This window comes from Eurosta solidaginis, chromosome 3, assembly GCF_040869045.1.
Source record: "Eurosta solidaginis isolate ZX-2024a chromosome 3, ASM4086904v1, whole genome shotgun sequence".
In the NCBI taxonomy this organism is placed as follows: Eukaryota; Metazoa; Arthropoda; class Insecta; order Diptera; family Tephritidae; genus Eurosta; species Eurosta solidaginis.
In genome coordinates this window covers 259380425-259452513 of record NC_090321.1, presented here as the reverse complement: position 1 = coordinate 259452513, position 72089 = coordinate 259380425, and the positions used below count along the sequence as shown (strand labels likewise).

General features: G+C 37.6%; 4 protein-coding genes and 3 long non-coding RNA genes across 7 annotated transcripts; 3 read left to right on the top strand and 4 right to left on the bottom strand.

Moving 5' to 3' along the window:
* The first annotated feature begins 18466 nt into the window (after window positions 1–18466).
* LOC137246136 (putative nuclease HARBI1) lies at window positions 18467–19939 on the top strand. Its single transcript, XM_067777227.1, has 5 exons — window positions 18467–18752; window positions 18807–19126; window positions 19189–19292; window positions 19350–19497; window positions 19560–19939. Exons 1-5 carry the CDS (start codon window positions 18595–18597, stop codon window positions 19937–19939), a joined length of 1110 nt encoding a protein of 369 aa, XP_067633328.1. The 5' UTR covers window positions 18467–18594.
* Window positions 19940–20709: 770 nt separating this feature from the next.
* On the bottom strand, window positions 20710–21408 carry LOC137247113 (uncharacterized). Its single transcript, XR_010951779.1, has 3 exons — window positions 21133–21408; window positions 20877–21072; window positions 20710–20820 (listed from the first exon to the last, which is right to left on the bottom strand). It is a non-coding gene; the product is annotated as an uncharacterized lncRNA (long non-coding RNA).
* Window positions 21409–21566: 158 nt separating this feature from the next.
* On the top strand, window positions 21567–22305 carry LOC137247111 (uncharacterized). Its single transcript, XR_010951778.1, has 3 exons — window positions 21567–21849; window positions 21910–22105; window positions 22164–22305. It is a non-coding gene; the product is annotated as an uncharacterized lncRNA (long non-coding RNA).
* Window positions 22306–22754: 449 nt separating this feature from the next.
* LOC137247110 (uncharacterized) lies at window positions 22755–23683 on the bottom strand. The gene is made up of 2 exons (XR_010951777.1): window positions 23485–23683; window positions 22755–23422 (listed from the first exon to the last, which is right to left on the bottom strand). It is a non-coding gene; the product is annotated as an uncharacterized lncRNA (long non-coding RNA).
* A 40-nt stretch (window positions 23684–23723) lies between these two features.
* On the bottom strand, window positions 23724–24579 carry LOC137246135 (putative nuclease HARBI1). The gene is made up of 3 exons (XM_067777226.1): window positions 24234–24579; window positions 23860–24179; window positions 23724–23797 (listed from the first exon to the last, which is right to left on the bottom strand). The coding sequence occupies exons 1-3, from the start codon at window positions 24389–24391 to the stop codon at window positions 23724–23726; spliced, it is 552 nt and encodes a 183-aa protein (XP_067633327.1). The 5' UTR covers window positions 24392–24579.
* Window positions 24580–33814: 9235 nt separating this feature from the next.
* LOC137247109 (trypsin-like) lies at window positions 33815–34913 on the bottom strand. Its single transcript, XM_067778184.1, has one exon. It carries the CDS (start codon window positions 34827–34829, stop codon window positions 34065–34067), a length of 765 nt encoding a protein of 254 aa, XP_067634285.1. The 5' UTR covers window positions 34830–34913; the 3' UTR covers window positions 33815–34064.
* Window positions 34914–56899: 21986 nt separating this feature from the next.
* LOC137246134 (uncharacterized) lies at window positions 56900–58086 on the top strand. Its single transcript, XM_067777225.1, has 3 exons — window positions 56900–57177; window positions 57535–57772; window positions 57829–58086. The coding sequence occupies exons 1-3, from the start codon at window positions 56900–56902 to the stop codon at window positions 58084–58086; spliced, it is 774 nt and encodes a 257-aa protein (XP_067633326.1).
* The last annotated feature ends 14003 nt before the right edge of the window (window positions 58087–72089 follow it).

Genomic DNA, 72089 nt, shown 5'->3' with positions numbered 1-72089 from the left:
TCCATGCTACTTTTTGGGCACATAATAAAAACAATATGCTGCAATGTTAAAGTGACGTTTAATACGTTTTAGTTAGTATTATTAAGTTCCTTTGAACATACATATTAACATTGACAATTTAAATATAAATTGAATTTTAATAATTATTAATAAATATTGACAATTTAATATAAGTAACTTTTTATACGTTCTACACAGTTTTATTAATTTTTATAAATTTTTTATATTGATTAACTTTATGGTTTGAAAATATATATTTCTATCTTTACATTTACTTTGTTTTATAGTTCTTTCTTAATGAAAAAGTGACTTTTTTAAGTAAATTTTGCACTAAAAAACACCATACCTTCTTTTATAAAAAAGTTTTATCTGACTAGCTCTACCTCCGCGTTCGTAGTTATATGAATATAAGTAAATATTGTTAGGATTAGCTTGAAATCAAATAACCAGATTCCTTTTTAATTTCGAACTGCACAGTCCTCATTTTCTTTTAGCACACTGTGGGGAGTTGTCACTAAATTTTTACACATACTTATGCAATTGTTTTAGTATTTGTCTGGCCGGCTCTGCTATACAACATTGTAAACTTTACCAAGTAGCGCAACTAACAGCTGATCGCTCAAAATTTGCACACACGCACAAACATCACTAATGGCCATATTACGGAAATCTTAGGGAAATTGAAGTTAAATTTTTAAACAGACATAAAATGTTATAATTTTGGAATATATAGCATCTAGGACACCTAATTGCAGTAATTGAAAGAAAATGTTTGCTTATACTCAAGTATTTAATTATTTTTTCTAAATTTATCTAAAATATTGATGCAATGATTGATCCAATGCAACTCTGGTCTTCCTACTGTTCTTCATTCCACTCCATTCGAGTGCCTATTTTCACGGCCTGCGAGTGCCTTCCACTCTATTCGCAACATAACCTTGAATTAAGCTGCCAAACTATATAGGAAACAATGCTATACAAATTAAACAATTGTAGTTACACTGAGAAGTTTGAGAGCTGCTGAACTAGTAGATTCTGGAAGCGCCTAGAAGATGCGAACAGAGAGTAGATGTAGAGGCGCTGGAATTCAGTTTGATTTGAGTTGTCAAGCAGTTACGACTAAGACGATATCTAGCGAGCAATAGCAGTATTATTTTGAAAGTCAGTTTCATTTAAGCTATCAGTTTGGTTATTAAGCTATTCGTTGCACAGTTTGAGTATTATTGTAAAGTATTTTAATAAAGGCCATTTTTCCATTATTCAATATTGAAGTTATTTATTCAACAGTTTAGCGATACGAACCTAGCAAAATGGCAAATAAGAGGATTTGCAGCAAATTCGTTACAATACATATAATAGCTGAAATAATAGTGCTAAAGCTACTTCCATAAATAGCAAATACTATTCACACCAAAGTGCACAAAATTCAATAACTTTCAAATCAAAACGCAAAAAATAAATAAATTAATACTAAACCGCAAAAATTGAAAACAACTATCTGTTTTAATTTCAAATGTAGTTGTTACATAGAGGAATTCTGTATATCTCTTTCTATGGTCTCTGATTTTCCCATGGTTTAAACAATGAGACCAAGAACAATAATATTTGGAGCGTTTTTGGCAAACAAATTTCATACATTGCTGAGATTTTCATATTTCTGATCTGCCCCGACCCACCTCACAAATTAGTGACCAATTTTGCGAGATTGGAGATGCGAGACAACCTACAAAATAGCGAATTGTCTCAAAACTGATCTTCACCCGAAAACGTCTCTAATAGTGACTAGAGACGGCTTAATGAAATCAGCTAAAAATCTCTAACAAATTAACGTCACTAACAATTTACACAAGAAGTTAATTATACTTCCGGGCCTCGATAGAATAAATAAATCAACTGTCTGTATTGAGTTATTAAGAGTACAGTTATTTTACAAATCATAGTACAGGTTTACAAGTATGATATTCTGACGAATATGAGTGACACTAAGTGATACTCACATCCCTAGTCTGATGCTAAGTAAATTGAGTCACAACAACAATAAAGCAGACAGTCACTTGTATCTACATAAACGAATCAATCATTATGTCTACACATATGTAGGTACACGTAGCTGAGAAGCAAGGCACAATCACATGCATATATCTGAGATACTCCTGAAAGTATGCAATGAGAGAAGCTATAAAATCGTGCAATTGTAGGTACAGCTGAGAAATTTGAGAGCTGATGACAACTAGTAGATTATGGAAATGGAAGCGCCTAGAAGATGCGAACGAGGAAATCAGAGAGTATAAAAGGCCGCAAATGTAGAGGCGCTGGAATTCAGTTTCATTTGAGTTATCAATCAGTTTGGTTACTAAGCAAGCTATTCGTTGCAAAGTAAAGTGTGATTGTGAAGGCCATTTTTCCATTATTCAATATTGGAGTTATTTATTCAACAGTATAGCGATACGAACGTTGACAGAAGATTGCAAATAAGGGGAATTGCAGTAAATTCGTTACAATTGGTGTCAGAAGAGGAATTGTTGAATAAATTCCAGAGTTACAGAGCACAACAAGGACATGGCGAAGTTAAGTGAATTAAGGATCCAGCAACTGAAAAAGGAGTTGGAAGCCCGTGGATTGAATACAACCGGCAATAAACTCGAACTTCAGGCAAGACTGCGACAGGCAATGGAATTAGAAGGAATTGACGTGGAAGAGTATGTCTTTCACACATACAAAGCAATTAGCCAGCCGATTACGTGCTACGCGTCACCCATATGGTCGCCAAGCCTAAAAACCACCCACTGTGAGAAACTACAGGCCTGCCAAAATACTTCTCTCAGAATCGCCACGGGCTGTCTTCTTATGTCCCCAGAACACCATCTGTATAATGAGGCGAGAATACTCCCCATCAGGGAGAGAAATGAGATGCTGACCAAACAAACCTGGGCATCCCAACAGACATCTGATTGACGAACCAGCACCGCCTAGGGGCCTAAGGAGTCATCTCCGTGAGCATTTTGAGGAAATACGGCACCTGACAACCCAGCCGTATGAAGCGAAAAAACACAAGCAGGTCCTTGGTGAACTCCATAGACAGGCGTCGGACCTTTATGTCGGGAATTGCCCGGTGAATCCAGTACTTGAAGGAAAATATCCAGAACTCGCAGAAGAGGAACGCATACTCCCCAGGGAAACGCGTGTCACTCTTGCTCAACTTCGTTCTGGATACTGTAACAGGTTAAACTCTTACCTATCCAGAATCAACCCCGACATACAAAATGTATGCCCCGCTTGCAATGTGTCCCCACATGACACCAACCATCTCTTTAATTGTAATGTGGAACCAACGCCTCTAACACCCCTTTCCTTATGGTCCACCCCTGTTGAAACGGCAAGTTTCCTTGGACTCCCGTTAGAGGATATTGATGACAATTTGTGATCGGTCGCGGCTATTAGGTGGGGCGAGCATTGCTACAACAACAACAACAACAGTATGTCTTTCACCTTGATGGCGAGGAAACAACAAAAATGGAAGAGACAGTTACGCAGACAGTTACGAGCACAGACTTGAACATGATTTTGGCTGCAATATCTGCTCAAACATCAACAGGAGGCACGTATGTCATCGCAAATGTGTTCTCAACTCGAATCGCAAAAGACAGATATAACACCTCAACTGGCATCTCAACTGGAAGAACAAAAGATAAGTATAGCATCCCAACTGGAATCACAGGAGACACGTATAACATCTAAGATGGAAACACAGTTAGAAGAACAAAATACATATATGGCTGAGCAGTTGAAAGCACAAGAATCTCGCATATCTTCGCAACTGTCAAAACAGGAAGCAAGGGTATCATCAAAACTGGAAGCGCAGGATGCAAAAATCGCTCAATTTCAGGCAGAAGTCGATGATTTGAAAGGTCGTATGGAGCAGTTACAACTAAATCGCCCAGCTGTTCCAGCAAGAAATCCGAAGGTAAAGACACCATCCTTTGACGGTTCTGTTCCTTTCCAGGTCTTCAAGCTACAGTCTGAGAAGACCGCAGCAGTGAACAACTGGAATGCGGAAGATAAAGCTGCAGCTCTGTTCGTGGGATTGAAAGGGCCTGCCGCGGAAATCTTACAGACGATCCCAGAGTACGAACGGAAAAGCTATGAAGCATTGATGGCCGCTGTCGAGAGACGTTATGGAAGCGAGAATAGAAAGCAGATATTCCAAATTGAGTTGCAAAACCGTCACCAAAGAGCGAATGAGACGTTGCAGGAGTTTGCCTCGGATGTTGAAAGGTTGGCACATTTGGCAAATGCGGACGCACCCGTGGAGTACACCGAGAGAGTAAAAATCCAGAGTTTTATAAATGGCTACGGGACGTTGAAACAAAGCGAGCTACATACGCAAACCCAAAGCCAACATTCGCAGAAACGGTGTCACAAGCTCTGATTCAGGAAACAGCGTCGTTTCTGTGTAAGCCAGGTTTCAAAGCACGCCGAGTGGAAGTAGAAAGGCCAGAGTGGGTAGACGCAATATTGGAAGCGCTGAAAGGATCGCAATATTGGAAGCGGAAAGCCCGGTCACATTGCACGTCATTGCGATCTTGGTCCTAACAGTTCCAAGAATGTGGGTGGCCGTAAACGCAAAGTTGGAGGAGATGAGCAAGGGCGAATAAGATGTAGAGATCGAGAGCTAGCTCCAGCTATTGAATGTCCTCTGATATCTGTCTCGCAAATTGGAAGGAATTCAAGCAGTCTTACCGTCAGAGGGAATGTCGATGGCAAGGAGCGTGTACTGACTGTAGATACGGGCGCATCTCATTCCTTAATCCGATCTGACTTGGTCAACAGGAGACTAAAACTGTTACCTTGACCAAGGTTGCGGAGATCGTTGATGAAGTCATATTGGGAGTGGACTTCTTGGTTGACCATGACATCAAGATCGTTATGCAGAAAAGGGTGATGCATTATAAGAACCAGGATATACCACTTAACTTCAGTTTGCAGAAAGGATTCAGTAGTAATCGAGTACTGGTGGAGAAGACTCGACAAAAACTACGGAAGTCAAAGGCAAAGGTTAATAGATCGAATGGGCCAAATAAAGCAAAATCAAAAGTACCTGCGAGAGAAACACTGGCATTGACAAACGATGCAGGAAAACGAAGCAACGAATTTCCGAGAAACGGTAGTTTCAAGCCGAGCGCACTGCTGTTGTGAAACGTGGGAACGATACTGATTATGCGAAGCCAATCCGTCAAGCGCAAGCTCTACGAAGTAGTTCAATGGACAAACAATAGAATGTGAGGGAACGGTCCAGGGTAATGAGTAGTAAGATCAGACACTGGCATGACAAGAATTTTAATTCGGAAGGTTTCTTGGAGGGGCTATACGACCCTCACTGGCGGAAAGGTGTTCCATCCAAATATCGGTGCAGTTAGGAAGGCCCGTACAGAGTTGTGAAAACGATCAGTGATGTCATCTACCGCATACAAGCAATTGGGAAACCAAGAAATAGAAGAGTGGTACATTTGGCGATGCTAGCAGCGTTTAGATCGGGAGATTTGTTTGATCGGGACGATCAGACTTAGGTGGAGGGCAGTGTGACGAATATGAGTGACACTAAGTGATACTCACATCCCTAGTCTGATGCTAAGTAAATGAGGTCACAACAACAATAAAGCAGACAGTCACTTGTATCTACATAAACGAATCAATCATTATGTCTACACACATGTAGGTACACGCAGCTGAGAAGCAAGGCACAACCACATGCATATATCTGAGATACTCCTGAAAGTATGCAATGAGAGAAGCTATAAAATCGTGCAATTGTAGTTACAGCTGATAAATTTGAGAGCTGATGGCAACTAGTAGATTCTGCAAATGGAAGCGCCTAGAAGATGCGAACGAAGAAATCAGAGAGTATAAAATTCCGCAAATGTAGAGGCGCTGGAATTCAGTTTCATTGGAGCTATCAATCAGTTTGGTTATTAAGCAAGCTATTCGTTGCAAAGTATAAGTGTTATTGTGAAGTACTTTAATAAAGGCCATTTTTCCATTATTCAATATTGGAGTTATTTATTCAACAGTTAAGCGATACGAACGTTGGCAGAATATTGCAAATAAGGGGAATTGCAGTAAATTCGTTACAATATGTATGAGAAGGAAACAATTCCTTTCTCTTTCTAACACATTGCAGTTTGACACTTCGGTCAGTGTCAAACTATTGTGGAACTCAGTGGAACCTGCGTGGAACATGCGTTTGACACTGAACGAAGTGTCAAAATTACCGGGGTTGCTGTCGTTAGAAGCGACGCAGGGAAACAAAAAAAGGAGCGGAATATCAGATAGGGTTGCTGTGATGGTAAATTTTTTGAACGAATTTAGTATGAAAATGTAGTGCACCTATATGGGTCCTACAGAAAATTATACAAAAGTCTTGAATTGGGATATCTGAGGACGCGCAGTTATTCCAGCATTAAAAATACAAACACGGGTGCTAAGTTTTTCTACCCCCTCAAAAGTTCTCCGCGAAAAAAAGGTTTGAAACCGAGGTTGACTGCAATAACCCGTCCAAAAATGTGGAAAGGGAAATAAAAAGACGCGTTTTGTCCTGTTATCAAACACGGTATCCAAACACGGAAGTACAGACATCAACATAGTCCAGCGAATTAAAACGCAGCGGCTGCGCTGGCTAGGCCATGTTATGCAAATGAAAGATGACGCTCCGGCCAAGAAAGTGTTTCTATCGGAACCATCCTATGGAAGCAGAGGTAGAGAGCGGTCCTCACTCCGCTGGAAGGACCAGGTGGAGAACGATTTTAACTCCCTTGGTGTGACCAATTGGCGCCAGTTGGCAGAGAAAAGGAGCGACTGGCGCGCCTTGTTGGACAGCCATAGCCATTTAAACAGTTAAGCACCAATTAAGTAAGTAAGTAAGAAATATTAATTTAGGTACCTACAATTTGGGCAAACTCGCACACAGATTAAGTTTAAGCTATGTATAAAAGGTAAACGTTAATTTTTCATTCGCTCAGCCCACTGTAGTTAGAAAATTTTAGCTCTACCAAATTAACAAATTCAAGGCCTTTGCGTACATACATATATCTCAGCCAAATGATATGAGCGCGACTTTGGAAAAATATTTAGTTATTCTTTTCAAAAGGGAATTTCCTTATAATTGTTTATTGATATATGCACATATTTGCACAGTTGAGTTTTTGTATTAAGCTGAGAAATGTTGCGTGATATTTGTACAATAACTGTACTTTTAATAACTCAATACAGACAGTTGATTTATTTATTCTATCGAGGCTCGGAAGTATAATTAACTTCTTGTGTGAATTGTTAGTGACGTTAATTTGTTAGATATTTTTAGCTGATTTCATTAAGCCATCTCTAGTCACTATTAGAGACGTTTTCGGTTCAGTTTTTGGACAACTTTCTATTTTGTAATCTGTCTCGCATCTCCAGTCTCGCAAAATCGGTCACTCGTTTGTCAAAGTTTGAAATTTATTTGCCAAAAACGCTCTAAATATTATTGTTCTTGGTCTCGTTGTTTAAACCATGGGAAAATCAATTAGGAAAATTCAGCTCCGAGTTCAAATGAATTAAGATTTTGTGCTTATTTGCCGTGTTTGTTTCGCGCATTTATGTTTGTGCTGAAATGTTGTATGGAGAGATAATGCCGATAGTGCTGTGATAATATCTCTTGATGCAAAATAAAAGCACGAACAAAATGTGGTTCAACGGAAATGCGGCCATTCCCAAAAATAAAAAATATGTGCTCATTCTTCTCTTCTCATTCTTCTGCAACTATAACTACAGATGCACGTGTATACCTTCTCATATGTGCGTGTATTTGTGAGCGACACTTCCAAAATTATAATTGCAATTTGGGAGCATCTCAGATAAGATATCTGCATGTGTTTGTGCTTTGCTTCTCCGCTGCGTGTGCGTACATATGTGTAGACATAATGATTGAATTATTGATGTGCATTACGTCACTGCTTAGCATCGGCTTAGAGATGGCAGTACCCTTAGTGTTGCTAATATTCGTAACACTGGCCTCCACCTAAGTCTGATCGTCCCGATCAGACAAATCTCTCGATCTAAACGTTGCTAGCATCTCCAAATGTACCACTCTTCTATTTCGTGGTTTCCCAATTGTTTGTATGCGGTAGATGACATCACTGATCCTCTTCACAACTCTGTACGGGCCTTCCAAACTACACCAAAATTCAGATGGAACACCTTTCCGCCGGTGAGGGTTGTATAGCAGTACCAAATCTCCCTTCAAGAAACCTTCCGAATTATTGTTCTCGTCGTACCTGTGATTCATCGTACTACTCATTACCCTGGCTCGTTCCCTTACACTCTGTTGTTTGGCCAATGAACTACTTCGTAGAGCTTGCGCTTGACGGATTTGCTTTGCATAATCAGTATCGCTCCGAGGCTTCACGACAGTAGTGTGGCCTGGCTTGGAACCGCCCTTGCATTCTTTCTGCGAAATTCTTTCCTTCGTTTTAGTGCGTCCGTTGGGGCTTTTCAATGCCAGTGTTTCTCTCACAGGTACCTTCGGTTTTGATTTGTTCAGCCCATTTCTTCCATCAACCTTTGTTCGATCTACTTTCCTTGACTTTCGTGGTCTCTGTCGAATCTCCTCCACCAGCACTCGCTTACTGCTGAACCCTTTTTCCAAACTGAAGTTAAGCGGCACATCCTGGTTCTCCTAACGCACCACCCTTCTCTGCACATCGATCTTGATGTCATGGTCAACCAAGAAGTCCACTCCCAATTTGACTTCATCAACAATCTCTGCCACAATGAATTTGTGTAGAACCATGACCTTCCCAATTAAGACTTCACATATCACTTCTCCCTGGACTTTGTTATACTCGCCTGTGACCGTAGGCAACCTTGCTCCAGGTAATGGCTTTACTCTCCTATTGACCAAATCAGATCGGATTAAGGAGTGAGATGCGCCCGTATCTACAGTCAGTACACGCTCCTTGCCATCCAGCTTTCCTTTGACGGCAAGACTACTCGATTTTCTACCAATTTGCGACACAGATATCACAGGACATTCAATAGCTGGAGCTAGCTCTCGATCTCTACATCTTACTCGCTCTTCCTCAACCCTTCCATCTTTGTTATTAAGACCACCCATGCTGTTGAAACCACTAGGATCAAGATCGCAATGACGTGCAATGTGACCGGGCTTCCCGCATTTGAAGCATTTGGAAACTCTCTCACTCCGCTTTTTCGATCCTTTCAGCGCCTCCAATATTGCGTCTACCTACTCTGGTATTTTTACTCCCACACGGCGTGCTTTGAAAACTGGCTTACTCAGAAGCGACGCTGTTTCCTGAATCAGAGCTTGTGAAACCGTTTCTGCTAATGTTGGCTTTGGGTTTGCGTATGTAGCTCGCTTTGTTTCGACGTCCCGTATGTCATTTATAAAGCTCTGAATCTTTACCCTTTCAGTGTATTCCACAGGTGCGTCCGCATTTGCAAGATTAGCCAATCTTTCAACATCCGAGGCAAACTCCTGCAAAGTCTCATTCGCTCTTTGGTGACGGTTTTGCAATTCTATTTGATAGATTTGTTTCCTGTGTTCACTTCCGTAACGTCGTTCTACAGCAGACATCAATGCTTCATAGTTGTTCCGCTCTCCTTCGGGAATCGTCTGTAGGATTTCGGCTGCCTTCCCCTTCAATGCTACGAATAGAGCTGCAGCTTTATCTTCAGAATTCCAGTTGTTCACTGCTGATGTCTTCTCAAATTGAAGCTTAGACACCTGGAAAGGATGTCAAAAGATGGAGTTTTTACCTTTGGATTGCTTGCTGAAACAGCTGGGCGATTTAGTTGCAACTCCTGTATACGACCTCTCACAGCATCCACCTTGGCCTCGATTTTTTCCTCAAACTGCGTTATTTTCTCGTCCATACGCGCTTCGAGTTTTGATGATATACGCGCCTATTGCGCTCCGAGTTGTACTGTTATGCGTGTCTCTTGTTCTTTCAGTTGTGCTTTCATCTTTGATGTAATCTGTGTCACCATTTCTGAAATACGCGTTTCTTCTGCTTCAATCTTCGATGCTATGCGTGTCTCCTGCGATTCCAGTTGAGATGCCATATATGTTTTCTGTTGTTCCAGTTGAGTTTCAATCTTGGATGTTATACGTGTCTCCTGTGATTCCAGTTGAGATGCCATTGTCAATGTTTGAGCAGATATTGCAGCCAAAATCATGTTCAAGTCTGTGCTCGTAACTGTCTGCGATGTTTCGTTTTTCTCTTCAATTTTTGTTGTCGTCTCGTCGACATGGAGATGAAAGACATACTCTTCCACGTTAATTCCTTCTGCTTCCATTGCCTCTCGTAGTCGTGTTTGAGGTTCGAATTTAATGCCGCTTGTATTCAATCCACGGATCTTCAATTCACTCCACTTTGCCATGTCCAAGTTGTATTCGAAGTCTTCGGAATTTATTCAACAATTCCTCTTCTGACACCAATTGTAACGAATTTACTGCAAATCCTCTTATTTGCAACCTTGTGTTAAGTTCGAATCACTAAACTGTTGAATAAATAACACCACTATTCAGTAATGCAAAATGGTCTTTATTAAAGTACTTCACAATAAATAGCTCTACTATTGCTCGACAGATAGCACGCTTAATCAAAACTGATTGTAGCGCCTCTACCGTTGCTGCCTTTTATACTCTTTGATTTCCTCGTTGCATCTTGTAGGCGCTTCCAGAATTTACTAAGTTACTGCTATAAAATTATAACTACAGATGCACGTGTATAGCTTCTCATATGCGCTTTTTTTTTGTGAGCGACACTTCCACAATTATAATTGCAATTTGGGAGCATCTCAGATAAGATATCTGTAAGTGTTTGTGCTTTGTTTCTCCGCTGCGTATACGTACATATGTGTAGACATAATGGTTGAATTATTGATGTGCATCAAGTCACTGCTAAGCATCGGCTTAGAGATGATAGTATCTCTCAGTGCTGCTAATATTCGTTACAATACATATGTCCGGAGTGTGGTGAGAAACAGCCGACTCTCCTTTATTTTGCAATTGGTTCTTGCGTTAAAGAATTTTCCGAACTGCTAGACGTTTCTTTTGCTGTATTTTTCACACTCTTACCGTTAAATGATAACAGAGCAATTACTAAACTTTGTACTACAAATTATTTTCTGCATTAGGCCCGGTTTTTCAGTACAAGTTCGACTCAGTTTGTCAGTTAAACTACGCTTAACCTTATTCTGCAGTTTTTCAGTCTACTGAAGCTGAGCTTAAGCGGCCGATCTAGCTGGGTTAAACTTAAGTTAACCCACAGTTATTTGCGTTCGCTGGAAATGGCGTCGACATTTGGATTTGAGTACGATTAGACTCATTTTGATAACCAGAAATACTTCTAAAATATCAAGAGTTGTTTCGAAACAGTGTCTCAACTCGAGAATCATAGCGTACTCCACAAAAGAGGGATTTGTTTTATAACATAAAAATGGTATGACTTAAGTTGAAAAAATTAAATTCCCAACTTGTGGTTCTCTAACTTGCCTCGAATGTAAGATTCCATACCACAATATTTTCACGAAAAAAAATAAAATATATTAATTTAGTTTTGATTAATTGCGCTTCATTACTGATATCAACCAGGTGTTTATTTTTCACAATAAACAGCTGTTGGTTTTGGTGGTATGTACTTCCTTGGAGATTTTGTTCTCAATTTAACCCCAACTCGATATCCAATGTAGGATATCTACTAGAAAAATGTGTTGAATATTCATTTAAAAACTGTGCATTTCTCAAAATCTTTCAAAGGTCGGAAAATAATTAGGAATGACGTCTTAAGGAAGGTTTCGACGTTGGAGATTCGAGATTCAGAGGTTGGATAGTGATTGGAGAATGAAGTTGGATATCAACCGAACCTTAATTTATGCAAGCTTTAGAATTCCCAGCAAAAACTAGCAGCAGCTGTTGTTAGCAATAAGGAATACTGGTTTCACTCCTTACAGATACACCTTAGAAAAAGGTACATCCTAAACCTTATAGTAAGGCTTTATTTTAGGTTTATTTAGGCTAAAAATAAGTATTATCCATGAGGTAAAAAAAATAAACGTTGCCGCAACTTAAACGGGATATATGATATATAAAACCTAACTATAGTCTAGTTTCTAAGGAAACTGGATTTTCGTTTTATTTGAAAAATAGAACACCGAAAAGACGTATTTCAATAAATCTCATATTTCTCGCTGTCGGAGCATCTCTATTTATTTCAAGTTTTTGAGGAAAGTGTTTAATGCGGACTCCAATCGACATCTGGCGAAAAAAATGTTTGAAGAGAATGATATACACTTTGTGGCTGGCCCAACTACAGCTAAGTAATGATCCCCTTTAAGATAAACTTCAACAAGTAAAGGTGTTTAAGTTCCGGTGTAACCGAACATTATATACTCAGCGTGAGCTTCAATTGTACATTTCATTTCAGATAAATTACCTTTCTACATAACACGTGGCACGGCCCGTTTAAAAAAAAATTCTCCCCATTTCCTCTTACAATAAAAGTGAAATATCATTGATTCAAAACTATTTTTTGCTAAGTTATGGCTTATTATTCTAGTCTACGACCCTTTTGAATTTGCTTTATATCTAATTTGCCGTGGTCTTTAACCGATCCCGTCCATTTTTACTAGACAATTTCATTACGATATGTTTATTTTTCTTCGCGTTATGGCTCCCGAAACATAGAAAATTGCTTAGTCATAAAAGGGGCGGTGCTACGCCCTTTTTTTAAATTTGAAGTTTTTCCTACTTATTGTTATAAATCCACTTGGGAAATGAAATACCATTGATATAAAACTCTTTTTTGCAAAGATATAGCTTATTTTATTCGTCCACGACCATTTTAAAAATCTTTTGTATAAAAGTGGGCGTGGTCCTTAACCGATTTCGTTAATTTTTCTTCAAAGCATTCCTTATAGTAAAGGCAACCTCTCTGCGAATTGTGTTACGATAGGTTTAAAGATTTTGGATTTATGATAATATTTGTAAAATTTATTTTATCACAAGTGGGCGGTGCCACGCCCATTTTAAACAAATTTTTTAAATTTGTATCAAGAGTCTCAATATCAGTCCACACGTCAAATATCAGCATTCTAGGTGTATTGTTTACTAAATAATCAGGTTTTTTGTGTTTTCCAAAATGTTATATATATAAAAAGTGGGCGTGGTTATCATCCGATATCGCTCATTTTCAATACCAATCTATTCTGGGTCCAGATAAGCTCGTGTAGATAGCTCAATATTTCCTCAAATTATCGTGTTAACGGACAGACGGACGGAGAACGGGCATGGATCCATCAAATTTTTTTTCGATACTGACGACTTTGATATATGAAAGTCTATATCTATCTCCACTCCTTCATACCTGTACAGCCAACCGTTATCCAATCAAAGTTAATATACAGCCCATTCTAAACAAAAATTCCCTGCGAGTTTTTTTTTTTCCATTCTCCCTTTCCTCCTATTCTGAACAATGGTCGAAAAAGCGGAAACCGGTCATGGGAGAAAAGTAGGTGTTATGAATGTGAGTGAGAGGGAGATTTCTCTCCCATTTCTTAGGAGTTTTTTCACTTGTTAAATTAAAGGGAATGCATCGAAATTGTTAAAAGAAATTGGTTCTTTTAAGAAAGAACACTTATTTGTACAAAGTGCTAAAATATGTACATTCTACCACAATATTCTTTATTTTAAGTCGTAAAGTATATCATAAGCAACGGAAGAGCTCTTGGTATAATTGATGCAGCCATCCAGAAATAGCGCAAGGATTTTTTAAGAAGGCTTAAATAGATTTTGGCATATGACGAAAGACGAATTTAACTCAACTTGGCCGCCAGAAAATTGCTTTGCTGAATGGAAGCAGGCAACTCCGGCGGATTTGTGTTATCCCTTCAGTGAATACCACATGAAATGCAATACTGTACATTGTTTATATCTTATTTCTTAATTTTAAACAAATTCGCAACAATAATTAAACTTTTCAATTTTTTAAACAAAATAAGAAATGCGCAACGAAATTGCAATTGACAAAACAGCTGACTTCGAAAATTCGAAATTCTTATTCCCCAAATATCGTTTTCCCTAGCAGAAAGAATTTGAGGAATTTTTCCGCAGGAATAAAAAAAATCCGCAAGAACAAAATTCCGAGATAATATTTAGAATTGGGCTGAAACTCTGTGTGCAAAGCACGCTGAGTATAAAAAGTGTCAACTAAGCGATAATCATCGAAATTGCCAACAGCCTCTCGCTCACCTGATGCAAATCTCTTTAAGCTGAGTTGCATTTGGTGGTTTGATAAAACGGCTTACTAGAGGACTGTTTATGACGTTTGCTTTCCCAACAGTATATTCGTATCGAAGTGGCCAATCTTTTTTATTGTATTGTTCTCCGGTATAACGCGTATCCCACAAACAAAGAAAGCACATATTCCTTGGCCATCCAGACGGTGGCTGTCCCATGATAAGGGCTACTACTTTCATGTCTACACATACTCTCCACTGAAATTGCTCGTACTGTATATAATTTAGACGGCCTTTCAAGCCTGTCTGTGTTGTACGCTAGTGGGACTGGTGGAATACTTTTGCCTTTGTACAACAAGGCTGCTTTTAAACTGCCTCTCACCTTCTGTGCCTGCTTGTAAAATTCTGGAGTTCAGAACTGTCTCAGAAATCGAAATAGCGCAATGTATCCGTATAATAGGCGGCCACCGTGGTGTGATGGTAGCGTGCTCCGCCTACCACACCGTATGCCGTGGGTTCACACCTGGGTCAAAGCAACATCAACATTTTAGAAATAAGGTTTTTCAATTAGAAGAAAATTTTTCTAAGCGGGGTCGCCCCTCGGCAGTGTTTGGCAAGCGCTCCGGGTGTATTTCTGCCATGAAAAGCTCTCAGTGAAAACGCATCTGCCTTGCTGATGCCGTTCGGAGTCAGCATAAAACGGGACCTACATGTCCGGCCAATTTGTAGGGAAAATCAAGAGGAGCACGACGCAAATTGGAAGAGAAGCTCGGCCTTAGATCTCTTCGGAGGTTATCGGGCCTTACATTTATTTTTATTTTTTTTTTTTAATAAAATAAATAAAATCGAATGCAATTGATGATGACTGCATTCCCACAAAATTCGTAAAAATGCTCGTGCCATATATTTTACCAACGCTCACGCACGTCATAACTTACAGCATAACCATCTACGTCGTGTTTTCCTCATGCTTGGAAGATCGCTACGGTGCAACCAATTGCAAGAACCAAGTCGGCAAGTAGTCCTAGCGACTTTCGGCCTATAAGCATCTTACCTGCGCTTTCTAAAGAGTTCGAAAAGTTGTTGCTTGAGCAAATACACGAGCAAATTGGTAACCTGAAAATGCTGTCCCCGCTTCAGGCAGGCTTTAGAGCAAAACATAGCTGCTCCACGGTCGTACTAAAAATCCTGGATGACATTAGAATTCTTTGTGCCTCTTAGATTTTTCTAAAGCTTTCGACTCGGTAAACCATGACTTACTCTGTATGAAGCTAATAAATTATTTTGGTTTTGGTCTTTCCGCAACGCATCTTATGCTGAGCTATTTAGGGGGTAGAACTCAAAATTGGTTCACAATTATCGAGCCTTAAACCACTGATGACTGGTGTTCCACAGGGATCTATTGCAGGTCCTTTATTTTTTAGTCTATTCATAAACGACATCTTTTATATCTGCCAGCATGCCAATATGCACGCTTACGCTGATGACATTCTATTATATCTATCTGGAAGGTATGAGGATACCAGCCATCCTTGTGGAAGGTTCAATAATGGCTTAGCATCCATTTTAGCTTGGGCCAATAGTGATAAGTCGTACTTCATTCCGATATCTAAAAAAAGCTACAGCTTCCTCAAATATTCCCCTTTTTATATTGCTGGTAGCGTTCTAAAACTGGAGCCAAAAGTGGCCAATCTTGGCTGACATGCGATGATCATGTAAACTCTATTGTCTGCAAAGTGTACAATATATTAAGGAACCTTCGAACGTCAGCGGCGTTTAATCCTCCCCATGTTAGGAGAAAGCTTTCAATACAGCTAATTTTGCCGGTCACATGCTACTCCGAACTGGTATACAGCAAGCTGAGCTCGCATTCTGCCCATAAGATTAACGTAGCTTTCAACCACGTTACGCGCTATGTGTTCGGGTTAGACAAATTTGACCATATTTCGTATACGATTGCTAGGGTGTGAAATAGCTGACTATCTGAAGGCCAGAAATTGTATTTTGCTCTGCAGCCTTATTATATGTAAGGAACCTAGTTATCTTTATGATGAGCTAATTTTTAACAAGTTTTATTTAGCTTGACTTTGTGTAGCGAGCGTTACGAACATTGTAATTGAAATTTAAGTAACATCCCGATAAGCCACAAGCTTCAATCTTGGAATATAGTTCAGAACCCGATGACAATGTAATAATAAGAAAGATATTCCGATAGGTGGCGCATGGATCGAAATATTTCAAAAAATTGTATTTGTGGTCCGATTTGGCTCATATTTGGAACACATAATACATACAAGAATAGAGAGAGACCTTTAAAAAAAATCGCCGTCTGGTGGCGCAAGGATCAAGATAGTCAAAAATTCGTTTTTGGGGTCCGATTTGGCAAATATTTGGAAAACATATATGACATACAGAAATAGAAACCGCCTTAGTAAAACAAACTCAACCTAGATGCCGCAAGAATTGAGATATTCAAAAAAATTGTACTTGTCTGTCCGATTTGGATCATTGAACAAACTGTATTGCATACAGTTCGGCAGAAGTGACATCAAAATTCTTTGGAGCAAATAAGTTAAAATTTTGTAAGAGAAATTCAAATAAAAACTCAATTCCCGGTAGAAGTGACACCTTTTTGTTAGTGAAATTCGAAGAGACAACATGGTTCCGAATAATAAGAAAACGAAAACATTCAAAAATAAGATAATTATACAAACATTTTTTAATTAAACGGTTTTATTGAAAACAATATTTACATTAAGTAATAATAATAGTAAAAGATAGAAAATAATTAGGTGGGTCTTAGGTACTAGTCATCACACTCCTCATCAATCTAGGGGGCGTGAAATTTCTGAAAACGTGAGGCGTAGCATAACCTGATTAAAGTTCAATTGGTCTTACTTATACATATATGAAAATATGATTTGTAAAGATATGAGCGGTTGACCATCAATAGAAATTTGACGCGACCCACGCTTTTCTTTAATTGAGGGGATATGTGGAATAACGGTATAACTCAAAAATCAACCTTTTGAGAAAAGTGAAAAAAAAACTTAACAATACAGGTAAAAATAAATGTATAATAATCCTACTTGGTAAGATTTTAGATAGTATGATTCTTTGATAAGAAAAAGTAATAAATTTTATATCTATATAATTTTATTAGAAAATTGATGATTTCTTTTTTTTTTTTTGAGTTCTACCGTAATTCGTCTACGTCGCCGTCAAGATTGCGGACGTGTTTATTTTTCGCTCCGCGTTTTTTGTACTATCTCTGCTATTATGGCAAGTTTTAATAAGTATAATTATAACAAGTGCACTGTTGACCTGAGATAGTGACTCTTGTTTCAATATAATTACTATTAACATTTTATTCAAATGAAGAAACAATTTTATTATCAATAAAATAAATTATTCAAAATGCCCTGCGAATGTGGACAAAGGGTTGATCGCAATAAACCCAAAGTGTTGTGTGCAAAGTGCAATGACCTTTTTCATTTGCAATGTGTTAACATGTCATCTGATGATCTTGATTATCTCATCTCTTCAAAGAAACCATTCTTTTGTAAATTGTGTTCGGTTGCGCGTCGCGCATCGATACGTACTCCTCCACCAAGTGCTCCACCCATTGTCTCTAATAATGCTGAGAGCATAGGCGAGCTGCGTGAAAATATCCAACAACTATCTCTGTTCGATATTGCTAATGACATTGCTGCTTTACGTTCGGAAAATGCCAGTATACTTACTACAGTGAATTCTCTATTAGCCGAAGCTTGCTCTTTGCGCTCATTAATTGTCGATAAAAATAATACTATCTCCTCGTTAACTACCGAACTAAAAGACATGCATACTGTTGTTGCTTCCTATGCTAGTGAACGCGAATCAACTCGCAAAGAAAAACAAAAAGTTAAACAGTCAACTTCTCATAAGAAAAACAATATGAGTGGCTTGGCTTCAAAAGCAAAAAACAGCAACAACGACTCTGCTGCAAAAGGTAAACAAATCGCGAGTATCAAAAAGCCTGAATCTGATACAGAAACAAGGCAGTCAGAACCTATGATAGAATCTGAATCTCTAACTCCAATCAATGATGTCGCTGCTAAGGAGAAACCTGGGCCCGAATCGCCACATACGATCACGGATCGAAAACTATACGAAAGACAATTAGGTGATACGTCAGACGTATGGGTCGATTGGCATTACCACATACGAAAGCTATCGTATCGTAATTCATTCTTAGTTCACAATAGATTTTAAGGTCCACATCACTGTGGATTTTATTTTTATGTCACAATAGATGTGGAAATGTCAAAATATTTAAAAATTTTAATAAACAAACGAAATTTCAAAATGGATGTGCACTTACTTTTCTATATAAGTTCAAGCGATAGTGAGGAAGATGAAACAGTAGCACGGAGGCTACTTAGAGATAAAAGTGATCCTTTAGCTTTACCACAAACTGCGTAAGTATGTGGCAAATAAAGTTTTACAAGTATACAAAAATGTGTGTTCTGCAGATTCTTGAAACGATTTAGATTATCTAAAGAGGCTTTCCAGTTTGTACTTCATGCCTTAAATTTGAAGCAGTCGGATGCAAAAGCGGTGCCTCCAGTTCTACAACTAGCTGCCACACTTTCTCTTCTAGGAAGTGGCGGGTATCAGCATTGTGTCGGCAGTGATTATTTGGTTGGAATGTGCCAGAGCACTGTGTCAAAGATAACATCCCACGTTATTTTCGAAATGGAGAACAAGTTGTGTCCACAAAATATACAATTTCATTTAAACGAAACTTCGGAATGCAAGCAATGGTTTATGGATAAATACAAAATACCTGGAGGTAGGCAAACGTTCAATTACATTTATTAAATAAGTTTTTTAATTGAATATCTACTTTTACAGTCATCGGTTGCATTGATGGCACACACATCGGCTTGCAAAGACCATCTGTGGATGAGCATATGTACTTTAATAGGAAAGGATACCATAGTATCAACGCAATGATAGTGAGTTGTTGCTCATTTTCTTTATTCTTTGTACTAACTATATAAATATTTTGGCAGATGTGCGATCACACCTATAAAATTTTGGCAATCAACTGTCAGTACAGTGGTGCGGCTCATGATTCCTTCGTTTGGAGGCATTCAGATCAACGACGAGTATTGCAAGAGAGGTTTGAAATTAATAGGCGGAGCAATGCGTGGCTTTTAGGTACGACAGTGTTTGCTTTTTGGTTAATATTACTATTGTAATGACAATTTTCATTTCAACAGGTGATTCTGGCTATCCACTAGAGCCGTGGTGCATAACGCCTTACCGAAACCCCGCCGATGGCTCCAGTGAATCCGCATTTAATGATGTACACTCAAAAGCAAGATGTATCATCAAACGTACCATTGGTATTTTTAAAGGACGTTGGAGAATATTAGGGTATGGCAATAAGGGTAGATACCATCCTACAAAAGTGGCACGATTTGCCAATGTGTGTGCAGCTTTACATAATATCTGCATACAGTTCAAAATTGATTACAACGTACGAAGATATGAATCAGACCAAATCAGCGATGCTGACCCAGGCGAAGCCAACCATCTTACCACAATTGGTCAAACAATAAGAGACCAAATAAAACACTCTCTAATTAATTCCACGTAAAAATTAAGAAAAAACGATTTGTAAAAGCAAATGAATTCATTTAATTGTTTCTACTAAGTGCTAAGTATGTATGTTAAAATTAGAGATAAATGAAATCACTATTCGCTTAATTGCTAAAATCACAAAAATTAAAAAAATTCAGGTACAAACTTTGTTTTTACTAAGTGCTAAGTATGTATGTTAAAATTAGAAATAAAATAAATGAAATGACTATTCGTTTAATTGCTTAAAATCAAAAAATTAAAAAAATTCAGATACAAACTTGTTAAAGCTAACATAAAATTTTAATTTCTTCTTTTTCTATTTACACTTATTGCTAGAGACTCTAATTCTAAATTTTTGATTTGTAAATCAAGTGTATGTGATTCTTGATGCAGTTTATGCTTCTCCTCCTTAATGGTCAGCATCCTTTCATGCACTTGCAACAACCTCTCCTGCACCTGCACCAATCGGTCAATCTTCTCCCCCAAATCGCGCTGAAAATCAGACACTCTACTCAAATTTTGTTAGAGCAGGGACAATTTTTCGGCACTCTTACTTACTCGCCGTGGAGTATTGCACCGAGAGGTTACGCGCGGTGTAAGGGTAGTAACCGACCTAGATGGACCAGGTAAAGCGCTGGCTGATGCGCTGCTTGTTCCACTATCACTGTTGCTCTCACTATCACTATTTTCGGTGCTGCTTCTATGAGCGGGTGAATTGCCAAAAGTGCGAACGGTACTATTCCCGTCCACTGCGACCGCAAGTCCGGCTGCCTCTATAATCAATTCCTCAGTTGCACTGATGGGAATTTCATTATAAGGAACTCCTCCAGTTTGTCTTTTGGACAATTTGTTGTGGGAAAGCTTCTTCTTCGCCTGATATTTTTGATCTGCGAAAACCTACGAGCAAACATTTGTAAGTATCTTGGTTGCACTTTATATATATATATATATACCTTCCTCCACATTTTGGCGTCTTTTACTGGTGGCCCGTCAGCATTTAAACGCTTGGAAAGCTCCTCCCACAGTCTGTTGGACGTTGCTCTACCTTGTGCGGAATTGGGAAATTTGTTTTTCGCCAAGTTCGGGTGTTCCGCCATAAATTGCGCCATGCACTCCTTTTGGTTTGGGTTTAGCTTGTTAAAATTCGTCCTTAAATAATAAAATATAGTCCAACAATAATATAAACACATATTTTGAGAAATAACTTACATTTTCTCTTATATTTGTATTAAATTTTTGTATATTTATATATTTGTACTCGCTTTCGGTTGCCGGTTTGTAATCGAATAACAATACGAACGATCGAGTGCAATTGTCTCTCGTTCACGGTTGTCGCGATACCGATTTACGATCCACAAAGTACGTTCACGTATGTAGTAATCCCAAAAAGTGACATTTTACGTGACGGATCGTACGATCACGTATGTCATAATCCAAAAAACAAGTTTTTACGTGACGAGTTATACGATCACGTATGTGGCGATTCGGGCCCTGTTCTCATTGACAACAACAATGTTACACTATCTGTTGAACCAGCTAATACGTGTGTTGATGATAGCATTGTTATTATTGATACAACTGACATACAAAGTGATGAGCCTACTGATGCAAAGTGGGTGGAAGTTATAACGAAAAAGAAAGCAGGGCCCGAATCGCCACATACGTGATCGTATAACTCGTCACGTAAAAACTTGTTTTTTGGATTATGACATACGTGATCGTACGATCCGTCACGTAAAATGTCACTTTTTGGGATTACTACATACGTGAACGTACTTTGTGGATCGTAAATCGGTATCGCGACAACCGTGAACGAGAGACAATTGCACTCGATCGTTCGTATTGTTATTCGATTACAAACCGGCAACCGAAAGCGAGTACAAATATATAAATATACAAAAATTTAATACAAATATAAGAGAAAATGTAAGTTATTTCTCAAAATATGTGTTTATATTATTGTTGGACTATATTTTATTATTTAAGGACGAATTTTAACAAGCTAAACCCAAACCAAAAGGAGTGCATGGCGCAATTTATGGCGGAACACCCGAACTTGGCGAAAAACAAATTTCCCAATTCCGCACAATGTAGAGCAACGTCCAACAGACTGTGGGAGGAGCTTTCCAAGCGTTTAAATGCTGACGGGCCACCAGTAAAAGACGCCAAAATGTGGAGGAAGGTATATATATATATATATATAAAGTGCAACCAAGATACTTACAAATGTTTGCTCGTAGGTTTTCGCAGATCAAAAATATCAGGCGAAGAAGAAGCTTTCCCACAACAAATTGTCCAAAAGACAAACTGGAGGAGGTCCTTATAATGAAATTCCCATCAGTGCAACTGAGGAATTGATTATAGAGGCAGCCGGACTTGAGGTCGCAGTGAACGGGAATAGTACCGTTCGCACTTTTGGCAATTCACCCGCTTATAGAAGCAGCACCGAAAATAGTGATAGTGAGAGCAACAGTGATAGTGGAACAAGCAGCGCATCTGCCAGCGCTTTGCCTGGTCCATCTAGGTCGGTTACTACCCTTCCACCGCGTGTAATCTCTCGGTGCAATACTCCATGGCGAGTAAGTAAGAGTGCCGAAAAATTGTCCCTGCTCCAACAAAATTTGAGTAGTGTCTGATTTTCAGCGCGATTTGGGGGAGAAGATTGACCGATTGGTGCAGGTGCAGGAGAGGTTGTTGCAAGTGCATGAAAGGATGCTGACCATTAAGGAGGAGAAGCATAAACTGCATCAAGAATCACATGCACTTGATTTACAAATCAAAAATTTAGAATTAGAGTCTCTAGCAATAAGTGTAAATAGAAAAAGAAGAAATTAAAATTTTATGTTAGCTTTAACAAGTTTGTATCTGAATTTTTTTAATTTTTTGATTTTAAGCAATTAAACGAATAGTCATTTCATTTATTTTATTTCTAATTTTAACATACATACTTAGCACTTAGTAAAAACAAAGTTTGTACCTGAATTTTTTTAATTTTTGTGATTTTAGCAATTAAGCGAATAGTGATTTCATTTATCTCTAATTTTAACATACATACTTAGCACTTAGTAGAAACAATTAAATGAATTCATTTGCTTTTACAAATCGTTTTTTCTTAATTTTTACGTGGAATTAATTAGAGAGTGTTTTATTTGGTCTCTTATTGTTTGACCAATTGTGGTAAGATGGTTGGCTTCGCCTGGGTCAACATCGCTGATTTGGTCTGATTCATATCTTCGTACGTTGTAATCAATTTTGAACTGTATGCAGATATTATGTAAAGCTGCACACACATTGGCAAATCGTGCCACTTTTGTAGGATGGTATCTACCCCTATTGCCATACCCTAATATTCTCCAACGTCCTTTAAAAATACCAATGGTACGTTCGATGATACATCTTGCTTTTGAGTGTACATCATTAAATGCGGATTCACTGGAGCCATCGGCGGGGTTTCGGTAAGGCGTTGTGCACCACGGCTCTAGTGGATAGCCAGAATCACCTGCTGAAATGAAAATTGTCATTACAATAGTAATATTAACCAAAAAGCAAACACTGTCGTACCTAAAAGCCACGCATTGCTCCGCCTATTAATTTCAAACCTCTCTTGCAATACTCGTCGTTGATCTGAATGCCTCCAAACGAAGGAATCATGAGCCGCACCACCGTACTGACAGTTGATTGCCAAAATTTTATAGGTGTGATCGCACATCTGCCAAAATATTTATATAGTTAGTACAAAGAATAAAGAAAATGAGCAACAACTCACTATCATTGCGTTGATACTATGGTATCCTTTCCTATTAAAGTACATACATATGCTCATCCACAGATGGTCTTTGCAAGCCGATGTGTGTGCCATCAATGCAACCGATGACTGTAAAAGTAGATATTCAATTAAAAAAATTATTTAATAAATGTAATTGAACGTTTGTCTACCTCCAGGTATTTTGTATTTATCCATAAACCTTTGCTTGCATTCCGAAGTTTCGTTTAAATGAAATTGTATATTTTGTGGACACAACTTGTTCTCCATTTCGAGAATAACGTGGGATGTTATCTTTGACACAGTGCTCTGGCACATTCCAACCAAATAATCATTGCCGACACAATGCTGATACCCGCCACTTCCTAGAAGAGAAAGTGTGGCAGCTAGTTGTAGAACTGGAGGCACCGCTTTTGCATCCGACTGCTTCAAATTTAAGGCATGAAGTACAAACTTGAAAGCCTCTTTAGATAATCTAAATCGTTTCAAGAATCTGCAGAACACACATTTTTGTATACTTGTAAAACTTTATTTGCCACATACTTACGCAGTTTGTGGTAAAGCTAAAGGATCACTTTTATCTCTAAGTAGCCTCCGTGCTACTGTTTCATCTTCCTCACTATCGCTTGAACTTATATAGAAAAGTAAGTGCACATCCATTTTGAAATTTCGTTTGTTTATTAAAATTTTTAAATATTTTGACATTTCCACATCTATTGTGACATAAAAATAAAATCCACAGTGATGTGGACCTTAAAATCTATTGTGAACTAAGAATGAATTACGATACGATAGCTTTCGTATGTGGTAATGCCAATCGACCCATACGTCTGACGTATCACGTAATTGTCTTTCGTATAGTTTTCGATCCGTGATCGTATGTGGCGATTCGGGCCCAGGTAAAAATCGAAGTACTGAGAAGGATAAATCTGACTTAAATACCGCCGCATCTCCGTCTTTCTCTGCGTCAGCTGTTAATGGCACTAATGCTGAAGTTACCATTGCGAACGTCAACAACAATCATCAACATCAGAAGGTAGATGATGCAACGAAGAATAATGATGATAAACAAATGCGCATTATTGGTTCGAATGTAAGCACTGAGCTTAGGGTTGCTAAGACTAAGTGGCTTCATATTGCGTCGTTTTTGCCATCCGTTACAGAGGAAAATATTATTGAATACGTCTCTAAGTATTCTGCGATACGAAGAGAGTTGCTTTCTTGTCACGGGCTTATCAGGAAAGGTACTGCCGTTGAATCATTGAAGCGAATTACATTCAAACTTGGTGTTCCCGATTCTTGGTTTGATAAGATGCTCAACCCTGAGCTTTGGCCTGCCGGTGTAACGGTTTGCCCTTTTCGGTTTGGCCGAAAAAGGTTCGAACCGAAGACATAGTCGCTAGTTCTTACTTAGAAATTAGTAGATCCATTAATAAATCAAAATCGAGTTATGCGCTTTATTATCAAAATGTTAGTGGGATGCGTACCAAATCGTCACAATTCTATTGTAACGTTAGTTCACACGAATATGATATATTAGCTCTGTCAGAGACCTGGTTGAATGAAAATTTTTCATCTAACGAATTTTTTGACGGCTATTATAACGTATTTCGCAATGATCGGTGCCCGAACGCCACCGGTCTTGAGAGGGGTGGTGGTGTTTTAATTCCTATTAGAGCAGATCTATGTAGTAAACTGATTACTAATGATTTGATAGATGGTGGCGTTGAACAAATCTGTGTAAGCGTTAAGTTTAATGACAATAAAACAATAATAATCGTTTTGTCTTATATTCCGCCAAGTAGTGAAATTGCTGTCTATCGAAAACATTTAGATAATATAAATAGTGTCATAAGTACTGCTAATCCGTCTGATGAGATTATATATCTAGGCGACTTTAACTTAAGTAATATCTCCTGGTCAAGTGGCTGTAATAATTTACTCACAAATATCAGATCCGATATCGATGTGCTTGTTGTTAGCACTTTGTTCTCGTATGGCTTAAAACAATATAATACTCAACCAAACAGTAATGGAAGGTTCCTTGATCTCGTTTTTGGATCTCATGATTTAAGAATATCTTGCCTGGAGTGTCTATCTCCAATCTTGGAAAACAGTTTACATCACAATGCTTTGGTTGCAAATTTCGAGTTTTATAGCTTTGATAATAACCCAGTTGTAAATATTTCAGAATATAACTATTTCAAGGCTGATGGTCCAGCGATAAACGGGTTTATCCTCGACACTGATTGGTCCTTCTTGGACTCCGCTAATGGGCCTGAGGCTTGTTATGAACTCTTAAAGCAAAGGCTTTCATTAGCAGTCTCGAATTTTGTTCCGCGAAAACGGAAAATTCTGAACAACAGGCCACCCTGGTTCAATACTAAACTTAATAATATTAAAAATAAAAAACGTAAGGCCTTTAAGAAATATAAAAGGAGCAGGAGTGAATCTGATCGTTTTACCTTTGTCAGGCTTAAATCGACTTTTAACTGTGTCAATAAGTTCTTGTTTAGACAATGTATGAATAATCTGGAATCAAAACTGAAGACGAATCCATCTAGTTTCTGGTCGGTGATTAATTCCAAGAGGCAGACTAACGGATTTCCGACGTGCATGGAGTATGACGGTGTATCGTCCAGTAATACGGTAGATATTTGTAACTTATTTGCCAAATTATTTCAGAAGGTATACTCAGATCCTACCTCTTCACCTAGTCCGATATTCTACTCTGGTTCTCTGCGTCAAATTTCTTCTTTTGATATTACAGCCGAAGATGTATTTCTGTCAATTTCAAAATTGAATAATAGTCCGAAATCAGATAGCGAGGGATTTTCTCCGTTATTCTTCAAACTATGTTCAAATACAATTTCTGAACCCCTGGCAATTCTTTTCCAAGGATGCTTGAACCATGGGATATTTTTAGACTCTTGGAAGTTATGCTCCATAAATCCGGTATTTAAGTCTGGTGACCGCAATGATATTCGCAACTACAGACCTATTGTTAAGCAGAGTACTCTGGCAAAACTATTCGATAGTATCCTTCATAGCAAATTGTTTGACTACATAGTCAAGGCTATTGTTGAGTGTCAGCATCGGTTTTTTCCTGGCAGGTCTACTTCTACCAATCTGGCTTTAGTCACTAGCCAAATTGTAGATGCCTTTGAGAACCATGCGCAACTAGACGTCATCTATACTGACTTCTCGAAAGCATTTGACAAGGTCGACCACTCTATACTATTGCAAAAACTGGGGATGTACGGAGTGACCGGAAGTTTGCTGAAGTTCTTCTCAAGTTTCTTATCGAATATAAAGCTTTTTGTGTCAATCGGAGCCAACCAGTCTACTGCGCTTATTAACGCTTGGTCTGGAATCCCACAGGGAACACACTGTGGCCCTCTTTTTTTCCAAATTTTTATTAATGATCTACCTCAAAAATTCAAATTTGCTAAATGTTTAATGTTTGCAGACGACGTCAAACTCTTTCTAACCGTACGGGATACTTCTGACTGCATTAACTTGCAATATGATCTCGATTCTTTTAATGAATGGTGTTCAAGTAATAACCTACTTTTAAATACTAACAAATGCTGTGTGGTTTCCTATTCTAAAAGGGTCACTACCACCTTTTTCAACTACAAATTAAATGCTGGATCTTTAAACCGTTGTCGAGAGATAAAAGATCTGGGTGTAATTTTTGACAACCAACTCTCTTTTTCTGGTCAAATCGACTTTATTATTTCCAAATCTTTTGCAATGGTTGGGTTTATTAGACGTAATTCCAGGGACTTCAAGGATCCGATGACTTTGAAGGCACTTTTTACGGCATTGGTAAGAAGTCGTCTGGAATATTGCTCGATTATATGGAGTCCATTCTATGAAGGTAGCTCACATAAAATTGAGAGAGTTCAAAGAATTTTCACCAAAATTGCTTTGCGTATGCTTCACTGGCCCGATGGCCTCCCATCATATATCAGCAGACGTAAATTGCTCGGACTCCAGGCTTTGTATGACCGTAGAACTTGTATCTCACTCATGCTTGCCTATAACGTTATCAACGGTAATATAAACTGCCATGATTTATCTAATTTATTCGTTTCATATATTCCACCACGTGATCTAAGGCACACCAGACTATTTGTTGAAGTAACTCATCGAACGAATTACGCGTTGAATGAACCCATATCCAAGGCTTTACACCTAGCAAATCGATATAGTGGTCTTCTTAACTTTAATAATAGCATTTATAAATTTAAGCTTGAACTTTTCTCTATTTTTAACTAGTCTGTAAGGAAGTTTGTACTTTTTAGACCGAAATATAAATATAATAATATAATATAATATTCCATAGATCGAATATCAAATATTATACCATTGTTAAATACATTATATTTTATTATTTAGAAATGCTTATAACTATTTATTATTTCTTTTTGTTTTTTAGCAATCTTTTTTTTACTACTTTTATCATTTTTAACCTTTTTTTCTATTTTTAACAATGGAGTTCTCTGTCTGCTTAGTCGTGTTTGAAACCACTTCAATTCTTTTATTTTTCAGTTCTTTCTGGTCTACGACATTGAATATATTTTCTTACCATCTCGATGCTTCACTACTGCAAAATTTTATTAGAGAGTTATACCGTTTTTCCATAAATGAAGCTAATATCTTTGCTTAAATATCACTATTATTTTCTAAGATTAATATGGTATGTGTATGCTCTTTTTATTTAGTTGATTTATGTAAAAACGGTGTAACTCGACTTTTACCATTATTCCACACATCCCCTCAATTGTCTGATCAACGCCCTAGATTGATGAGGAGTGTGATGACTAGTACCTAGGACCTACCTAATTATTTTATATCTTTTAGTATTATTATTACTTAATGTAAGTAATGGGTTCAATAAAACCGTGTAACTTAAAATTATTTCCTCCTGAAAAGGCGTCTCGCTCGCCTTCAACTCGCGGTAGCGTTAACACACTCTTCTTGTTGCGCTCACTTTTAACGTAGCCCTGTAGACAGCGTCTTTTCTTTCGGTTGCAACCCGGCATTCTTCATCGTACCAGTTGTTTTTCCGTGGTCGCCGATAGCCAATTTTTCCCCCGGCGGCAGTACTAAGTGATTTGCAGATATGCTCCCACTGCTCCTACATTCCATCGGGTTGACTTGTGCTCTCAGGGAGCAGGTGTGAGAGTCGAGTTGCGAAATCGTTGGCAGTCTGTCGCAGCGATTGCAGCCTTTCCTTGGCGTTTATTTTGGCTGCGACTCGATGTTTGGTCCTCGGATCGTGCGCACATCTAAAACACTGGAGGCATGTCGTCCATCTATCACAACGTTGTGGATCTGATTACGTGTATTTCGATCGGGGGACAGCCAAGTAGCTTGAGGTATCTTTTTATACATGAACCTCTTGCTGGAAATGACCATGTTTCGAGCACCCGCAAAGTCAATCAGCCTCAGTCCATCAGGAGAAGTTTCTTTACGAGGCTGAACATTTCCGACTGTGAGGCCAAAAACACATTCTTTGCCCACCCTGGCGTTAAAGACACCATACACAACTTGTATATTATGCTGCGCGCAGCGCTTATATGTGTGTTCTAAACGTTCGTAGAAGGCGTCTTTCACCTCATCGCCTTTCTCCTCTGTAGGTGTATGGGCGTAGATGAATTATATATCTATGTATTGAAATTTTTTGCTTTTATTCGGATAACGGCGAGACGTTCGACCGCAAGCGTGAACGCTAGTATTTTGCGACAAAGTCTCTCTCCCACCACGAATCCGACGGCGAAACAGCGCTTATTTGTATGGTCGTTCCAGTAGATGTCACAATTTTTGATCTTCTTCATAGCTTGCTTCGTCCAACGCATTTCTTGGATGGCAGTGATGTCAACTTTTGCTTTGACAAGGACATCACCAGCGTGGAATCTACACAATCCCATTAAGGGAACGAACATTCTAAGGGCATCAGTTAAGGGTTGTCTTCTTATCACAGGCTTCGCTGAGTTTTTCATTGGAGTGTGGTTTGACGTGACAAATCCCAAGCTCAGCGCACAACCCGTTCATCGGGGATGAAAATATTATTTGCACGTTTATATAGCGAGCCGCTTGATCTAAGACAGACGCTCTCACCTTGTGGTGGACAGACGCTGCAAATAAAAATCCCCTGCTTGCCCTTAAGCCGAGTAGCTGGGTTTTCGTCTTCTTACATTAGCTCACCAATAAACGGATTTTCAGTGGCTAACCAGAGGATACTTGGGCGCTAGCGACCGGAAGTAGTGAGCAAAAGAATCGCTCTGGCCATTCCCGGGTGAATGACGGTCACAAGCTTCCCCACTTCTACACACGGATCCACCCCTATCGTCTAATAGGAGGCACGAGATTGTGAAAAAATTGCTATCTGAGCAACTGTCTGTAAGGCATATGTACTGCATATACGGCTGATCTGCACACTTTTTTACCTAGAATATATGCCGTATACCGCCGTGGTATGGTGGTAGCAAATCAACAGAAAAGCTTTAGAAATAAGCTTTTTATAGAATAAAGTTTTTCTAAACGGAGTCGCCCATCGGCAGTGATATGGGATATGGTAAGCACTCCGAGTGTATACCTGCCATGAAAAGCTTCTCAGTGAAAACTCATCTGCCTTGCAGATGCCGTTCGAAGTCGACATAAAACATATAGGTTCCGTCCCGCCAATTTGTAGGAAAAATGAAAAGAAGCACGATGCAAATTGGAAGAGAAGCTTGGGCTAAAATCTCCTCGGAGGTATCGCGCCTCACATTTATTTATTTATATGCCGCATATATAAGCATTTGGTGAAATTATAGTCTTATATCTCATAAATTGAAGAAGATATGTTAAAAAAACCTTGTTGAAAAATCGGTTGTATGGGGGATATTTGCTATAATATATACCTGCTCACCAAATTTTATCAAGATATCTAAAAAATTGAGGGACAAGTTTACGTTCAAACAGACAGACGGACACGGCGTAATCAAACCAGATTGTCAACCTAATCAATTTGGTATTCTTATTGGTGAGTCTATCTCTTCTCCTTTAAGGACTTACAATTTTGGGATTCGTGGCAAACTTAATATACCATTTTATTTTCATGAAATATACATTTACATTTATACATTTATACATTGTGGCCACCGTGGTGTGATGGTAGCGTGCTCCGCCTATCACGCCGTATGCCCTGGGTTCAACTCCCGGGCAAAGCAACATCAAAAATTTTAGAAATAAGATTTTTCAATTAGAAGAAAATTTTTCTAAGCGGGGTCGCCCCTCGGCAGTGTCTGGCAAGCGCTCCGATTGTATTTCTGCCATGAAAAGCTCTCAGTGAAAACTCATCTGCCTTGCAGATGCCGTTCGGAGTCGGCAGAAAACATGTAGGTCCCGTCCGGCCAATTTGTAGGGAAAAATCAAGAGGAGCACGACGCAAATTGGAAGAGAAGCTCGGCCTTAGATCTCTTCGGAGGTTATCGCGCCTTACATTTATTTTTTTTTTTATACATTTATTACATGAGTATGAGTAACACCACAATGGGTTAATTCTGTTTGTTTACAACTTTTGACGCAATAGTCCCTTAAATGAGATTCATATACAACTGTCAATCGCACTTTGTTGAATACACTTTGGAAAAGCTACAAAATTTACAAAAGCCGATTGTTACTACGACATGCTTCTTAACTCGAAATCTCCAACATTCATACTCTGTACTGGTGTTGGGGCAGATGCCTCTATCCCCCCAGCCATATGAATGCCGCGCTGCACGCTTTATAAATTGTCTCTAAATATTTCCCTTTTGTTGCTATTCCTTTTATACACAAATTTGGTACATATGTATACTAGACTGGGTTGGTCCCCATACAAAGAAAAAAGTTGCTAATGCCCGCCCCTAAATTTAAAGATTATGTTGAGAGGGTTTCGAAAAAAAATTTTATTTCTTTTTTTGATCCTTCGAGATACAGCCGAAAAGGTTTTTTCGTTGTAACTTGGTTATTTGTAATCCGATTTTTAAAATTGATATGTCATTATTTTGGCCTTGAGAAGCTTCACATTTCCGTTTAATGTCCTTTTAAGCTATGAAGTCTTTTTCACATGATTAGGTCAGCTAACAAAGTTATACCCCCCCCCCCCCCCCCCCCCCTAAAGTATCCTCTTTTCCTTACCAAACGAAAGTACTTAAAAATTCAAGAAAATGTTGCTTTTAAACCATATTACTAAAATAATAAACAAAGAAGTTATAGCACTTTCAATATTTATTTCAACTGTTATTTTACCTGATTCTTATTATACTTAGACCTGAAACTCATGATATTTTTGTTGGAAAAATTATTCTCAGGGTTTGCATTGAAAAGCTAATAAAGATATGCCAAATATCATAAATAGGGGAAGTCAAAGTAAATAACTGAGTCAAACCTGTTGTTTCGTATTTATAATAATAACACTATGCGACAAAATCAACTTTTTTTCTGGAACTTCGAAGGCCGATATCTATTTTTTGGAAGCTAACTTCTCTCTAAATCTCTACAAAAAAGTGGGTTTTGTCCAATACCCAGAAAATAAGTTGATTTTGTCGCATAGTGTTTGTTCGGAGCAGCAGCTGACACCTAAGTGAACACACTTTCGAATGAGTGTGTGTTGACAGTTGTCAATCAAAACATATGGGCGAGCGAGAACTATTCGTTTTCTTGTTTTCGTGGCACTAGCAAGCACAACTTTTTGGTTTATATAATATCTCGTGGCTAATCATTTTTTGTAAAACCAAAATCTCATCTACATTTATTTAAACTATAATAAAGTCTGTAAATACATGCAGTGTTCAAATATTAAAAGGTTCATTTGGTTTTTGTTCATTTGGATTTGTTAAACGTCAAAGGTTTGCGTTTTGTGTTTATTTGGATGCATTTTGGAGTGTGAGCGTGCAACCCAACAAGCACACATTCATATCATCGGATTCCATAAGCTGCAAGAAAGCTTGCAGCTCAACAGTGTTGTTATTATAAATACGAAACAGCAGGTTTTGACTCAGTTATTCATTCACTCCAGCGGGTTAGGGGATCAGAATATACCCGCGGTAGGTATGCCTGTCGTAAGAGGCTACTAAAATACCAGATTCAAAGGGCTGTGTAGCGCAACCCTTCAGGTTGCCAGCGCAATATATAGCTTCTCCAAACCCAATGGTCAACCTCACCTATCCGCTGCGAATCCTGTTTCACTAACAGACGAGGCTCTGGCGACCCCAAGCTCCTCATGGAACTTGGGGGTGGAGAGGGGGGAATGTCCAGAAGGTTTAATGTGGCCACATAAATCGTTCCCGAGATGGTCGGGCTAGCACCTTAATGGTGCTGTGGTACCGGAGCGTACCGGATCTGTATCCGGCAAAGGACCATCACATCGATAACACTCCCCAAAGCCTTCGGGGAGCAACGTTATCGCTACAACAACAACAACAACTCAGTTATTCACTTTGACTTCCCCTATTTATGATATTTGGCATATCTTTATTAACTTTTTAATGCAAACTCTAAGAATAATTTTTCCAACGAAAATATCATGAGTTTCAGGTCTAAGTATAATGAGAATCAGGTAAAATAACAGTTGCAATAAATATTGAAAGTGCTATAACTTCTTTGTTTATTATTTTAGTAATATGGTTTAAAGCAACATTTTCTTGAATTTTTAAGTACTTTCGTTTGGTAAGGAAAAGAGGATACTTTAAGTGGGGTACAACTTTGTTAGCTGACCTAATCATGTGAAAACGACTTCATAGCTTGAAAGGACATTAAACGGAAATGTGAAGCTTCTAAAGGCCAAAATAATGACATATCAATTTTAAAAATCGGACGTCAAATAACCAAGTTACAACGAAAAAACCTTTTCGCGTGTATTTAGGACAAAAAAAAATAAAAATTTTTTTCGAAACCCTCTCAACATAATCTTTAAATTTAGGGGCGGACATTAGCAACTTTTTTTTCGACCCAGTCTAATGTATACTATGTATATGTTTTTAATCCATATTGTGTGGAATATTTACAGGCGTGCTTTTAGAGCTTAGTAACATTGCATTCTTGGCAGCGCGTCTTTAAATATTCCTTTCTCGCTAATTAAATGCACAAAAATTAAATTGCAGTCATAAATATTTATTTTTTGATAATATAAACAATATTTCCATTTCGACAACTGAGTGGAATATCACCCTATCTCAGCTGCCTTTTCGAAAGCGCTCTTTCTCAGAAAACTTTTTAAATCGCTTTATTTGAAGAACGTCCTAATTCAGTATTGGTTTCAAAACCGATTTCTGAAAAGGGGTGTTCAGTCGAGATAGGGTTATATTCGTCTCAGCACTCTATCAATAACAGCACCTTCCAATTAACATTTCATTGCCTTTTGTATAAAACGTAGGACTCCTATATATTTTACATTTGTATATACAAGCGGATATAGTGATGTCGCACAACCATGCGCTGTAAATGACACCACCCCACATAGTTGTCCGTCTATAACGCCCGGTCCTCCAGAATCGCCAAAACAAAAACCACTTCCTTCATTTTCAGCACAAATCATTGATTTATATATATGTTCATATTGATAATACCACTTACATTCCTCCTCTCTTATTATATTGCTGACAGATTTTCGGAGTATTGTTTGGTAATCCTTATCTGGACATGTTGCACCCCATCCACTGACGTGCATTGGTGTGCCCGGCTTTAAGTCGATATTGCAAAGTGGTATAACTTTTACCGTAGGACTTTTGTCAAAGGGTGCTTCCAATTTTACCGCACCTACATCCATATGTTTTGTTTTAGGATTATAACTGCATGAATGAAAGGTACTCTCCACTTTGCGACCTTGTTGAGGACGGCGTATATTTGCCCTACCAGCAAGAACGGTGATGTGTCTCGGTGCCCTTTTTACCAGGCAATGAGCAGCTGTGACCACTATTTGCATAGTTACTAATGCACCACCACAAAACGCGTGATAATCATCATCATGATAAGTTAACGCTACAATGTATGGCATTTCATCTATATCCGCAGGACTGCCATTTACGATGCGAAATGGGGAACTAGTATAGGTAAAACGAAAGCTAAGCACTACAAGCAGGAGCACGATATTAATGCGTAAATTCATCGTTATTGTGACTTTTTTAGCTGCTTGTTAAGAACATTGTACAGGTTTACAAGTATGATATGTATGAGAGGGAAACAATTTCTTTCTAACACACGGCAGTTTGACACTTCGGTCAGTGTCAAACTAGCGTGGAACCCAGTGGAACCTGCGTGGAACATGAGTTTTGACACTGAACGAAGTGTCAAAATTACCGGGGTTGCTTCGTCGAAAGCGACACAGGGAAGCTAAAAAGGGATCGGAATATCAGATATGGGTTGCTGTGATGGTAAATTTTTTTGAACGAATTTAGTAGGAAATTTTAAGTGTACCCATATGGGTCCTTCAGAAAATTATAAAAAAGTCTTCAATTGGGGTATCTGAGGACGCGTAGTTATTTCAGTATTAAGAATACAAACACGTGAGTTAAGTTTTTCTACCCGTTCAAAAGTTCTCCGCGAAAAACAGTTTGAAACCGAGGTCGAGTGCAATAACCCGTCCAAAAAAGCGGAAAGAAAAATGAATAGACGCGTTTTGTCCTGTTGTCAATAGTCCGAAGTGAAAAAGTATTCGAATTATTGGAAGCGAGGCCAAAACGCGTCTATTAATACCTTCCCCGACGGTTTTGGTCGTGTTTTAGCAATCGTCCCCGGTAATAAAGTATCACAATTTGTTAATTAAAATTGTCCAAAATATATGGTTATTAAAGAGAGATGTAATTAAGTGCTCGTTTGAAAGTAAATAAGTATATTTCTTTGTAATATAAGAAAAAAAAATTTTAAGCAGTTTTCGATAGCAGCTACTAAACTTTTTTTGGTCCTAAGAAGTACAACAGTGCCAAATAGCATCCACAAAAAAAAACGAACAAGAACAAGCATTTTATCAGGTGAGCGTGGCTGTGTATGTGCGTGCTGCTACATATCCTACTTGTAGACCTGTACAATGGTTAAGAATACAGTAAAGCAAAACAACTTTTGTGGGCGCTATTTATTCATATTGGATCAAGTGAATAAAAAATAAACAAAGACTTTTTCTTCTATATTCCAGGAAATTGACACAAACTTGTATAAAAACACTTCTAAATTTAAATCTGTGTGCGAGAAAAAAGAGAAAAAAAAGAGAAAAAAAAGAGAAAAAACTTAAATCGCTCGAAACTGTCAATATTGCAGTGCAAAAGAAACTTGAAAGTTTTAAGTTTTTTCAGCATACTTTTCAATATAAATTTGACAAAAAGAAAATTATAATTTAATTTTAATTTTGTTTTTAAAATTTGTTTTGCTAATACATAACATGCGCATTAGCATGTGCCCTATTGGTAAGTGGACGATCGTTATACCATTGTTACGGTTTACAAGTAGGTTAGGTTTGTTTCCTTCTCTTTCTAACACACTGCCCTTTGACACTGGCGGAAGTGCCAAACCAGTGTGGAACAGATAGTTGACACTGAACGAAAAAGGGAGCGGAATTTCAGATATGGGTTGCTGTGATAGTAAATTTTTTTGAACAAATTTAGTATGAAAATGTATGTTGTACCTATCGAAATTTATATCAGTATCAATAATCTAAAACACGGAAGTAAAGTTCAAACATTATCTGCGAAAAACAGTGTTACAGTTACTACGCACACTACTACACTACAGCAGCATGACGATCAAAGGCGCAGCATAATCTGCACACAATGGCCAGCCATGTAGACCTAGTATATTTGCATGCCGAGTGTTAGTTTTACTATAGTGCAAACAACATGGTGGTAGCGGATGTGGTCATATTGCTTGACGTATTTGAATTATATTGGGTTCCTTGAAATATTGCCTGCACAACAAAATTTCCAATTTCGAAATTTCTTATTATTTGCCAATCATAAGGTCCATTTATCGAACCCAAAACAAGTGCAGAGCAGAGTAGCTGTCAAAAGCAGATGGAGCAAGCTGGTGCGACCAACAGAACACATCTCAAGAAACACTGTTTAGGCAAAAAACTTCACAACAAACTTAAAATGTTAGATTTGGCTAAAATATGCAATAAATAACGAAAAGATTGCCTTTTGTAAATTGTTTATTTTATTTGACATTTTTTTGTGCGGCCGCCGTGGTGTGATGGTAGAGTGCTCCGCCTACCACACCGGATGCCCTGGGTTCAAACCCCGGTCAAAGCAAAAATTAAAAATTTTAGAAATACGGGTTTTCAATTAGAAAAAAATTTTTCTAAGCGGGGTGGCTCTTTGGCAGTGTTTGGCAAGCGCTCCGGGTGAATTTCTGCCATGAAAAGCTCTCAGTGAAAACGCATCTGCCTTGCAGATGCCGTTCGGAGTCGGCATAAAATCATGTAGGTCCCGTCCGGCCAATTTGTAGGGAAAATCAAGAGGGGCACGATGCAAATTGGAAGAGAAGCTCGGCCTTAGATCTCTTCGGAGGTTATCGCGCCTTACATTTATTTTTATTTTTTTTTATATTTAAGTTTTCTAACCATATATTATAGCTTTGTTTTTTGACAACTTACAGTTTGTACCATTTTGGATAAAGCAACAGGGAAGGCTATCTTCAGCGGGTGATAGAAAGAGATACAGAATGAGACCACGGATAGTCAATTAAAAATCAGGTGACCGGTTATATTTGTAATTTTGACGCGTATGCAGAAGATATTACAGTTGTTTTATACACAGTGGTTTCTACCTTGTCATTAGGCAATAAAACCAGACATATGGACAGAGCTGCTTAACCCCTATACACTTGTAGCACTTTTTTTTTGTTTTGCCCTGAACCATAGGCACAGATTCAAATTCACATTTTGAATATAAAAAAAAATTTTCATAGCACTCCCATATGCCCTCGCATGAAGCTTGTGTATGATAAAAAAATTTACACTAACAATTACACAACTAAAACTTATTCAAAAACATTATAGCACTGAAAAAAAATTGTAATCAAAATTGGTTCATAAATTAAATTAAAATAGATAATTGACCGCGGAGCTGAAATATATGACAAACGAATGTAAGCAAAATTGTACCAAAATACGAGGAGCCTATTCTAACTTCATATGATACTAGTTAATTACCCTCAAGGGAAGTCAGTAACTAGTGATACAAAATTCTGGTTCAGAACTAGACCTAGAGTACCAAATAAGTATTAGTTCGTTAATAGCTAGATTTTCCGTTATAAAATCGACAAAAAAACTGATACCAGCTTTAACGAGCTGCGGCTACATATGAGATTGCTTCTTTCTCAACACTATTCCACCAGTACGTAACTATCGAAAAAGTATAAAAAAGAAATTTGTATATAGTTAGGAACTAGCAAAAGTTAAAGCAGCGGGGACAATTTCCACCGCCCTAGGACATCGCCATGTTAAATTCGCCAGTTGAAAACATGTAAAAGAGATAGATGGCGACTGTGACTGTGAAATGGTATTTCAGCACCTCAGTAATCTCTGTTGCTAATTTATGTAAATTTGAACACAAATTTAAAACAAACCACGCGGAGGCCTCTAAGCATTTCAAAAGTTTTAAAATTCAATTTCCAATGCAACATTCGCGGAAATCTCTACATTCACTTTTAGTATGATTATTGAAACCCAAATTCCGACGATATATGTATATAGAATACGTTCCCACAAAACTTGAGGCTAGAGGTCAATGTAATTTTTCGCTGCTTTCAGAATTAAATTTATTGGCTCTTGTATGTTGACGATATAACAATGTACGTAATATTTTAAGCAAATATTTTTTAAGTTGAAGCCAATATTTCAACTTTTTCCGACTTCAAACAATTAAAATTTTTGAAATATATTTTTTTAATACAAAATAAGTTTCAGTGCACATACAATTTTGTACATGTATTGTGATTCGCACTTCCATATAAAAAATTTTGAGCAGCATTGCATATGGAAATCAATATAACATAATGGAGTCGCCCTCATAACTTAGTTTTGCTTTTTGAGTTTATCTGCAACAACAAATTTTTTCAGTAACATAAAAAATTACTACATTTATGCCAGTCTTCAGTATGAAATAACGTATAGGAAAATAATGCCTGCGGTTTTATTTCCCTTTGTAGATGGGCTACTTGTAGATGGGCTACTTTGGACTAGGTAAGCAATTGAAAAGTAAAGTCCTCTCTCGGCAAATGAAAATCATACTCTAAAAGTCACTTACCGTACCCGTCCTGCTGTATGGTCCAGAAGCATGGGCCATGGCAGCATCAGATGAAGCGGCTCTGGGAGTGTTCGAGAGAAAAGTTCTTCGAAAGATTTACGGACCTCTACGCGTCGGCGATGGCGAGTACCGAAGAAGATTTAAAGATGAGCTGTACGAGATCTACGCAGACATCAACATAGTCCAGCGAATTAAAAGCAGCGGCTGCGCTATCTAGGCCATGTTATGCGAATGAAAGATGACGCTCCGGCCAAGAAAGTGTTTCTATCGCAACCCTCCTATGGAAGCAGAGGTAGAGGGCGGCCCTTGTTAGCCAGCCATAGCCGTTTAAACGGTTAAGCACCAATTAAGTAAGTAAGTAAGAAATATTAATTTAGGTACCTACAATTTGGGCAAACTCGCACACAGATTAAGTTTAAGCTATGTATAAAAGGTAAACGTTAATTTTTCATTCGCTCAGCCCACTGTAGTTAGAAAATCTTAGCTCTACCAAATTAACAAATTCAAGGCCTTTACGTACATACATATATCTCAGCCAAATGATATGAGCGCGACTTTGAAAAAAATATTTAGTTATTATTTCCTTATAATTGTTTATTGATATATGCACATATTTGCACAGTTGAGTTTTTGTATTAAGCTGAGAAATGTTGCGTGATATTTGTACAATAACTGTACTTTTAATAACTCAATACAGACAGTTGATTTAGTTAGTTCTATCGAGGCCCGGAAGCATTGGCAGATTCAGCGGGGGGGAACGGGGGTACGCCTTTTTTAAGCATTTGGTACAGGACCTAAATAATTGATTAAATTGCAAACATTTTTCACAATAGCTATTGCTAAACTTTAAAATCAAACTCCACACTATTGGAAATTTCGGGTAAGCTTTTCTAAATCAACTTTCTCAGCAACGGTAATAGCTAGAGCTGTAAAATTTTCAATATATAGTAAATGTTAAAGAAACGGTTCCGAAGACTATAATTTTTCAAAGCTTAGCTTAGAAAACTTAAAGCTTTTACCAGTTCAAGACGTTGAGGTCTTGAATTTTAAAGTATTAAAAAAGCATCTTCAGTGGTATTTAGGGCAATATGACCGAATTTATATTTCTTTACAAATTGTTTATTGGTTTCAAGGAATTTTTGCAAAGTGATTTAAAATTCACATATTTTCCAGTAACAAAAAAATCTAGTTAATTAAAAGTTTTAAAACTAAGTAGGAAATAACGTTTTGAGTCGCCTAATTTTGCGGTTTTTACCCGTTTTTTTTTAAATTGTAAACAATAACTCAAATAAATCAAAATCATAATTCTTATAGATTTTGAAATTCTACAGAAATATCACTTTGATGAAAATTTCTCTTGTGAACTGTATATTTATATACATATGTACATAATATTCGAATTTAATTTTAAGAAAATGTACCTTTTAAATTTATTTTCACACTTCTAAATAATTTTAACACAGAAAATTTGAGTTATAAACAACACTTCGAAAGCTACAAACCAAAGATATTGATATAGTTTCTGCAGTTAAGCTTATTGATATGACCACATCAAGTTTACAGAGACAACGTGAAACTAGCACTGACTCTTTTAAAAAACTTTTCAACCAGGCTAAGGCCATCGCGAATGAGATTGGTGCAGAAATCACGGTCCCCAGAATCACCGGGCGTTAAAATAATCGACCAAACATTCAGACTCAGTCAGTTGAGGATTGTTACCGATTTGCAGTATATATTCCTTTTCTAGACTATATTATAAACGAAATGTCATCCAGGTTTCCTAACGCCTCCATGCAAAGAATTGGGCAATTGCAAAAGTTGCTGTCCCAAAACTTCAGCGATGAAGATATGGAGAATGTTTCACAAGGCGCAGAGGTATATAAAGAAGACCTTCCTTGTTTTCAAGCTTTGAAGGGTGAATTAAAAATTTGGAAAGAAATGACAGAAAATATCCCAGATTCTGCAGCAGATGCCTACAAACGAGCAACGGTGTTGCCATATATTAGAACTCTTTGTCAATTCTTGTATACGTTTCCAGTGACTACCAGCACTGCCGAGCGATCTTTCTCCACCTTACGCCGATTAAAGTCATATCTTCGCAACAGGATGACAGGAGAGCGTTTGAATGGATTGGCTTTAATGTATATCAATGAAGATATTGCGGGAAAATGGATCCTAATGAATTTAAATTGTCAATAATAATATGTATGTTCAAAGGAACTTAATAATACTAACTAAAACGTATTAAAAGTCACTTTAACATCGCAGCATATTGTTTTTGTTATGTGCCCAAAAAGTAGCATGGACTTTTCCTTTTAAACTCACTGTTGATTTTAGTGAGTGACAAGCGAAAGCAAACGATCGTGATCACGTTTGTATACATATTTTCACACGCCACGGCAACTACGCCGTGCGCCGTCTAGTAACTTGGACCTTACTATGTTACTGTTTAAAGCTAACCAAATGCTCGCCACAAGCCTTTACCTGCATACAAATTATTCACATGATTTATTTGTGCTTGCGTTGCATTTCCCACAGCTAATTTTATTTATGCTTAGAATGCAGTTCCCAGGGAACTGAAATTATATGTACGAAATACACTTAGTTTGTAAGTATTAGTGTAAGTAGGTATTTTAGCTTATAGAAACAACTTTTTAATAAAGAAGTCAATTCAATCTGGTGCCGCTTAAATGTCCCTACACTGAATGCAAACCTTTTCATTTCTAATATTACTGTATATTCTCGCACGGTGCGTGGCACGGAGAATATATGTATGTAAAAAAGAAATAAAAGGCAAATTTTTTATATTAGTATAATGACGATAATTTATTTATTTTGTATTAAGTTAGTACAAGTTGACCTTCTTCTTTCGTGTTTGAAATTGAACAGCAAAATGGAAAGTGATCTCCGTGTTGTCGAACCGGAATTCGTGCGGGGGTTTTCCAAGGGATATTTGTTATCCAATGGAAAACTCAGTTACCCGTGTTAGTGTTGCATATATGTGGACATACATGAATGTGTGTGCATGTGGGTGTGCAGTACATGAAAGTATGTATGAATGTATATGCACTAAATAAAATATGTATAAGAGTGGCCGTGTTTGCAGTATAAAAATATTTAGGTCCTGACCTAAACATGCCGGCCCCCTTGCGGTAAGCAACATCTTGAAATGAAGGAAGATCGTGCTGAAGCCTTCACGCGCACGTATTACTTAAAACTAAATACAATATGTTTGTATTATTGAATGAATATTTGTTGGCTGATCACGTCCGGACTTGTTTGCATATAGTAGTCGCTGTAGGAAAAAGAAGCTACATATTAAAGCTGAAAAACAAGAACGGGTTATAATTCAAGGCACATTATACAGTATACGTATTTGGACTGTATTTATTTGTATTTATCTCTTTTGTGTTCCGAGATTTTTCGTAGTCTGGACGTCTCCGTTCCAAATTTCGACGAATGTAAATTAATTTTCCATTTGGACAAAGAGGCCAAGTCTCTGTTCCAGATTTTAACTTCATGAGGTTAAATGTTATATCCGGACGAAGAGGACGTGTCTCCGTGCCAGATTGGATTTATTTTGTTATATTATATTTGAATTTTAATTTTCGGTTTTATTTAAAAAAAATGAATTTTGGTTGGGTGGGTAACGCTGAATGGCATATGTTTATTAGTTTTTTTTTTTAATCGTATTGACCCTCTGACAGGCGCTTATAGCAGATTCACCATGTGCAGGGAACTGCATATGGGTTGTCCAAAGTTCGTGCAGTGATGCATTTGCAATAGCGGAGAAGAAATACCGCGTGAGCGCACAACTGTTTATCAACGGGTTATTGATTACTTTCTAAATGCTCCATGAGTACATCCTATCTGTTCTTTATATTAAATTTCGTGTTTCTGCATTGCAATCATACGTAGAAAATGAATTAATTACACTTGCGAGTGATCAATTTATAATTTCTACTGAATACAATAAATAAAAATTTGTATATTCCAATCTGATAGGAAATTTATAATTTGGTTTTTATTTTTGTGATTTAATTTGTCACAAAGTTTCCTGCCACCCAAGAAAGTTTCGCATTTTCCAACTAAATTTGTGGATCTCGGTAAAAATATTCTAGTTGAAAAAATTTTTGTTGCGAAAAAATTCAAATCTTTCGAGTTTTGAACCATTTTCTTGCAATTCGTACTTATTTTGCAATATTTTTCAATAAAATATTCGTGAAATCAGTAATTACAAACAGTGAAAAAAAATTGGAACAGATCATGTTCCACTAAAACACCCATATTGGTGTAAAAAAAATGGAGATGAAATGTCATGTAAATGACAAAAGCGAAAATTAATTACATAATAAACATGCCGGTAAGTAAACATAGAGACATTTTGTAATTTACATTAATTTTATGATTTAACTAACTTGTATTTACTTTTCTTTTCAGATTATGCCAATTAAATGATGTCCCTGTATGTATGCATATACACTATGCTGCAATTAACACCAAAGAAGGGATTTATTTATGTTGCAGTATTACCGGTTGCTACACAGGCAGCAACAACAAAGAGTAGGCAAGAAAAATCCTTAAGGACTAGCTAATGGAGTGCGTCCATCAGGTTTGCATATTTTAATTGATTAGGAAATCCGGAATTAAATGCTTTGTGCATAATTGTGTTATTTTGACTGAAAAATAAGCACGTTATTTGTATTGTTTTTGGATAACAATACCCTACAAAAAATGTTGTAAGTTATTATGAGAAATAAGAAACAGCATTTAAACTCTAAAAATATTATTATCGATTCCGGTTTAAAATAAATATGTAAATTTGTTTGCAATTTCAATGCTACGCATTATTAATACTCTGAACGAGTGGTGGGTTTATACCCGATTGCATGTGAGGTTTATACCTAATTGCGAATTTGGTTTTTAATGAAAAATAATGGAATTTAATAAGAACAAAATGCTTATATATTGTAGTTGTCTAATTACACCAACTTGACGGGTAATTTTGTCAAGTTGTTGTAGTTGTACCTTGTAATTGAAACATTATTAAACAGTTTTGTATTTAGGTACATTTTGATGAAGAAAATAAAGGTGGTCGATTTTTGAAATTAAAATGGCGAATTGAATTTATTTTCCTGCAGCTTAAGGACGTAAACGTGGTAAACTGTTTGTAGATTGTTGTGTAGTTTGGCTTGTAGTTAGTTAATGTTTTTAATTATTATTTTTTTTTCTCATTTCTGTGGCGGATAAGCTTGTCTATCTGCGAGGGTTTCGATTGGAATTTATTTTCATTTTCTAAATTCTGATTTTCGACTAATTTATTTTGAAGTTTTTAGTTTTCGATACAATTTTTATTTTATGCCGATAATTCGAGGTGGAATTACATATTTTAAAGAAGTGGAATTTCCTAATTTAAGGATCGGTTTGGTCATCGGTGGATACCTCCCCACTTGTTTCATTGGTTGGTGGAAGTAGAACCAGTTTGGTCAAGGGCCTTGTAATTAGATCTTTTTCAGTCGTGATGTCGACAACTCGTACAAGGTCGTCTGGTTCCGGGTTGAGTTTTACCACTCTTCCAAGTTTGGAGCTACATTGTCGTCTTTCACGACCACGAAATCCCCTATTTTGATGTTTGCTTTCGGGTGTTTCCATTTAACCCGCTTTTGCATTTCTAAGAGATATTCTCTTTTCCATCTTTTGCAAAAGATTTGATGCAAAGCTTTTAATTTATGCCACTTATTGACTATGGAGGCAAGATTCTCATTGGAATCTATTTCTGGAGGAGCGAGTAGATGTCCGCCTACCAGGAAATGACCAGGGGTTAAGGCCTCTATTCGACAAAGTAGGGTTGTGAATTCCTCAAAGGTATATGTATCCCTACCTGCCACTTTTCGAAAGTGGCTTTTGAAACTTTTTACTCCTGCTTCCCACAGACCTCCCATATGAGGAGAGGCAGTGGGGATGAAATGCCATTGCAAAGGTTGATGAGCATAATTAGACAATGCTTTTTCATGCCAATCAGGTATAAATGCCCTAAACTTAGATCTAAGTGATCGTGAGGCTCCGACAAAGTTAGTCCCATTGTCGGAATAGATATTTTTCGGACATCCTCGCCTGGCGATAAATCTGGAAAATGCCGCGAGAAAGGATTGGGTGCTAAGGTCGGTTTTGGCTTCCAAATATATGGCTTTCGTAGTAAAGCAGACAAACAGACAGACATAACCTTTCGAAATTCGACACTCTCTATCTCTATAACTTTTTATGTCGAATGGTCCTGCAAAATCTACCCCTGAATTAGTAAATGGTCGGGAAGATGTGGTACGTTCCTTGGGAAGGTTACCCATAAGTTGGGTCTGTGCACGTTTTTTATAGATTATGCAGACCTTACAATTGTGAATGATGGATTTTATCATATTTTTAACCCTAGGAATCTAGTATTGGGTCCTAATAAGCCTAACTAAACATGAGTTGATTTTCTCCATGTAAAGCGATTTCATGGATAAACTGAACTAAAAGGCGAGAAAATTTGCATGTGTAAGGTAGGATTATTGGATGGCGTTCATTGTATGGTAGGTCTAGAGCCGCGCCGATGCGACCACCAGTCCTTACAATGCCATACTTTTCTAAGAAAGGGTCAAGAGGAAGCACTTCGCTTTTACAATCTACTAGCTTGTCTGACTTCAGATTTTTGTATTCTGTGGTATAAAACTGTTGTTGCGACATCTTAACTAAGCGTTTCGTACCGATTTCGATTTCATCTGATGATATGAGATAGGACGTTTTATTAAAATAATCTTTTGTCTTTGGATGAGTTCTTTCGAGAAATCTCAAGACATTAGATATCACCCTTAAGGCCCTGGGTAGGTTCGAAAATCTATCCAGAATATCAAAATCCGTGTTGGTCGTTACTGCATGTGCTTGCACTCGTTTCTCCTCGATGGTTGTGTTGTAAGTTATATCTTTTGTAGGCCATTTTGAGATGTCTTCTTGTAAAAAAGAAGTGAATTGTTGACCAGTTCATTTGCTGGGAGTCCTCTGCTAGCCATATCGGCTGGATTTGATCCCGAATCCACATGACGCCAGTTATCCTTTCCGGACTTTTCGACGATTTTCGTGATACGGTGTGCTACGAAAGTTGACCACGAACAAGGGGGCTTTCGTATCCAAGCCAGTACAATCGTGGAATCGGTCCATAAATAGGTTTTTGGGTTCCCTAAATTGAGATTTGCTGCTAATGTTTCCATCATTTCGGCGAGTAGCACTGCTCCACATAATTCCAATCGGGGAAGGGAGATAGTTTTTACAGGAGCTACTTTAGTTTTCGCCAATAGCAAATTGATTTGAACTTGGTCGTTTGATTCCGATGCATCGCAGAATTCGTGTATTTCCACATTCTTGGTTGGAGAAAAGCGTTTCTAGCGCGGTATCCGAATGTTATCAATTTCGGGATAATTTTCCATAAATATTTTCCAACGTTCGGTAGTAGTTGGTGATACTTCTTTATCCCACTTTGTGCCTTCAAGCCAAATGTTTTGCATAATGATTTTGGCTACGATCACTATTGGAGCAAGCCATCCTAACGGGTCGAAAAGTTTTGCCATTGCTGATAAAATCGTTCTTTTGGTCAAAATCTAATAATTTTCCATGGGCTTTGCGATGAAGTAAAATTCATCCTTATGTGCATTCCACCTGATTCCTAGTGCCTTCACTGAACTTGCGTCTACGAGTTCCAGGAAATCTTTGTTAAGGAGATGTTGTTAAAGGATATCCTTTAGTATTTGGTCGGAATTGGCTGTCCATTTTCTTAGTGGAAAGCCAGCTGATTGCAATGCCTGGGATATTTGATCTCTGGCAGTAATTGCTGATTGGATTCAGTGTCCACCAGCAAGAATATCATCCACATACATGTATAATCTTAGTATTGTGGATGCAATTGGAAAGGTGTCTTCGACGTCCTTTGCCAATTGTAAAAGTGTCCTTATTGCTAGATAAGGAGCACAGTTAACCCCGAATGTCACAGTCTTTAGTTCGTAAAGGCTGATAGGGCTTTCTGAGCTAGTACGGAATACTATGCGCTGGTATTTGGTTTGGTTAGGTTGTACCATAATTTGTCGGTACATTTTCTCGATATCGCTGTTGAAGACATATTTGTGAAGTCTCTAGAGAAGTATAAGAATAGTTAGGTCAGCTTGTAGCGTAGGACCTGTATACAAAACGTCGTTCAGACTTACTCCGTTTGCGGTTGGACTAGATGCGTTGAAAACAACGCGAACTTTCGTGGAGGTACTTTCTTCCTTGATGACGGCGTGATGAGGTAGAAAATAATGGTCAGAGGAGTCTGGTGGCACACAGCTGTTGATCCGTGACATATGTCCTAATTTCTCGTATTCGGTCACAACTCGATTGTACTCAGTTTTTAAAGTAGGATTTTTCGCGAGGCGTGTCTCATTCCGGAAGAACTGAGATCATGCTATTTTAAGAGAAGGCCCTATGGACATATTGGAAGGAAATTCTCGTTTAAAAGGTAATAAGACTGTGTATTTCCCGGTATTATCCTTAGTAGTGGTACTTCTGTATAATTCCTCGCAGTATTATTCGTTTGCATTAAAGCGTTTGTTTTTAAGGATTTCTTCGAGTTCCCAAAAGGCGGATAATTGCTTATCCAATGATACGTCACTGTAATAAGAGACGATTTCTTTAGGTTGCTCTTGAACATCTGTACGGCCTGTAAGTATCCAGCCGGAAACAGTGTCTTGTACTAAGAGCGTACCAGGTACATTGGAAGATCCCCTGTAAGCTTTGGTAGGACAAGAACTTTTGTGGTCAAAGAAAATAATGGGTCAATTAGTGACCGCAACTCTATTGAACAAGACTCTTTGACTTGTGCAGAGAATGAGTTAGATATACCGGAAACTTGAGCGCGAATTTTCTTGGATGGCAGGTAATAAATGAACATTCAGAACCAGAACCAATTAGGGCTCTAGCTGAAAAATTGGTATTGTTATATTGTATGTAGACACGAGCGGTGCCTAACAGTACACCAGCGGTATTATGCGCATGGCAAGATTGCACAATGGAGGTTTGATTGTCATTAGACTTTGAATTTTGCCTCTGTCGTGCTTGTCGCGATGTTGAAGGGGTATCATCTTCCTAACTTGATGAACTGCTGCTTTTTGTTGAATTTTTTGTATATGCAGAAGCGTGTTGGGTCGAGAATGGCATATACTACAGTTATAAGAACTAGTACATTTCGACACAGAATGTCCAGAAGACAAACAATTTAAGCAACTATTATTGTTTTTAATAAATTCAATTCTACGAGCAAGTAAAAGTTTGAGGAATTTAGCGCATGTTCGTAGTTTGTGGTCATTCGTGTGACACATTTTGCAATTAAAATTCTTTATGCTTGTTTCGAAGCTGCCAACCTTTTTATTATGAGGTTCAGGAGTTTTGGTATTTTGGGGCTTAAAACTTTTCGAAGTTTTATTACCTCTGTGACCAGACACGTTTTCTAACGCAAGAAATCTATCGGATAGGAATTTATTCATGTCCTCCCATTTTGCTATATCCGTTTTGTTCCCTAAAGACTGTTCTCAAAGTGAAAGGCTGTTTCGGGCAGTTTTTCTGCGCACAGGTACACAAAAAGTGCATCCCATAAATCTATATTATGCCCTTTTAATGCATTCATGCAATTATTTAATTTTAATTGTAAATCTTTAATAGATTTACCGCAATCCGTTTCAATAAGTTTTATTTCGAAGACAGTGTCGAGCTGAGCCTTAAATAAACTACGCTTGTTTTCATACCTTTCAGTGAGGTTTTTCCACGCTATTTCAAACCCTTCATTTGTGACAGGTGCGTTGCTAACAATCTCGTTGACCTCCCCCTTTGTTTTCTGACTGAGGTAATATAGTTTCTCAATCGGGTAAATATCGTCGTTCGAAATGTAAATGGCCGTAAACATATCTCGGAATGTTGGCCAAGACAAATAGTCAGTCTTGAAGACTTCAGTATCATATGGAGGGAGGCGAAGATGGTGTTTGCGATCAGTCTGTTTTTGGGCAAGCTGGTCAATTTTCTCTGTTTTTGCTTTATTAAGGGTCTCTGTGTGAGCCGACATAGCAGACATACATTTAAAATAACTAGCCATAGAAAGCTTATGCTTCTTTTTTATGGATTTAATTTCTTCTTTGGACAAACCCTCGGAGATTAACGCGTCATAAGCGTTTTTGATTTTTACCCACATATTTTTTAACTTTTCTTGTTGAAAGGAAAGAGTGTGTTTATCGAGATCAGTCACGTTACCGATATCTCATTGGAATTCTACAATTGCCTCAGCAAAAAGTATGTATGCATCCATCTTGACTTAAGATATGTATACAGATAGAAATCCGGAAGATTTAATGTATACTTTTGAGGTAAAAACCTTTTGTTGCCCTCTCTGCTCAGCTTTATGTAATTACGTACCGCAAGTAAGGTAGAAACCCTCAGTTGCATTTTGAGCGGTGGTAGAAACCCACCGACTCGTATACCTAGCAAAGTGTTAACGCAATTAAGGTGAAAACCCTCATTTGCGTAATAATAGGTGTTAAAATTCCACCGACTCGTATAACTAGAAAAGCTACTGAAAAGAAAGAACAAAGTTTAAAAAATAATAAGCGACAAATAAGCAGTTAAAATTACTAGTGACTTTTTTTGTTGGGTATATAAACCAAAGTGAAGTGCTGTTCTTCTTGTTGAAAATTAACAAACAACGAAACTAAAAAGAATGTATGGTTATGTGAAACCGAAAATAGTGCAGTTTAAGTTAAAATTAAAAGTGTTTCTACTAAAAATTCTGCACTATGTTACCTTAAGCTGTGTCAGCAGAACCTTACCGCGGGTGGGGGGATAATGCTGATAGACAAAAGGCTTTTTACACTTAATTCACTTAAGAACAAATTTCACTTAAAAAAAAATTCGAATCTCGAAGGTCTTGTTGGTTGTGCCAATAACTAAAGATGATAATATGCCTTTTTTGTGATGTGGACTGTATCTGCTCTGGTCGCTTGTAAACTTTCTCTCGGTGAGACAGGACCAATGTATATTCTCGCACGGTGCGTGGCACGGAGAGTATATATATATGTAAAAAAGAAATAAAAGGCAAATTTTTATATTAGTATAATGACGATAATTTATTTATTTTGGATTAAGTTAGTACAATATGTTACCTTTGCATAAATTGTGATGTGGCGGGACCACAGCAGTTGACCTTCTTCTTTCGTGGCTGAAATTGAACAGCAAAATGGAAAGTGATCTCGTGTTGTCGAACCGGAGATCGAGCGGGGGTTTTCCAAGGGATATTTGTTATCCGATGGAAAACTCAGTTACCCGTGTTAGTGTTGCATATATGTGAACATACATGAATGTGTATGCATGTGGGTGTGCAGTACATGAAAGTATGTATGAATGTATTTGCACTAAATAAATTATGTATTAGAGTGGCCGTGTTTGCAGTATAAAAATATTTAGGTCCTGACCTAAACAATTACATTATATGAGGGCAATCCCTAACACCACCAAGAAAATGTGGGGTGAGGGAGAAGGGGGCGTGGCACCTCCAATACAAAAAGAATATATCATTCTCTGGATGTAGTAATAGTAGGATAATGAAAATTAATAAGGAGCTATATGACGTTAAATCCTAAAGGGGGCATGACACCTTCTCCACAATTGGGATTTTTCGGAGATATGGCTGCCGTACAAACTTAGATTTTTTAACAGCTAAAGTTTGACTACAGAGTTGAGTTTGGCTGTTACTCCATTTGGACGTTTAGCAATCTGCAGCGGTTAAAAATATTTGTTAACTTCAGTCTATCTACATCCTCTATATCTATGTAAAATTCAAACAATCGAAACAACTTATCAACCCATTGACACAGTATTGGAAGAATCGCAAGCTGTGCATTATCGGGTTGAGTTTCTTAACTCCGTGGAGCCATTAGGTATTCTTCCTCATCGATTGATCCTTAAAAAAGGGTCCATAATAACTATGCTTCGTAATTTAGATCCTCCGCGCTTATGTAATGGGACAAGCTTATCATCACACAATTTTTACCGAATGTCATTGAAGCAATGATTTTATTGGGAAATTTCTAAAACAATAAAGTTTTCATATCAAGGACTCCACTAATACCGACAAATATGCCTTTAATTTTTTAATTTTCCATATTCGGGTTTTCAGTCAAAATAATTGGAAAATCACCTTTATTATTTCATTGCCGACGTTTCGACCGTTCCTGGATATGACCATTTATAAGAATACTGAAGACGGAAGATTGAGTACTAACTGGTATCGTAAGCCAGTATCTTCAGGCCGCATATTAAATCATATGTCTATCCATCCACTGTCACAAGAAATTAGCACCGCCAAAGGGTTAATAAACAGAGTATGTATATAACCTAAGCGATCCAAATTATCACTGCAAAAACAAAAAGATAATTGTAGAAATTTTCAAAGCTAATGATTACCCAAAGAAATTGATATACAGGCTACTTAACAGGTATCAAGCACCAAAAAACAACACTAATACGTCAAATAACCAAATCAATACCAACAACCAATAACAACAGACAGACATAAAAACCTTTTCAATATCATATTACCAAAACATAACGCAGAAGATAACTAAAAATAATTTAAAAAAAAATTTAAGTTAAACGGTTTTATTGAAAACAAACTTACATGAAGTATTAATAATACTAAAAGCTAGAAAATAATTGGGTAGGTCCTAGGTACTAGTCATCACACTCCTCACCAATCCTTGTGAAATTTGGTAGGGGCTTGGACTCTAGGACGATAACTGTTTTCTGTGAAAAAGGGCGAAATCGGTTGAAGCCACGCCCAGTTTTTATACACATTCGACCGTCTGTCCTTCCGCTCGGCCGTTAACACGATAACTTGAGCAAAAATCGATATATCTTTACTAAATTCAGTTCACGTAATTATCTGAACTCACTTTGTATTGGTATAAAAAATGGCCGAAATCCGACTATGACCACGCCCACTTTTTCGATATCGAAAATTACGAAAAATGAAAAAAATGCCATAATTCTATACCAAATACGAAAAAAGGGATGAAACATGGTAATTGGATTGGTTTATTGTCGCAAAATATAACTTTAGAAAAAAACTTTGTAAAATGGGTGTGACACCTACCATATTAAGTAGAAGAAAATGATAAAGTTCTGCAGGGCCAAATCAAAAGCCCTTGGAATCTTGGCAGGAATACTGTTGGTGGTATGACATATATAAATAAATTAGCGGTACCCGACAGATGATGGTCTGGGTCACCCTGGTCCACATTTTGGTCGATATCTTGAAAACGCCTTCACATATACAACTACCACCACTCTCTTTTAAAACCCTCATTAATACCTTCAATTTCATACCCATATCGTACAAACACATTATAGAGTCACCCCTGGTCCACGTTTATGGCGATATCTCGAAAAGGCGTCCACATATAGAACTAATATACTCATCAAAATACTCATTAACACCTTTCATTTGATACCCATATCGTACAAACAAATTCTAGAGTCAGCCCTAGTCCACCTTTATGGCGATATCCCTAAATGGCGTCCACCTATAGAACTATGGCCCACTCCCTCTTAAAACACTCTTTAATACCTTCCATTTGATACACATGTCATACAAACACATCACAGGGTTACCCTAGGTTCATTTTCCTGGATGGTGATTTTCCCTTATTTTGTCTCCATAGCTCTCAACTGAGTATGTAATGTTCGGTTACACCCGAACTTATCCTTCCTTACTTGTATTAATATGATTTGCTACATCAACTTCCGGCGCAGTACGATTTTGACATTAGTCTATCGATTTAGAAAAACAAAGTACATGGAAGTTTTATTTATGTTTGTAGGAATGTCACCGTGTTGCCACCTTGTATGGCTCCGCCATGATTGCAAGCGTTGAAGAAAAGAAAGCTCAACAGAGGTAATAAAGGATAAAGGGAAATAGCCAATAAAAATGAGAGATAGAAGACAACAAAAGACGAGTAAAAATTCCGCAAGAATTAGAAGTGACACATTTTATTTAATAGAAGTTAAAGAGAATACATATACAATAGACTAATGTGTTCCTTAGCCCGGTTCGAGCTAAGACAAACGTTTCAAGAGCTCCGATTTAAAGGGATGTAGCTGGAATATCCGAATCTCTCATGTGAAAACTACCACTACTTGTCTCCTTGATATCTCTGTAAATTTGAAGGCCGATATCGCCATCCTACAGGAAATCTGATGGACGGAGCAACACATTAAGTCAATAGGGTCTTGTGACGTCTATCTCAACGGCCTTGCATAGAAGCATCGAGGTGTTGGACTTGTAGTGCTAAGAAAGCAACGCTGATAAGTATTACTATTCACACCTGCGAGCGTCTCGCCGATATACCTGTGAGAACAAACCTCGTCACCATATTGTTTATCCTCGTCTACCTCTCAAGCAAAATATACGGACTATGCAGATGGGAAGTATTTTTTTGATAGCTTGAAATTAGCATATGGACTCTCTGGTGTTACAATCAGCAGTTCAGTCTGCACAATGCAAATTCTACCTACGGACTGATGTTGATCGATTTTCACTAACCTCGAAATGTGGTGAGCATAAGTATCAGGATCTTGTGCTAAAACTGCCCAAGTTCGTGGAGTGTATTCTCATCAAAAAACTTGAACACGAAACTATCACATCGCAATCAATCGAGGGAAAATTCGTTGAGATCAAACTTGTGCTCAGTAGAGCAGCCGAGCATTATAATATATTTCGTTCACTACGTTCACCAAGCTAAGAATGGTTTCAACTAGCTAGGAAGGGCAACGATGACAATGAGGAATGTCGTGCTTCATAGAAGAAAATGGCCAATGCAACATGGCCAAGTTACGCACGTGATAAAGATAAGCCAAAGAACGGAAGTAAAAACAACTATTATTTTTACATGAAATTATTCAGGGACGTGGCAAACTCCTGTAGGCACAATTCCATTGACCAAGTAACCGCTGTTTAAAGATAGGAGGAGTTAAGGAAGTAAAAGCTTTCTTCAATGCCATATAGGGAAGGCGATAAAGAAAGCTATACCGCAATCCCGGCCAAAGTAAATGGTGGTAAGATGGTATGGGATCGGAATAGTTCAAATTAATAAAACGCCCAAAAGCGACACTACCTGCCTGCCCGATATTAGAAAGCATCAAAATGTGATCGGACGGGAAAATGTTTCTTCAACGGAGTATAAGTGTACTCTACCCAATCGCTAAGAAAACCGACCCACACCAAATACCGTGCAGCAAATGGTTAAATCCATCGTATTGCACAAAATACTGAAACTCAGCCTTAAAACTTAATGAGTTTTAGAAAGAAAGACTTCGAACCAGAGTAGCTCATTCCTCAACAACTCCCTTAAAACAAGTCGGATTATTCGCTATATAAGTGGAGGGGGGGGGGGGGGGGGGGGGGGGGGGGGGTGTAACGCTAAGATTCTGGCTTTCTCGAAGGCGCCAAAAGGAGGTCAAATTAAGACCCCGGCTTCTCTTGAGGGGATAAGTGATATGATTGATCTTAGCAATCCTCCCAGGAAGATGTCTACTAAAAGGTGGAAATCTGTAGAAAGGGAGCCCATTAGCTTAATACAAAGGATGGCGCGGGAAGAAACAAGTAAGCCGCTTCAAACCTTTGTTGCGGCGAGGTGTTTTTAAAGTTGATAAACGTGCCACAGCATAGAGATGTTTCGATGGCTATGGCTAGTGCATCCCGCTCGGTTTGAGGTGGTGGATAGAGCGCAGATTTCCACAATGTCAAAAGTCAAAGTATGGATACAATGCGTGATGAAGTCGAAGGATACTCAGCGTAATCTGCGCCTGTGATGCCGTAATAGATCAAAACTTGGTATATAACGACAAATGCTAACCTATCAAACTTTTACGATCGAACTAAACCGAAGTTGAAATTATGCTAGTCTCTATCTGTTACTTGTATTTAGAGCTTACGATTTCTTCTCGAACACAAGCGAGATTTTCGAGACCCGAGAAAAAGAGAACTCGACTTCTCGCGAGATTCTCGTGTCTCGCGACGTACTCGTAAATCTCGCGAGCTTCTCGACATTCTTACTTAATCGCTGTATGGACAATATTTATACACTGGGTTTTTTTGCTTTGTACATTTTTGTTGATTATATTGCTTCAATGACATTTAACTCAAAACATATTTATTATACATATAATTTTGTTCGCAATATTTTATTTTTCAACGAGACATCAAGAACACGGCTTCTCGCGAGATTCTCAAATTACTCGTAAAGCTAGCGAGATTCTCGAATTACTAGCGATCTTCTCGACTTTCAATTCAGTCGCTGCATTGAAAATATTCTATACATTTCGGGGTTTTTTACTCGTGGTTTTGCGGACATTTTGGCTCGTGCTCCAGAAGAAATCGTAAGCTCTATATAAAACAACCAATGAATCGATTAAGTTGTATGCCGAGAATCTCGCGAACCTTACGAGTAATTCGAGATTCGAGAATCTCGCGAGAAGGCGAGACTCGCGAGAAATCTCTCCTCGAATATGTTCAAGAAATCGTAAGCTCTACTTGTATTTGAAACTAAAACATTATTTTCAAACTGAGCGTTACGAAAATATATCCGGCCTTCCATATCGCTACCCGACCCTTTCTGTCATCAACAATTGCCGGTACATTCATTTTTCAGCTGTGATTTGTAAAGCGCCAAAGGGACTCAACTTTTTTTGTTCTTTTTTTTTTTTTTGTTTTTGTATGAGGCAATCAAAAGCGGATGGCAAAAAATATAAAAAATTGATGACTATGTAGCTTAACCTTAGAACCGTGAGTTGGGCACTCAGTGCCCATATTAGGTTTTGATGTTGAATTACTGGGGACCGGGAAGTCCTATTAAATTTCTTTTCGGCAGACTGATAAATTGTAGATTTGTTTATGGGATTTTAAAATTTCAGGTGTATAACTGTTAAAATAAAATAGTAACGGCATTTCATATGGTTGGTTCTCTGTACGTGAATTGGGGCACTCAGTGCCCATAATATTTCTTCATATATTTTGTATGGAAACATAAACATTTCTAACGGATTTTGGAGGATATTCTGCATTTTTATCAGTTCTGCCTAAAAGTTTCAAGTGAACAGTTTGATTTCATATTTTATAAAAATTTTGTTTGAAATGAGTGAGCAATTAGCAGTTTATTTGGCAAACCTACGCCGTGAATTGACTGAAGAAGAAGAGGAAAACCTTGCAAATTATTTCAATGAGCACAAAAACGATGAAGATGATGGTGGAATCGACCCTACATTAGAAGGCGATGATGAACCAATACCCAGTGACCAGTCTGACTTTGGAGAAGAAAATGCACCGCCTATTCCAGACCACACGGTTTGAAGAATATGACCACGAGGAAGCACCGCTAGATATGGATCCCGCTGAAAACGTATTTTTTTCAAGTTCAGCTATTGGGAGAAACCGTGGAGAAAAATATTGTGGTCAAGGAAGGAACGACCGAACTGTATGGTGGTCAATGCCAAGTCAAACTGAAGAACGGCGAACAGAACTGGCATTGGAAATGCGCAGACAATCAACGTCCATATGTACTGAAAGATTTGAGTCAAAAAGAGACGCATGCATACGTGTTTTCCCAGTGTCTCTTGTTGAAGGTATTGCTCTTGATACGAATAGGAAAGCTAAAAGAATAATTGAAGACAATATGCGTCAAGCAGTTCCAAAAAAATTAAGATATTGGCAGGACACGAATGTTGATGAAATATATATGCTTTTATTGCAATAATTTTATACGCCAGTGCTAAAAAAGCAAACTTAGTTCAATCCAAGGATCTTTTTCACAAAATGAACATGCCCTTTTATAGAGCAGTGATGGCATTGTATCGGTTTGAGCAATTGTGCCGCTTTTTACGCTTTGACGATTCCAGGACTCGCGCTGAGAGATTACGGCACGATAAGTTGGCGCCTATTCGTCATGTATGGATATTATTCTTGGAGAATTTGACGACGCCCTACATTCCATGTAAAGAATTGACAATTGATGAGCAGTTTCTTTCAACAAGAAACCGATGCAGTTTCCGCCAATATATTCCATCTAAGCCTGGAAAATATGGCATAAAAATATCAGTAATCGCTATTTGGATAAGGGTGTAAATATCACGATGGACAACTTTTTCACAAGCTACGACTTGGCAGAGGAATTGCTTGCACGGAATACGACCTTGGTGGGCAAAATAAGAGGAAATAAGCCCCAATTGCCAAAGCTTTTTACATCTTCTGAAGAAGCAAAAAAAGGGGTATATTTGAATCAGTGTTTTGCTTTTCAAATTCAATAGAATTGGTAAGCTTTACATCACATTCAAAGAAAAACGTGTAGGACGTTCTTTCAACAGCCCATGCCAGTGAAGAACTGAATCCTGTGACAAAAAAACCACAAGTCATACATGACTATAATGAGCATAAAGGAGGAGTCGATACTTTTGATAAAATGCTACGCGGATTCACAGGCAAAAGAAAAACACACCTCAAACCGCACTCAGGCTTTTTGAGCGTAGTAACCCTACATGGAACATCCATAAGTCTGAAAAGCGCAAAATATTTTTGAAAGACTTGGCAATGGAGCTAGCACAGAAACAATTGCACAATCGATGCAAAACACAAATTAATTCTACAACTAAAATTGCAATGGACTTGATAGATTTTAAAATAGTTCCTTCAGTATCGAGATCGCGTCCAACAGTACAGGTAAGTTTTCCTAGCTTATATAATTTCAAAACAATTTCATTATTTTCCTTTCTCAGGTAAACACTTTGAAACGACGGTGTGAAACCTGCAGAACTGCTAAAGTCGACAACAAAACAACGGCAGTTTGCGACCATTGTCTTACTCCGACCTGCACCAAACACTATTTAAGGACTTGCGAAAAGTGCTACTTCAAAAAATACAATGCCGATGCTGATATGGACTCAGATATTGGTGAAGACGAGGACAATATTCCAACAACATCAACAGCAAATCAAAACGCATCAAAAAGACAGCAGAGAACTTCGCCCATTTGAGAGATCCAAAACTTAAACTTTATAAGATTTTTACTTTTATATATTAAAAAATATCTGTTTATAACAAAATAAATATGTTTCATTGAATTGTATAAATAAATAAACGAAATATTGGCTTTTTCGTAAAAAAACCTCTTTAAAAGCTTAAATTTTCATACAAAATACATTACTGGGCACTGAGTGCCCAAGTCACGAGATTAGGTTGTATGGCCAAGTAACGGTTCTAAGGTTAAGGGGGTGTGAATGATAATTTTCTGCATAATACTTTACTACTTCATGCTTTTACTTTTGTAATCTCGGATATAAAGAAATTCTCTCCACTATATAACAAATCTAACCCCAATAAATGTTTAAGTATATGATAGAGGATGTAATATATGTACATACGTAACTTATACGTACATACATATCTACTTACATAAGCATATAGGTAGGCACTTTCGGTAAGTATACGTATATGCTTGAAAGTAAATAAATGTCTATATAAAAATGGCTTACTTTCGTGAAAATTATTTCTCACAACAAAGCACTCTTTCAGCGCCTCTTATGTAAGCTTTATTCAGCACGTGCTAGAGCGCACAAGCGAATTTTTAGGAAAGAAAAACTACGAAACGAAAGGAGCAATAAAACACAAAATCGAGTGTAGAGCTTTTGACACAAATTTTGTTTTAGTGTCCTTTTTGTGGTGTGCAGCTATCAATAATGCTAATGCAGACGCTACAAACGTGCTCCTGCTACTACAGCTTACATGCTCTCAGAGCGCAACTTGCAAGCAACCCTTTTAATGGCAACATATGTATGTAGCTACAAAGCGCGCACCCTCTACACAGTCAAACAAATACAAAGGCACACGCATACTTACCTAAACCCGCTCAGTCAACACCTTTATTGAGCTTGTTGGAGTTGCTGTACAGCGCAGTTGCTCACTCTGGACGCCCTGAAGTAGGCAACATAAAAATTGTGTGCGCTAACTGTGAATGTTACCTACCAAACAACCGATCGATTGACCCAGTTTCTCAGCTTACATCTACAAATACAAAAACTCAAACTTTACCTTTATTTTCTTTTCGCTGTCCCTCTCTCTGTTTTCTTTCTATCTCACTCACATACATACATACATATGTGTGTACTTTGCTGCTGCATACTTATACATAAAATATCCACAGCCATGTTGCGAAGCTATGCGGAATTTTCCTTAACTTTTATATCCGTCTTTTGGTAGGTATCTGCTGCTTTGTTGCATTTAACTTGCTTTTCCTCTGTAGTAAAGAAAAAATATTATAACAACTTTGGTATCGATTCAGTGGTAGAGGCACACTTCGTATTCATGCGAGTAATTCGTTTGTATTTTTTGTTTATGACATTTTTATGCCTCGGGTGCTAAATTATCGTTACCTAAAGATTCGAGTATTTTTTTTAGTTAACAACAAAAATTTCAAATTTTTTTTTTTTTTTGTATTAAATCATAGCCCTAGTCCTGTGGTTTTGCATATTTTATGCTTCGCTGACAGCAAATCGGCTCTTGGTATGAACAAATATTGCTTTTAAACAAAAGCAAAACAAAAGATTTTATCTTTGTTGGGATTGGTGCAATGTTACATCATTTTAGAGGGATTTTGTAAGGCTAAGAGGGCGTATTTGATATAATTCGGAAGTTGGGCGTTGACTGCGACCCAGGTAATCAAAGTAGGTATTAGGAAGCTGTTTTAATGGCATATAACTCATCTAAGGCTGCTGAAAATAAAGTTGATATTTGCCAAAATCAGACTGAGCTGCAAACTCTATTTATGGCAGTCTACCCAATCTTCCTCGAGAGGAGTGCTATATGATCTTAGCCGTGTTCTAGCTATAGACGGGCATTTAACGGGCAAAACTAAACAGCTTTCTTGGTAGTTATGCCATTGTAGCTTGTGCTTATATTAGCATACTATTTCGTAATACCATTACATAATAAAAATAATGCGGTACAATATTGGGAGGGAAAAGTCAATGTGGCCTTCTCGTGCGATGAGGATTTTACGAAGGTACCCACGGGCGAAAACTGGACCACTATGGGGAGACTGAAGGTCAAACCTCGACCTGAGCAAGGATAAAGGGTACCTCCAGACCAACATGTTCTCGATAACAGAGCCAGCTATGACATTATGATGGGCTTAGAAGTGACTGGTAGTGACTTTAGCTTGGACGCTGACATCCACATAACATGCCATATTGCCGGACCGCTACGTATATATAACTGTGGCATACATCACACTAATCAGTTGCTACCTGTCCCCGAATGTTTCTCTTCAAAGCTTCGAAGATAAGCTAGCACAACTTGAATATGATTTGCTTGACCAAATTGAAGATTTCAATGCGTAGGCTGTCGAATGGTGACTGCTCCAGAGGAAAGTTACAGCTAGAAATCGCCGCCCGGCTTAAGTCATTTGAACAATGGCACTACCCCGACATATAACTGATGGATACCAGATGTTAGACTTAGACTAATATCGGGAAACTTGCTGTGGCTGAGTGTACTGCGATGGAAGATCTTATGGTTAGTGACCATAGCTACATCAGACAGGAAGAGAGCCCCGCATGAGAGTATGAAAGGGCACGTTTAAGGTTGGGGTTACAAAGTTCGCGACTAATATATAAGTATGCGCCAGAAATATGGACGACAGTATCGAAGCGAATTTATTGCCCTTCTAATAATAACACAATGCAAAACCTGCTCATAAAGAACCTGGCAAAAACCAAAAGCATGGCTTTGGATCAAGCAAATTTACAGAGTATATATTGTGCGAAAGTTTGAATATAAGCCTCAGAAGGGAATATGCTGTACAACAACAATGCGTGGCTTTAGTGAAATCTGTTTGTCAACACATCAAGCATCGCAGGAGTGCACGTGCTAAGCTCACTTCCGGAAGGAAAAGATTTGAAGATATTTACAAGGTATATCGAGACAGCTGTCGCATTTTCCGTCTCGATGTCGCGTTGTTTCATTTTTTCCAAAATATTTAATTGCTAGTTCCTGATACTTGATACTAAGCTATGGGGCTAGCTGTTGGTCCTTTTGAGAAGAAATATGTCTTGACGCGATTTAGTCAAGGCAGAATTTCTGTGCCCATCGAAGTAGTTGCGCTTTCGCTTCATGATTTCACGTCTCAGAAGAAACTCAAAATAAGAACCTTCACAAATTCAGCGTATGCCACAATCTTACAACCACTTACACTGAGTTTTGTTGGGATATCATTAAGCTTGTGGTGAGCCTCTATATATCTGCTTACTAGCTATTGCACTCACCTAGGTCAGTTGATAATCAGTGGCTTAACTGCATTTCGTTTTAGTTCCTCAAATCTTGCCTTAAAGAGGGTGTCTTCTGTCGTCATTAATAGCGCCGTTAACATATGTGCCATAACACCCAAGGCATTTGTGTTTATTATGAGTGCCTTTTAATAACAATTATACATTCTTCGAAAGTGAGAAGTAGGAAACAAATCGTCGGCGTTCAAGCAAAACTCACTAAGTCCGTTTTGGCAGTTTTAAGTTAATGACAGCAAACATTCTCAAAAAGGAGAGTTCGGAGTCGCCATTAAACATGCACGTTCGGCGTCGCAAATTAGTATGGAAAATTAAAAAAAGGAGCACGGCGCAAAATGGAAGAGAAACTTAGAGCTTATTTAAGTCATTAAATCAATTTGGACTTGGTGATATTTGCAAGAACGTCGCTTGCCTGGCATGCTAAAGTATAGTACCAACGTCCAAGTCGGTTTTTGATTTGAGGCGATAGACTCTGACTGGCACTGTTGTCATGATTTAATCCCCGAATTATCTGTCATCTCTATCCTTTTCAAATACTCCAAGCCCATGGAGCACTGCTCATCGTTTTATTATAATAAATATAATATTAGATTTAAACAGAGGCTTTGGAATGTAATAGGGGTAGTTGATTGGTTGCTGTATACTAGAGGCCTATGCCTAACTTTCGCATGAAACGCCGTTTTTATGCACTTTCGCCTGGAGCTTGGTATGTAACTGCCCATGGTTTTTAACCTAGTGTGTGTTAAAAAGAGACAATCACACAGGTAGTGCGTGACTGCTTCTTTGCTTTTTCTTGCGCAACTTCTTAAAATTGCGTTTAAAAATGATCCCGATTCTCTCAGCATAAAATCCAAATAGGCCCAACGAGAGGGGAGGGGGAATGGGGGGATTCCACCGGGCCCGGGGTTTCTCGGGGGCCCGCTATTTAGAGGTACTAAGACATTTTTTTTTTAATTCAGGAGAGTCTTTAGTTGTTCCATATGCAAATTTCAAGCCGAATTTCAAAAGCAACGAAAATTGATAATGATTTTTTGCCTGAGCCTTCGAACAGTGAGAAGGCAATAAAAACATCAAACAAAAATGTATGTTTACATGAATCCGAAATCGTAAAGTTTTCGTGGTGACCCTGATGAAGGCTCATCTTCAAAAATTCTTGCAACAATGCCACCAACTCTGTATCAAAATCTAGATTATTTAAACGACTTCGATATCGGTACCGTGAATAATGAGTTTTTGCGATCTGAAGAAGTCAACTAATAATTCGTCGACGTCATCAAAAGTGTCCTGTTATTTTTCCACGTGATTGTCAGGACGAGGCATTTCCTACCTCGTTGTTAAACAGAATCTTGCCAAATGGAGAGAAAGTGGAGCGTAACTGGTTAGTGTGGAGTGCCAGTAGCAATGCTTTTTATTGCCTACCATGTCGTCTGTTAAGCACCAATACTTTAAATCGCCCTAAAATTTGTGGTCCTCGCGGATATTTGAAATTCCAGGTATGGAAGAAGCTATACGATAAACTGCCATCACACGAAAAGACTCAAGATCACATTAAATGTTATATTCAATGGCGATCTTTACAAAATCTAATTCAAAAGAAGGCTACAATTGATACACTTATCAATGAACAGCTAAACACTGAAACTCAAAAATGGAAAGAAATTTTATATAGAATTTTGGACACTATATTATTTTTGGGTGAAATAGACCTAGCTTTCAGAGGCGAAAGTATATATCTTAGTGAACGAAACAATTGACATTTTTCGGGCACCTAAGATCTCATAAGCCATTATGATCCGATATTTAGAGATCATTTGGAGAAAGTTAGGATTTCACAACAGCAGCACAAACGTTTACAGGTTCACCATCTTTCTCAGACATTCAGAACGAGTTTATAGAAATTTGTGCAAAGCACGTGAGGAAAACTATATTAGATCAAGGCGAGAAAGCCAAGTATTTTGCTATTATCGTTGATGCTATGCCTGATGCTAGTCACGTTGACTGCGTTCATTTTGCGCTAGCTCCATTTCAGTTCGAAAGCAACAAATTTTAAAATTCAAGAACGGTTTTTCGCTTTCGTAAATTGTAACCAAAGAACTGGTCAGAAAATCGCTGATCTAATTTGCCATACTTTAGGTAAACATGAAATCCCATTAAAAGATTGTCGTGCACAAGGGTACGATAACGGCGCCAATATGAAAGAAGTGTACAACTCACATTTTCGACAAAAACTCGAATGCTGATTACTCGCCTTGTGCCACCCACAGTCTCAATTTATGTGGTGTTGATGCTGCAGAATGTTGTACGGCTGCAATTACTTTCTTTGGAGTTGTACAAATGTTTTACTATTTCAAGCAGCACTCCACAACGATCGGACATCCTCAAAAAAATGTACCGAGCTCACTTCATAGTCTTTCAGACAAAAGCCAAATTTGAATGCGCAAGCATACGGAGATGTTACCGGCATTCTCAAGTATATTAACAAGCTCGAATTTATCTTGCTGTCCTCATTTTTGGTTCAAAATACTGACTACCATTAATGAAAGAAACGTGGCCCTCCAAGTTAGCGACGCCGCCATTGATGTTGAGGTCCGACATCTAGATGCCTTATTAGCTGATTTGAAGTTGATCAGGAACCAATGGGATACAATTTTAAACGAATGCAAAACAGTTGCTATTCAATTGAACACCTCGCCAAAGTTTCTGGACATTCGAAAGAGAAAACCCAAAAGACGTTCTGAAGATAACTTAAATGAGATGATTACAGATGATTCAGAGTCTGATTTTAAAAACAATACATTCCTGGTGATCGTTGATTCGGCAATCACTGGCATTACTGAACGATTTGCAGCTATGAGAAATTTGAGCGAATTGTGGATGAAACTACGGTTCGGGCGAGCGCAGCAAAATTTGTCGAAAAATACAAGTCGGACATTTCTCAAAGCTTAGAATGAGAAATAATTCACTTGAAACACATTAACGAAGCAAATTTTGATAAAGGTCTGTCACCAATGGAATTGCTAAATACCATCTACGTATGTTCAAAATCTGTATACAATTTTCCCCAAAATTTGTGTTATACCTGTAACTGTAGCTAGTGCAGAACGTTCCTTCAGCGTGCTTTCAAGAATCAAAAACGTTCATAGATCGTGTTCATCTCAAGAGCGAGTTTCAGGTGTTGCCACGATTTGTGTTGAATCCGTTTTGGCAAGACAGTTAAATTTTGATATTATTCTAAACAATTTTGCAGTGAAAAAAGCAAGAAACGCCACTCTTTGATATCCGAACATTCTATATTGAATAATTAAAATGTAGAATCATCATTAGAATCATCAGAAATGTATTAAAATGTTACCAAATAACTAGAATAGATAATTTGAAACAATTTGTGGTTGTTAAAAGAGAATTTTATTTCTACGTTACAATAAAATAGTATAAATAGTAAATATTTTGTGTAAATTTTTTTTTCAGCTCTTAGTCCAAAAATCTGCTTTATATGTTTCGTTTGATTGATGTGAGTAGATGAAGCATCTAGACTTCTTCCGCAGCATCCAGCACAGCCAGGGCCGTAGAGAGAAAATCCGGGCTCGGTACTAAACAAATTACATCAAAAAAAAATTTTTTCCCACATCAACTAAATGATTTTTGGATTAAGAGCCGAAAATAAAATTAACACAGACAATTAACACAGAGCCAACGAGGATTGGTTTATAAATCTAACAAATATTGACGTACCCGACGAGTGCCGGTGGGTACTCTCGATGGGGAAAAAATTCACCCTACCTGTTACTAGAGACACATTTTCTCCGATACATTTAATTGCAGATCTTGAACAAGCAATACAGACGATGGAAGATGATAGACAAAAGGACACCATCAAATGTAAGTTTGCTACCAAGATCAACACCTTTAAAATAAGGAACGGCCCAAAGGAGAAAATTATTATAAAATGGTTTAAGAACACAAAAGAATTTCTGAAACAACACAAAGACTCTATAGTAGTTACCAATGCTGTTAAAGGAAGCAAAACAATATGATGTACAAGATAGACTACAAACAAAAAATGAAAGAGCTACTAAATGATAAGACAACTTACAAAACCATACGGATGGATCCAACACATCAGTTACAAAGGAAGAACAATAACATCGTGAACGATATCTATAAACAAAAGAACATAAACCTCAAACTGAAGACACAACTCGCGTGCACTGCGGCAGTAGCACCTAGACTGTATGGCTTCCCAAAGATATATAAAGAAAATACACCCCTTTGTCCGATATCGTCGTCCGTCAATGTACCTTGTTACAACCTTTCGAAATACATAGGCCACACAGTGAAAGAAATCGTATCAAAAAGGTATAACGTCCAAAATGCGTTCCAAGTGAAAGAAAAATTAAAACATATAGAGATAGAAGATGACAAAATCCTGGTATCGTTTGATGTGATATCTCTCTTTACCAATATACCCACACAATTAGCAATCCACACCATTATGCAACAATGGAAAACATTAGAGGAACACACAACACAAACAGACCTCAGTTTCAAACAATTTTGGAGTTTTGCCAACGCGACAACAATTAGTTTATGTACGATGGAACCCTTTATCAACAAGTTTTTGGTATGCGAATGGGAAATCCCTTATCACCCACGGTGGCAGATATCGTGTTAGATACAATTATAGACGACAGCATTACTGAACTGAAATCCCGTGACATATATATCAAATACATAGACAAATATGTAGACGATATTTAGCTATTGTAAAAATCCAAGACGTGGAAGACATTCTCAAAACACTGAATGCACAACATAAAAAAATCCAGTTCACGACAGAAAAAGAAAAGAACCGAAAACTAACCTTCCTAGACATCGAAATTATAAGAGAAAACAACAAACTCAAAACGAACTGGTACTATAAATCCATAGCTTCCTCCAGAATGATAAATTACCATTCCATGGACCCAGAAGAAAAATACCGCCGTAAACTTCATTAACAAAATTTTCAACCTATCGACCTGGAGTTCAAAATAGACAACGAGAAGAAAATAAAAAATATCCTATTCAAAAATGGATACCCTAGTACAGTGATTGAAATGCTTATACAAACAACAATTAATAGATTAGAACAGGAACACAGAACTATGGAAAAAAACCAAGAACGGGAAAATAAACTGTACACAGGAGTCACATATATACCTGGTTAACGGACAACAAAACATTAAACAAAATTATGAACAACAACAACTACACAAGCTTTGCTTACAAACCGCACTGTACCCTAAATAAAATATTTACACAAGCAAAAGACAAAATAGACAAAGAACAACAACACAATGTCATATACGAAATAAAATGCAATGGTAAAGTTGGCGAAAACTGCAACAAAATATACATTGGTACAACAAACAAAACGTGCATTAGGAATTCGAGTCAATGAGCACAAAGCAGACGCGAGAAATAACAAAACGAATACAGCTTTAGCTGACCACCTTACAAACAACAAAAATTCAGCGGGCTTTACAAATGTACGAATACTAGACGTAGAAAGAAGAACAAAAACCCGACTGACACTAGAAGGACTGAGGATACAACAACGAATAAAAGATGCTGTCAATTTTAAAGAAGATGTGAACAACATAAATTGCGCTTATTAACAGCGATTTCAGAGAGTAAACATGTATGCGCACGGAAATAGTCGGAAGTACTTATTAATAAATTGTGAATTGTTTTCAATGTTCTTTGTTTATATGTTATAATTTAATGCTATATGTATGTAAGTTAAATTTTAATGTGAAATTGTCGAATATTTTGCAATTGTTTTATGTTTTGTCAAATAAACTAGGCTCCCTGAAGAAGGTGCAAAATAGCACCGAAATGCATAGGAGAAAAAGGAAAACTTAGCGCTGTGCCTTATAATTTGAAATCGGCCGTAAAGCTGAATAAATCGCACACTAACCACAAGAGTCACAACTCAAAATTTTTAAAAATCGGTTTTTCCCATAAACCAATTCACAGTACACATCTCTAACTGCCCCTTAAATTTCTTTGTCATTATTTTCTTCTTTAACTGGAAAATTACCGTTATGCCAGTTTTGGTGTTGATTGCATTGCTTGCGCTCTATCTACTAAAGAGTACTATTTTTAGTTGTGCCAATGTGCTTAAGACCAAGTGAATAGTTTTTTTTACGCATAAAGTGTATTATTTTAAATTCTGACTATCTTGCTGCAAAAAACTTTTAACTTTGTTGTGTATTAATTAAAATTGTGTCTTCTTATACGCAAAGAGTGAGTAAAGTTGCTTGTATTATTGTGAAATGTGCCTTCTTTGATGAAATAATTGTGAATGTACGAGTAGTACGTTTTCTAAGAAATAGTCAGAATTCAAAATTGCTATATATTTTGTCCGTAAACAAATAATTACAACAAAATGTCGTCAATTCATTTTATAATGAAGGTATCCTTCTTTGTAAAACTGGATTTCGGTATAAGATTACAGACGTTTACACATAAACCGTTTTTCTTCTCTCCTGAACATTTACATTTTTTCAAGTTGTGACTCTTTTGTAGTTAGTGTGCGAAATATTAAAACATAATATTTATCATTTATACTATTTTATTGCAACGTAGAAATAAAATCCTCTTTTACAGCCACATATTGTTTCAAATAATCTTATCTAGTTATTTGGTAACATTTTAATACATTTTTGATAAATTTAATGATGATTATAAATTTTAATTATTCAATATATAAGGTTCGGATATCAAAGAGTGGCGTTTCTTGCTTTTTTCACTGCAAAATTCTTTATAATAATATCAAAATTTAACTGTCTTGTCTAAACGGATTCAACACAAAGCGTGGCAAGTCCTGAAACTCGCTCTTAAGATGAACACGATCTATGAAAGTTTTTGGTTTATGAAAGGACGCTGAAAGAACGTGCCGCACTAGCTACAGTGACAGATATAGTGCAAAAGATACGTAAAGCAACGCAAATTTTGGGGAATATTGTATACAGATTTTGAGCATAGACGGCGTTTAGCAATTCCAATGGTGACAGACCTTTATCAAAATTTGCTTCGTAAATGTGTTTAAAGTGAATTATTTCGCATTCTAAGCTTTGAGAAATGTCCGACTTGTATTATTCGACAGATTTTGCTGCGCTCGCCCGAACCGTAGTTTCATCCATGTCTTCAAATTGCCACAAAAGGGAAAACGTCTCGCTCAAATTTCTCATAGCTGCAACTCCTTCAGTAATTCCAGTGATTGCCGAATCAACGATCACCAGGAATGTATTGTTTTTAAAATCAGACTCTGAATCATCTGTAATCATCTCATCTAAATTATCTTCAGAACGTCTTTTGGGTTTTCTCTTTCGAATGTCTGGAAGCTTTGGCGAGATGTTCAATTGAATAGCAATTGTTTTGCATTCGTTTCAAATTGTTCCCCATTGGTTCCTGATCAACTTAAAATCAGCTAATAAGGCATCTAGATGTCGGACCTCAATATCTATGGTGGCGTCTCTAGCTTGGAGGACCACGTTTCTTTCATTAATGGTAGTCCGTATTTTGAACCAAATTGAGGACAGCAAGATACATTCGAACTTGTTGATGTACTTGAGAATGCTGGTAGCATCGCCGTATGCTTGCGCAGTCAAATTTGGCTTTTGTCCGAAACTCTATGAAGGGAGCTCGGTACATTTCTTTGAGGATGTCCGATCGTTGTGGAGTGCTGCTTGCAATAGTAAAACATTTGTACAACTCCAAAGAAAGTAATTGCAGCCGTACAACATTCTGCAGCATCAACATCACATAAATTGAGACTGTGGGTGGCACAAGGCGAGTAATCAGCATTCGAGTTTTTGTCGAGAATGTGACGTAGTGCTCCGTTGTAAGCTCCTTTCATATCGGCGCTGTTATCGTACCCTTGTGCACGAAAATATTTTAATGGGATTTCATGTTTACGTAGGGTATAGCAAATTAGATCAGCGATTTTCTGACCAGTTTTTTGGTTACAATTCACGAAAGCCAAAAACCGTTCTTGAATTGTAAAATTTGTTGCTTTCGAACTGAAATGGAGTTAGCGCAAAATGAACGCAGTCAACGTGACTAGCATCAGGCATAGCATCAACGATAATAGCAAAATACTTGGCTTTGTTTCCTTGATCCCTCACGTGCTTTGCACACATTTCTGTAAACTCGTTCTGAATGTCTGAGGAAAGACAGTGAACTGGTAAACGGCTTTGCTGCTGTTGTGAAATCCTAACTTTCTCCAAATGATCTCTAAGTATTGGATCATAATGGCTTATGAGATCTTTGATGCCCAAAAAATGTCCATTGTTTTGTTCACCAAGATATATACTTTCGCCTTTGAAAGCTAGGCCTCTTTCACCCAAAAATAAAATAGTGTCCAAAATTTTATATAAAATTTCTTTCCACTTTTGAGTTTCAGTGATTAGCTGTTCATTGATAAGTGTATCAATTGCAGCCTCCTTTTGAATTAACTTTTGTAAAGATCTCCATTGAATATAACATTTAATGTGATCTTGAGTATTTTCGTGTGATGGCAGTTTATCGTATAGCTTCTTCCATACCTGGAATTTCGAATACTCGCCAGGACAACAAATTCTAGGTCGATTTAAAGTATTGGTGGTTAACAGACGACATGGTAAGAAATAAAAAGCATTGTTACTGGCACTCCACACCAACCAGTCACGCTCCACTTTCTCTCCATTTGGCAAGATTCTGTTTAACAACGAGTTAGGAAATGCGTCCTCATGACAATCACGTGGAAAAATACCAGGACTCTTTTGATAACCTAGACGAATTATTTCGTTGACATCTTCAGATCGCAAAAACTCATTATTCACGGTACCGATATCGAAGTCGTTTAAATAATCTGGACTTTGATACAGAGTTGGTGGTATTGTTGGAAGACTTTTTGAAGATGAACTTTCATCAGTGTTACCACGAAAACTTTACGATTTCGGATTCATGTAAACATACATTTTTGTTTGATGTTTTTATTGTCTCCTCACTATTCGAAGGCCCAGGCAAAAATTCATTATCAATACTTTGGTTTCAAAGTTCGGCTTAAAATTTGCATATGGAACAACTAAAGACTCTCCTGAATAAAAAAAAATGTCTTAGTACCTCTAAATCGCAGGCCCCTTGAGAAACCAAGGGCCTGGGGAATCACTTCATTCCCTCCCCCCTCTCGTCGGGCCTGCTTATGATTATCAATAGAAATTTGACACGTCCAACGCTTTTATTTAATTTTCTACCAAAGCCCTAGATTGATGAGGATTGTGATGCCTAGTACCTACCTAATTATTTTCTAGCTGTATGATGCAAGCCATTTCCAATAATGGAGGTGGATTATATTTCTTGGATGCACCTGGTGGTACAGGCAAAACGTTCGTTATATCACTGATTTTAGCGACTATTCGATCGGAACAGAAAATTGCATTGGCACTTGCATCTTCGGGAATTGCTGCTACATTATTAGAAGGTGGTCGGACAGCACACTCTGCCTTAAAATTGCCATTGAATGTACAGTTGATTGAAACTCCAACTTGCAATATTTCAAGAAATTCTGCTATGACAAAAGTTCTGCGATTAACGTCAATTATTTTATGGGATGAGTGTACAATGGCGAATAAAAAATTACTAGAAGCATTTAATCGAACAATGCAAGATTTACGTGGTAATCAACAGCTTTTTGGTGGTGCTCTGACATTACTGTCAGGAGATTTTCGACAAACATTGCCTGTCATTCCTCGATCAAATCCTGCTGATGAAATAAATGTTTGAAGTCATCAGTTTTTTGGAGATATGTACAAAAATTGACACTTAACATTAATATGCGTATTCACCTACAAAATGATCCAGCTGCCCATGAGTTTTCAAAACAATTGTTAGGAATTGGTGATGGTAAAATACAAATCGACAGAACCAACGGATTGATCACTGTACCGAACAATTTTTGTACAATTACGAAGTCGATAGATGAACTGATTGAATGTGTTTTCCAAATATTCTTCAGAATTACAAAAATCATGATTGGTTGAGAGAACGCGCCATTTTAGCACCGACATTCATATCAATGCGATTAACTTTCAAATTCAAGCAAAACTCCCAGGCGTAGTCACGACATATAAATCAATTGACAGTGCTATGAATCAAGATGAGGCAATGAATTATCCAATTGAATTTTTAAATTCATTAGAACCGTCTGGTATGACTCCGCATTGTTTGAATCTGAAAGTGGGTTCTTTGATTATATTATTGCGAAATATTAATCCACCAAAACTCTGTAAAGGCACCAGATTGGCAGTGAAAAATTTATTGCCAAATTTGATTGAAGCTACGATCTTAACTGGTATGCCATTTGAATTCAAACGATTACAATATCCTGTGCGTTTATCATTTGCGATGTCCATCAACAAAGCCCAAGGGCAAACACTTAAGGTTTGTGGTGTGTATTTAGAGGAATCATGTTTTTCACATGACCAACTTTATGTTGCCTGTTCCTGAGTCGGTACCCCCAGCCGTTTGTTTATTCATGCTCAAAAGGGAAAAACAAAAAATATTGTTTATTCAAATGTTTTGGATTAAGTTTTAAAATAGCTAGCAAATAATAAAATATCTTTTTTTATACTCAGTTGAGCAGAACTCACAGAGTATATTAAGTTTGATTGGAT

Excerpts from the sequence above, each read along its gene's own strand:
- LOC137247109 (XM_067778184.1), bottom strand. The coding sequence starts at position 34,829 with ATGAATTTACGCATTAATATCGTGCTCCTGCTTGTAGTGCTTAGCTTT.
- LOC137246134 (XM_067777225.1), top strand. The coding sequence starts at position 56,900 with ATGGCATTGTATCGGTTTGAGCAATTGTGCCGCTTTTTACGCTTTGAC. Across the intron at positions 57,178-57,534 it reads ATCGCTATTTGGATAAGGGT|GCAAAAGAAAAACACACCTC; the intron begins GTAAATATCACG and ends GCGGATTCACAG. Across the intron at positions 57,773-57,828 it reads GATCGCGTCCAACAGTACAG|GTAAACACTTTGAAACGACG; the intron begins GTAAGTTTTCCT and ends TTCCTTTCTCAG.
- LOC137246136 (XM_067777227.1), top strand. The coding sequence starts at position 18,595 with ATGTCAAAATATTTAAAAATTTTAATAAACAAACGAAATTTCAAAATG. Across the intron at positions 18,753-18,806 it reads TTAGCTTTACCACAAACTGC|ATTCTTGAAACGATTTAGAT; the intron begins GTAAGTATGTGG and ends TGTGTTCTGCAG. Across the intron at positions 19,127-19,188 it reads TAAATACAAAATACCTGGAG|TCATCGGTTGCATTGATGGC; the intron begins GTAGGCAAACGT and ends CTACTTTTACAG.
- LOC137246135 (XM_067777226.1), bottom strand. The coding sequence starts at position 24,391 with ATGTCAAAATATTTAAAAATTTTAATAAACAAACGAAATTTCAAAATG. Across the intron at positions 24,180-24,233 it reads TTAGCTTTACCACAAACTGC|ATTCTTGAAACGATTTAGAT; the intron begins GTAAGTATGTGG and ends TGTGTTCTGCAG. Across the intron at positions 23,798-23,859 it reads TAAATACAAAATACCTGGAG|TCATCGGTTGCATTGATGGC; the intron begins GTAGACAAACGT and ends CTACTTTTACAG.